At 39.5% G+C, this 61,598-nt stretch overlaps 3 protein-coding genes across 3 annotated transcripts; 1 reads left to right on the top strand and 2 right to left on the bottom strand.

The window, feature by feature from the left end:
• Positions 1-4,343: 4,343 nt before the first annotated feature.
• anxa4 (annexin A4) lies at positions 4,344-14,411 on the bottom strand. The gene is made up of 13 exons (XM_085358213.1): positions 14,293-14,411; positions 13,203-13,252; positions 12,461-12,548; positions 11,658-11,752; positions 9,605-9,718; positions 9,054-9,144; positions 8,156-8,235; positions 7,320-7,376; positions 7,127-7,220; positions 6,832-6,927; positions 6,409-6,467; positions 4,779-4,901; positions 4,344-4,555 (listed from the first exon to the last, which is right to left on the bottom strand). Exons 2-13 carry the CDS (start codon positions 13,209-13,211, stop codon positions 4,499-4,501), a joined length of 963 nt encoding a protein of 320 aa, XP_085214339.1. The 5' UTR covers positions 13,212-13,252; positions 14,293-14,411; the 3' UTR covers positions 4,344-4,498.
• Positions 14,412-14,874: 463 nt separating this feature from the next.
• LOC146628938 (AP2-associated protein kinase 1-like) lies at positions 14,875-38,595 on the top strand. Its single transcript, XM_085359755.1, has 20 exons — positions 14,875-15,900; positions 17,150-17,268; positions 18,479-18,587; positions 18,838-18,980; positions 22,039-22,160; positions 22,467-22,548; positions 25,492-25,624; positions 25,727-25,830; positions 26,137-26,219; positions 26,373-26,533; positions 27,025-27,146; positions 27,261-27,599; positions 27,870-28,015; positions 28,112-28,287; positions 28,370-28,459; positions 30,313-30,408; positions 31,342-31,449; positions 31,868-32,038; positions 33,174-33,281; positions 37,831-38,595. Exons 1-20 carry the CDS (start codon positions 15,738-15,740, stop codon positions 38,508-38,510), a joined length of 3,255 nt encoding a protein of 1,084 aa, XP_085215881.1. The 5' UTR covers positions 14,875-15,737; the 3' UTR covers positions 38,511-38,595.
• Positions 38,596-43,179: 4,584 nt separating this feature from the next.
• antxr1b (ANTXR cell adhesion molecule 1b) lies at positions 43,180-59,911 on the bottom strand. The gene is made up of 18 exons (XM_085358212.1): positions 59,604-59,911; positions 56,848-56,919; positions 56,678-56,749; positions 56,490-56,571; positions 56,338-56,371; positions 56,019-56,098; positions 53,944-54,012; positions 52,898-52,978; positions 52,755-52,815; positions 52,298-52,396; positions 50,045-50,114; positions 49,781-49,859; positions 49,423-49,518; positions 49,258-49,299; positions 49,069-49,161; positions 45,074-45,238; positions 44,265-44,345; positions 43,180-43,557 (listed from the first exon to the last, which is right to left on the bottom strand). Exons 1-18 carry the CDS (start codon positions 59,801-59,803, stop codon positions 43,180-43,182), a joined length of 1,854 nt encoding a protein of 617 aa, XP_085214338.1. The 5' UTR covers positions 59,804-59,911.
• Between the last annotated feature and the right edge of the window lie 1,687 nt (positions 59,912-61,598).

Genomic DNA, 61,598 nt, shown 5'->3' with positions numbered 1-61,598 from the left:
CTGAAGATGATGTGAAATGTTCATTATTTTGCAAATGAGGATCAGATTTGATCCACAGACATGAACTTATTTACATAGAAAGAGAGAAAACGTCAAAGAAAACTTTCAACAAGACAGTTTGAACAGCGATTGAACAGTGAGTGAGTCAGTATCTGTTTTTAAAATCCCATGTGTCATCTCAGTTTTCTTTGCACAGAGAACCCCCACCCCCCACCTGCCTGCCACTTCCTGTCACTGATTTGTGTTATGCAAATTTCTTCCTAATCTCTCAGCGATTGAACACGGTGAGCATTTTGTTTGTTTGCTTGCTTGTGTAAATTGGGAGCTAAATTATGCTGCAAGCATTTGCATCTCGCCTGCTCCTCCGGCATTTGCTTTAATTTACACAACATGTTTGTGTATGCGAACACATTTGCGTAATGTGTTTTTCCCTCATGAAGCAAGCAAATGTTTCAAGTAAAAGAGCACAAAGTTGGTCAGACTAAGTATATGTGCTCAGGATTTTCACCGAGGAATGGTAATATCCATCCATCCATCCATCTTCATCCGCTTTGTCCGGGGCCGGGTCGCGGGGGCAGCAGCCTAAGCAAAGAGGCCCAGACCTCCCTCTCCCCAGCCACCTCCTCCAGCTTATCCGGGGGAATACCAAGGCGTTCCCAGGCCAGCCGAGAGATATAATCTCTCCAGCGTGTCCTGGGTCTGCCCCGGGGCCTCCTCCCGGTGGGACATGCCTGGAACACCTCACCCAGGAGGCGCCCAGGGGGCATCCTTGTCAGATGCCCGAACCACCTCAGCTGGCTCCTTTCGATGGTAATAAATTACTTTAATCCCACTAGATGAGAATGAAGTAATGGATCAATACTGAGCAGGAAAGCAATGAATAATGATCATGTTATGGAGCAAATTTCAGATCACATAATACCCTCTATTTTTGCTTAATGAATTTCTGTGAAATTCATTAATGGGCCCATTTGCTCAGCTTTCATGTCACTGAAAATATTTAAATCTGTATTTCTTTAAAGGTAATTAAGGTGTCCCTTTGAAGTAAAGCAAAAATGAGGGATGAATATCTGTTTAGCTTTATAAATAATAAATAAAAACCTAAACAAATAGCTTCAGATTTCAGCTGTGAACCTTAACTTTGAAAGTCAAAAAAATTCAGCTGACCCCAGCTTCTGCTGGTAATCAGAATCAGAATCAGAATACTTTATTCATCCCGAGGGAAATTATAATACTATACATAATAATAAGGAGTTCTCAGATCCACTGATATCTGGGCTGGTGCTCAAACAGAAACACAGAACTGGCTTTGCACTGGCACACTGCTGGAAAGAAGTATTTAGTGTCATTTCTTTGTCCCAGCAGGTGGCCATGTGTGAAAATCTTGTAAAAAAAATGCAGCTGCACATCAGCACCAAGCAACATATAACATATTTCCTGCATAATTTTGCCCTGCCATTTTTGAAGTACAATTTTGTTAGAAGCAGAAGAAGGTGGGTAATGTGGCCTTCGGGAAACTAAGCCAAATTAAAAGTTAAACAGAAATAGATTATATATGTAAAAAATATATTAACAACACTCTCTCTATTGTATACACCCACCATTAGGCGGCTCAGGTGTTTGACCCTCACTCTGCAGCCCATTAGTGACCTGTGGCTGATGTGAGTTTCTGCAGTCACTTCTGTTTTATCTTTGTACAACAATGATGCTGTAAGCACTTGGTGAGGGTCAGTACATTTTTGCTTGGCTATTTTGAAAGGCCATGAAAAAAATCATGGAAAGGATTTCCATGTTATTAAATTGCTTTATTTTAGCATTAGGCAATTCTGTTATTTCAACTTCACTTATTTGAGTTGGACCAACGTAATTAATGACTAATCAACTTGATTTAATTGAGTTAATCCAACCCACGCAAATTACGTTAGTATAACAAAGTATTTAATGCTAATATAAAGTCATTTATTATATTTTGTTTGGTAAAACATTATAACACGACTAGCAAATAAGGCGCAAGTACCCTGTACTTATGTGCATTTTGCAGGCCACAGATCAGGTTTTCTGGAATGCGAGCCATATTATAGAGTCACATGCAAGACCCTCAAAACAATGAAACAATTACACTGTAAGTACCCTGTACTTCTGTGCATTTTCCGAGCAACTAGTCAGGTTTTTTCAGGAAACAATGAAACAAGTACACTGCAAAAACCTGACTTGTTGCCTCAGTTAATCATCAGTTAATTGGATTGTGGGAGGAAGGCTGAGGACCCAGAGAGAACAACACAGAAAAGGCCCCAGGCAGTTAGTAGATTTGAAATCAGGACCTTCTTGCTGTGAGGTAACAGGGCTAACCACCGTGCCACTGAACTGTCATGCCACAGCAGGAATCAAGGAGAACATTATGCATATTTGTTTACTCATCCACTTCTTTCATTCAGCATGTTGTTGACTGCAGTGGCATGTTGGTAGTTTAAGCTCATGTACATGTAAGTCAAGTCCTCTTTAAACCAGTGCTGTCTTTTACTTCCTGCATGTGTACTGAATGAGGCTTGAATCACAAACAAAGCAAATCTAAAACTGAATGTAAAGAAAAAAAGAAAAAAAAAAGTTGTGGTTTGTGATGCCAATTCACCTTAAGAAACACACATATACATTCATTTTCCCAGTCTTGCATAAGTTACTGTGAACTTGAAACACTTTTCTATATTTCCACCTTTTACGGTAACATGACAGCCACATTGGTCCTGAAGCCAAAGCACCATACCTTTTTACTTGTTGGCAAATCCATATTGTTGATAATGATCTTCTGTCTCAGCTTACCGCCCACTTATGTCAGCAGAGGGCTGAGTGCACAGTATGCATTACATACGGTTTGCTGGAGGTTTTCTTGCTTTGCTGCTATTTCTCTTGTGCTGTCTGGTACATCTGCAGTGCTGTGTTCATTCACCTTACACAGGACTATTTAAGGATAATTCTTAATGTGTTGAAGTAAATATAAAGAAATGACCTCCGTGTGTGACCTTGCTATCGGTGCATTCCTCGAGATATAAAATGTCGTCGCTTGTGTTTGCTGTATCGACTTATTGTCACCTTGTCTAGTTGTTTTTTGCTGTAGTAACATATGTCCTGTCGAGTCATTCTTTCTAAGAGGTCTTTTATAATGTTTACCTTGATTAGCTCATATATTACAGTACACAGTGAAATACCAAATCCTCTTTCTGTCTTGTGAATAGAATTTACCAAAGGTGCTTGTAAAAAGGATTAAACTGAACGCAATAAAACAAAATGATTTCTTTGAAAGCTTTTGCATCACAATATATATAACAATGCGATAAGGCAGAAAATGACATTACAAATTTAAAATGTTTTAAAGAATTTACACACCTGTAATAAGACCGAGATCAATAAAGGGGCACAAACTCGATAACTGCACGATACCTATGCAGGGCTAAACAACACAGCAGCCTTTTGGGGCCTCTAAAACTTCAAGACAGCCTTGAAAACGCCTTGTTTATTCCTTCTTAAATGGTTTCAAGCTATAAAAACAGGCCAGATAAAATAGCAAGGAGCCCACTTATACGGTTGAACATGCCACCAGATTGTCCAGGGAGCAAACAAACATTACAGAAAATATGGATGTCAGGATGTCATGGATCTGGAGACCAGTGCATTCTCGTTTTGTACACTGATCACTCACTAGGACCGCCATAAAGCATACTCTGCTTTTTCATCCATTTTGCATTAGAAGTGACCAAAATGTAAGAAAATGAACGTCTTGCTTCACTGAAGAAGAACTGAAACTAGTGACTGAGACCATGAGGTCATAAATGAAGTAAGCAATGGGGCATTTTTCAGGCATTTTTCTTTTTGCAGCTGAGAATGGAAGTTTAAAGAGGCCTCTTCATTGGCTTGACTTTTATGGGCCCACAGCTCCTATTTGGAGTTGTTTTGGTTCCACCTAGTGTTCACCTTGACCACTGCACACTACAGCATTACCTGGGCCTATTGTTCAGACACTGAGCTGTAAGTTTATACTTTATGTGACATTCCCGATAACCTGATTAGAGCATGTACTGCCTCCCAAATCAAGATAGCATCTTGTTAAGTAATTGAATCAAATGATAAAGGGCTGACTTAGCAAATGAGGAACTGCTACCAATTAAACAAATGGACTTCATTGACTAGATGGTAATGAAAATGCTGCACTGTAAAAACAGCTAGATGCCAACAACATCCATCTTTGTGTTGCTTTGTGGAAAGCATATAAATTTCACCCTCTATAATGCAATTAATAAATCCTTAACACAGCATCAACAACAAGGAAAAGAAAAAACAGAAATCTCTGCACAGGTCACTGATCTTTGGTTTAATTGTTTTTAGAAAGCGTCAAATAAGGCACAGTGAAATGTAAAAAGCACAGATGAACAAACTGTAATAAAAAAAAGCCAATATTGTAGATTCCAGAGTAAACGCATGGCTGAATGTTGGAGTGAGATTTTCTTTACTCGCCTCCACAGAGCTCGAGCAGGATTTTGCGGTAGTCACCAGATGTGTCTCCCTACGGGGGGGTGGGGGGTAAAAAGGAAAAATTAGAACATATTTTTACAACTTCAAGGCTTCTGAACCCCCCCAAAATTATCTTAAATATTGTCTTGCAACATTTCAAAACAACATAAGGACATTACATAAAGTCAGAAGTGCATATATTACACCCCAGCTGATGTATTGCAAAGCTTTTGCTGACAAAAGGGCGTTACCGTCTCCTTTCTTCGGTGCCTCACCTTGATGAAGGAGTGTAGAGTTTTTCCATACATCTTCAGGAACTGTGCTTTAATGTCCAACATGTCAATCTCAGCCCTGGCTACCATTATCCGGATAAGGACACTGTCTGTAGTGCCCAGGCCCTGGAAAGAGAGAAACAAAAACTGTATTTGTACTGCACTGGACTCTGCCGCAGACTATAACAGCCTCGGACTGATTTCTTTTTGGCCTAATTCATAATATATTATGGCATACAGTGCTGTGCAACAATCTTGAGCCACTTTTATTTTTATATCTACCTACAAGAAGCCTGACTTCCTTGTACAAAGTAGTTTTGAGCAATCATTATTCAGGCTCTCTGAAGGTCTTTCAGATTTTTTCCTTTGGACAATGGTTGATTTTTCCACTCATTTCCACTTTCACAGGGATGTTTTTTGTTTGCTTGTTTGTTCAAACCATTTAACACTAAATTATGAATTATAGAAGCATAAAAAAAAATCTAAGGGAAGCTTAGCAAAGAACCAAGTTTAAATTGTTGTCTTTAGGCATTTTGTGACAGGCTACAGTAACAGCCTGTCACAAAAAATGTTTTGTTCCAAAAACACAATTTGCTCCTTTTCTTTTATTTGAACCTACAAAAAAAAAAAATAATAGTAATGTCAAAAATAACAACGTTTGACAGGCGTGAAATTGTATTTTTGTACCAACAAGGTGCTATTAGCTGAAACCTGGGCAAATCTCAGCATGCCGTGCAGCGTGTCCTTAAAAATTTGGAAGAAACTGTGAGAACAAAAGAAAAAGCGGCAGGCTTAAGAAACCATCTACATCAGATCAACAGTATCTGAAAGTCATGTCCTTAAGAAATTAAAAAAAAAATCCAACAAAGACCTGATGCAAGGCTGGCTGCATCTCAGGAAGTAGAGGGTGTCGTCTACCAACTGAGTGGTCGGTGGTTTGATGCATGTCTGTATGGCTAAATATTTTTGGGAAAGATATTGAACTCCAAGTTTCCCCTGATGCATTTTTTAGAGTGTGTGAATGTTAGACAAGTGCTGTTTGAAGAAGGAAAAACATAGGTACATAGGTAAACAAAAGTGTTTTATATACCATAGTGGGCCATGTGCCACAGGACCTGAAAGATACATCCCGCCCTTCAGCTGATCAATCTATTGTCTGCCATACCCTCATCAGAAATGAGCTCAATAGCTGTCAAGAAGCCATTAATGGTGAGGTCCAACTTCAACATTAATGAAGCAGAGAACAGGAAAAAAGACAGCCAACATCCAGAGTTGAACTATACTTGCAGACTTTTTAAAGAAATTACAAGAAAAACTGTCTGAGAGAGTTCAGGCTGTGTTGAAGCATAAAGGTTGTCATACCAAATATTGAATTTGCAGGCTCATTATAATTGCACAAGCTCTGTTTTTGCCTTATATGCTGTATTTCCATGTATGTTTGAACACATTTGAATAAATCTCTGAATCCATTTCCCATTTTCCTAGCAAAATATACAGAAATGAGGGGTGACAGGAGGCTTTTGCATACAGTAGCACTTAATGGAAGTAATTCTTTATATTTGTGGTTGTTTTATGATAGAACTGGAAGTGGAAGAAAGAAAAGTAGCTATGTATTACTGCATGAAATATTTACCTTCATTGATTTGTATAATCGCTCAGCAAAAAAAGCCGGCTTGTTCCTGATGCATTTCACTGCAAAGTAGAAAACAAATCACTGCACATGAGATGCAAATTGTAGTGTATGATGCAGAAAAACAATTTATTCTACTTGGTTAATATATTAAAAAAATATTGTGAACAGCAGCATTTATTTGATCTCTTGTGACTGAAGAGTAGGCCTTAAGTCGACCTGCAATTCCTCATTTTGTGCATTTTTAAATATTTAGTGTCAACTGATCAGTGTATTTTTGTGTTTCTGCAATAAACTTTATACAGACCACCTGGTAAATCAGCAGCAAATATTGTAAGCTTGCTTATTTATTTATTTTCTGTGCTAATTTGAACCCACGTGTATCTTAGACTTCATCTGAAGGATCACGTAACTGAAAAGACACACCTATAGCCAGAAAGACGTCTTCCAGGCAGCCAGACATCTCCCTCTTGATGCTCTCCTCAATGTCTCTCCCAGAAATCTTCTGATACTCCTGAAACACTGGAGTGGGACATAACGTGATTCATAAGGAAGTTGCCAATAGTGACCTGATGACTCACTAATTAAAAGATTATGTGATTTAACAAGTGATTTTGGTCATAAATTTGATATAATCATTAACTGAAATTCCTTTGGTGGCCAATTTAAGGAAGTAAGGCAATGCAAAGTATTTTCACATGACACCAAGCACTTATAGTACCTCGCAGCAGATGGTTTCGGTTCCTCACACAAAGCACTGTGAGGAATTTAACCTCATCTGTGCCCCATCGAGCCTCACCAGCCTCATAGATTTCCTATAATCACAGACATAAAATTGTTTATCAACCAGTCTCTACGCCTGTGTAACAGGCGAGTTAAATACACCATTTTTCCCTTATGACCTGAACCTTTACCTTGGCATCTTGAATAGCCTGGGCCTCGTCCACATTGGTGCTTTCATCCCGTCCAGCCTGCAAAACAGGAGATGCGTCAGCTCAAGAGAACGTGCGTACAAGATTAAGCAACAGAAAAAAGTAATATTAACTGGTTATTTTATTATGCAGAAGTGGCTCATTCTTCCTCTTCCCTGAAGAATAGATATTCGATAAAGGTCCAACTGACATTTTACAAGTACGGCTGAACCTGCTAGTAAATACCAGGAGGTTAATACTTCATACTTATAATCTACACAGCTTGACTTTGTTCCATTTGACAATGGTAGTATTTGCGATGCTGCATGCAAATATCACACTAAAGTCCAAAATGTTTGGGTTTCCTTACTTTTTTGATTGCTAAGATGCTAAAGGTTCTAAATTTTAAAACAAGCCGAATTTATTTTTCTGTTGTTTATTTTCTATGAATTTTAACTTAAAGCTGTCAAACAGTGTCCGTTCTTTGGATTAACACAGTTTAATAAAAATGCAAAATAGATAAATATTCACTTATGTCAGCTTTGTAAATGATCAGACGTCTGATTAAAGCTTTGTAAACAAACTGGAATAGAACAGCGGTTTGCTGGATGAGGATTTAGGGCACTTACATCAGAAAATGTTCAACAAATGACTTTTTTTTTGTTTTGTTTTTTTGTAACACGGTTTGGAGATACAGTGAAGTTCAGATAAGCATTAGAAATATTAGAAACTTCAGTTGGTCTGGACGGTATAATTGCTTGTCTACTTTTGCGTCTCTGGCCAGTGTTTCGCACACTGAATAACACTATAAAAAAGGTTGTGGGTCAAAGTTTGCTCACCGTGAGTAAAGAGACCAAAACCCTTTGAAACATTCCAGATGTATCCCCAGTTACAGCATCTTCCAGTTTCTTCTCATATTCTGCCATTAATAAAAAAAAGACATAAAATCATGTGACATTGTACTCTTTTAGTTTTTATTTTAAAATTACACTTACCACTAAACATGCAGTTCACTAAATGTACATTAGGCTCTGTTGGTTGTTAGTACTCGTAGGAAAGATGCTGTTAAGTTGCTACTTGCTCAACTAGTTCAGTCAGTCATTAAATGTGTCAAACTACCGTCAGCACTAATAACAGCTTCTCATGTAAATATTAGCCATACAGTAGATCAAGACTGAGCACTCTGGAGGATTCTTGTCGATGGCTTATACCGCAGGAGGCGTGTTAGACATAAGTAATATAGTAGATTCTCAGATTTCTACATTATGAACAACAGCTCGTGGGAAGAATAATATTTACTGCAGGCTTAAAAGGGAGCCATAATCCAGATTTCTATGAGATTCAAACAAAACAAAAATAAAAAACAGATTCGGAAGCCAAATATTGACATTCACGTTCAGTTAATATTCATTCTTTTTAATCTAAAATTTCCAACTGTTATGCTCTATAGAAAAACACAACAAAGCAGACAAATCACTCAAGGCAAGGTTACTGAAAACCACTTTATAAATACTTTCCAGCTACTCTCATTTCACCCACAGAGGAACAATTCAGCAACAATAAACCGCCACACAGAGAGCAGCAGTGGCTTTTATGAATAATTTACAGCATCCAGTGTTTTCTAATAAAGGAGGTCATTGCAACTCCTAACAAAACACAGAGTTTTGTTGGTGCTACATAATATCATATATCATTGGTACCAGCTGGTAGGGAGACCTGACGAGGTGACACTGTTACCTTTCTTGTAGACGTCGTTGATGACTTTTACTTCCTCGTTTGACCTTGAGGCGAGGATATCGATGAGACAAGCCTCTTCGGTTCCAGCCCCCTGTAATAAATCAGTATTCCGTAAGCTGCACATTGGGAATTAAAGGAAAAGGCTGGCGGTATTCAATATATTTGTTATTGTCACATAATACCACTTCCTGAGGTTGCCAGTCCCAAGCAAATTTCTTCAATATTTTCCCCAAATCACTTCACACTGTTATAAACAGTGCAACTGTTTAAGTATACATGTATATAAGTTGAGCTACGGATTAATACATATTTGTAAAACAGCAGAGGGCTGATACTGTGTGCAGGATTAGCTCAAAATAAACTACAGTATGTAAATAACAGCAACCGAGGTGTGTCATTCAAAGACTGTGAACATAAATGATAATTTGTGTGACATAAAAATAACAGACTTGGCATACACAGATAATACATGTTGACCTTGGGGACAATAGGAAAATATACAGGCGCATTACTAAAAGACTAGCAGCTCTATCAAAAACCTCTTCAATCACCTTCATTGCATTTCTCAGCTCGTAGGCATCGTATACAGGCGCCAGCATCAGCAGACCCAGAACAACACTCCTGAAGTTCCCACTCAGCTCTGAGGACAGATCATCAGCCAGGTCCTGAAGGGGGATGGAAACAGATGAATGTTCTTATTGTTTTAAAGTTAGTCCTGCATTTATTACTTCTAGCCTGGACTACTGTAATTCAGTATTGTCATGATGTCCTAAAAACCCTCTGAAAAGCCTTCAAATGATTGAAAATGCTGCAGCAAGAATACTGACAGTCTACAAAGAGAGCACATTTCTCCCATATTGGCTCCTTGTCATTGGCTCCCTGTTAAATCCAGAATCAACTTTAAAATCCTTCTCCTCACATACAATGTGTTGAATAATTAGAGTCTAGCTTATGTACTGTATCATCCCGATAGAGCACTTCACTCTCAGGATATTTAAAGTAAACCGGGAGGCAGAGCTTTAAGCTTTCAGGTCTTGCTTCTGTGGAACCAGCTTCCAGTTTGGATGCAGGTCTCTACAGCGTCTCTACTTTTAAGATTAGGTTAAAAACCTCCTTTTTGATAAAGCATGTAGTTATGTTGGAACAGGTGAATCTAATCCTTCCTTAGTTATCCTGCAATAGGACTAGGCTGCTGGACAGCTTTACACACCTCTTTTCACTCTCTGTTTAATCATTAGGTATTATTAATCTCTTGCCCTCCACAGTGTGTTTTTGTCTTTTTGTCCCTCCCCTCACCCCAAACCGGTCATGGCAGATGGCTGCCCCTCCCTAAACCTGGTTCTGCCCGAGGTTTCTTCCTGTTAAAAGGGAGTTTTCCCTTCCCACTGTTGCCAAGTGGTTGCTCATAGGGGGTCGCCTAATTGCTCAGGTTTTCTCCATATTATTATAGGGGCTTTGACTATGGAAGTAGAATATAAATCACCTTGAGATGACTGTTGTTGTGATTTGTCGTGATATAAAAAAACTCAAGTTGAATATTTGGGGTGGCTGTAGCTCGGGTGGCAGAGCAGGTCAGCCACTAATCAGAAGGTCGGTGGTTCGATCCCAGGCTGCATCCTGGCTGCATGCCAAATATCCTTGGGCAAGATACTAACCCCATGTTTGCCTACTGGTGGTGGTCAGAGGGCCCGGTGGCGCCTGTATCCGGCAGCCTCACCTCTGTCAGCGCAGAGGGCAGGGCAGCTGTGGCTACAATGTAGCTTGCTATCGCCAGTGTGTGAATGGGTGAATGTGTAAATGTAGTGTATGGACTAGAAAAGCGCTATACAAATGCAGGCCATTTAAGTGAATTTATTAGGCTGTGTCAGTGTAACAAACACAGACTCTCTACAACATTCACTTGAGTGAAATGGATTTATGTTGACCATGACTTCACTCATTCCAACAGCATTTGGGTCTCCGCTAGAGGGTGTGGTTCTTGGAAAGAGTTTTGGTGAAAAGAGGAGCTTGTTCCACTCAGCCCCACCCCCTCCCCGTGTGGGTGTCCGCGTGTGCAACATGACTCACTTTTCCTGACTGCAACAACTCTGCTCACTCTGCTGTTCCCATAGCTCCCCTCAGTGAACTTTCAGTTGCTTTTAATGACTTTGTACCAGATGTGCAGTGTGTACAGTGTGCAGGGAGATAAATATTATCTTAATATGTCAATACAATAAAGATCTCAAGCTTCCCGTTTTGTTAATATATTGAGCCCCATAATCAGGAAACAACCGAAGTGACAGTGGGTAACACACCTATGTGGGTTCAGTCTGTGTTTTTTATTGACTCAGACCTTCCTCTTCTAGAAAACTCACAAGCCCCTCTCCGTATTAGCCTTTATTTGCAAGTGTTATTCATTTCTGCTTTGCAGTTAAAGGTTAACTTGCACCTTATCACTTTACCCCACCTAAAATAAGGACAGTGAGAGTACACAGCGGAGTAAGAGGCAACACATCTGCTGTTATTGCCAACAGCATTCATCAAACTCATTTATATATTATTACTGTATTTAAGATGCAAAGGCACATCTTCAGTTATGAATGGACTACTTTTGCTGCATCTCACCTTCCCCACTGTTTGTTTGTAGGCAATTTTGATGCGCTGCCTCTGGGCAATAGTACGGTGGGCCAGGATCTCAGTGATAGCTGCCTCATTAGTGCCTGAAAGAAATTTCATAGACTCAGGTTATGTAATCTTAACTGCTGTCAATCTTGAAATAAAAGGACCATATTTATTTCTTTTGCTGGAAATGCATTTAAAAGCATAGGTTTGGTCATTTTATGTAGGCCGTAGAGTCGGGCGACACTGCTGCAGGCCTGGAGATTATCCTAACACAAGGTTGTTTGTTCCCATGGCCATAGAAACCATCTGTTTCCAATGGAGCTCAAACAAGAGTCAGGAGAAGATTATTAGAGTATCAAACCCGAACAGCTTGAACATTCCTCTCCATGAATTTGCTGAATTTGTTAACACTACCAAATGCTGAATGTTAGAGGGGATCTACATAGCACCTACACAGTATCTCCCTGCTTGGCTTTAAAACAGCATAATCCATGACAAAGCTAGTCTACTACTACAACCTGCATGATAAGCAAGACTCATTTCCTTCCTTATCAGGAGTGAAAATGTTGCAAAACACAAAGGTTAAAGATTAGTCACTGTCAGAGTAAAAGATTACCAATCAAATGGACTATAAAGGAAACACTATGATACCCCATGACTGCGTGAGCACTGCGCAATGTTGAAATTCGTTTTCAAACTTTCCTTCAGAAGAAGGGCGAGACCAAGGAGAATTTATTTTCTCCATAGAGGGCTAAGGATATCTTTAGCTGATGGTCAGTGGGTGACAATGGTGTTGGATCACTCACCAGCTCCTTTCATGGATTCTCTAAGCTTCTGGGCATCTGCATCGGGATTAAAATTAGCAGCTTCAGTCACGGTTCCACGGTTTCCGATCTGATTACAAATGACAAAAATACAATTATTAATCTATTAAACAGAAATTAAATAAGTAAACACAAAGCTTAAAGTACAACTCAATCATTTTTCCCATTCATGCCATTTTTAAATAATCTCACTATGTACACGTGAAGGGTTTGACATCAATTTGTTTGAACTAGTTTAACACATCTGTGTAAGAGCCAATTTTAAAGCCAGTATCCATTTCTCAGAAGCTTATCTGCCTATCGCAAATTTTATCTTTTTCAATAAGTAGAAAAATAAAGATATGCAGATGAGCATTTGTAAACATTTTACAGAATTAATTAAAAATATGTGTAATAAAGTATGTCTGATTATTGATCATTTATGCTAAAGTCAAAGGCATATGTGCTACAATGCATAATTATTCTTCTATTCATGAGTGTTAGATTATTTTACAGTTTTAAAAAGCAGGATTGAATTGTAAGGGCTCTATAATCTTGTTTAGGGGACTTGCATTGAACATAAAAACAAAAAAATTAAGCAAAACAAAACTATTTAATAAACTACCTTTATCACGGGTTGCTGAACCTTTAACTTGTCTTTAATTTGAATGCTGTGTCGAAAGTGCAGTGACTCCCTACCGGTGATGCAAATTCACACATGAACGTGCAGCTGAGAGAGACTTACTGCTGCCATTGTAGGAAGAGTGTAGATTTTCAAACTGGAAGTCCTGAAAGCTACAAAAGAACAGATTTAAAAAATGCACAATGAGTACTTTATTACGTTGCAGGGGCAGGAAGATGTTACAGGTTTTAATGTGGCCTTCGTTAACCTTTGATCAATATTGTATACAGGTCATCATCTCACAGAGGGTTTCCACCACACGACGTTTCGTCACAGGTTCTCATGTGTCCTACATCTGTGGTGGTTTCCCGGGAGCTTATCTCATTAAACGTGTTTGTTTGGATACACCTGTAATTACTTCACTGAGAGGAAACCTAGTACACTCCCACCTGGTTTTATCCCTGTGGAGATCAACTTACCCTGTTCACTTCCATCCACTTATGATCCGGCACATTAAATGTTTTTACCATAAATTATACATAACATGACTAATCTCCCAGTATTTGTCTGTGGAGATATTTGATATTCAAACACGGGAGCCTAAACTCTGCACTTAGGGTTAGGGCCACACCTTAGCGGTGTGTAATGTAAATATGAGGCATGCGATTCTTGCTGTTGCCAAAGCGCAATAGTGCAACCTAATGTAGAAATCCTCATTTGCGTGAACAAACCAATGCCTTGCTTTTCAGGGTAAACTCTTGCACTTGATCGTGCATGGAGGGGAAAAGTTCTAACAACTGCTGGATTATAGTTTTCCTGTTAGTAAACCTGTTTGGGCTGCTCACGCTCATTCTGATTCTCCGAAAGCGAGCAAGCGAATTGTCAGTGAATTCACATACAAGGATAAACTAAAAGCTGAAGCTCAAAAACGAAATCGACTCATAGTGCCAAAGACATTCTTGAAACTGAAACTTATTGATCGATGCCTTATAGATCTATGGTTCAGACGTGGTTAGATACGAAATATAAAGAGTACATCGCGTCGATTAAAAAGTCAGGAAACAGAAGACTTTACAGTTAACTTGTCTTAAACTCAGTGGGCACACCCTACAGACAGATAGACAGAGGAGCTCCCGCCTAATCTCCACGCTGACAAAGTCACACCGCAAAACAGCGTAAATAAATGACTGACCGGTGCTAAAGTATAGCTTACCTGTCCCGGAGACAAAACTACTGAGCCTGAAGTCAGACACGAAGGTAGATCGTCACAGTACAGCGAACTCTACAGCTTATAACTACCAGCTGTTTTTCTTGCGCCTCCCACGGACGTCAGTTTTTTGCAGGGTCGTTCGCGTTTTGAGGTGCGTTCGCGGAATGTCGGCCAAGGCATTGCTTTGTTCCACTGCAGAAAAAAAAATTACCTTATAACTCAGAGTCAAAATTTTGAGATATGCAGGTACATTTTATGTCTTGTAAAATCTATTGTAAATTATAAATATATTCTAATGTTTTTTTTTATTTTCAATCACTTTATTCCATGAAATTGAACATACACAACGTAAATTGTAACATAAAATGACATTATTTTTGTCTCCATTGTTTTTTAATTAAACCTATAAAATCGAAAGTAAAACATAAATGCAGAATATGTCTTTATATAATTGAATTTTATTTTATCATTTGGATGCACGCGTGCGAGCGACGTGACGTAATCGCGTCACATGATCACATAAGCTAGGGGGAGGCTGCAGCTGCGCTCTGAACTACAATACCCATAATTCCGTCCGCTCGTCAACAGCAACAGCTAGGATGTTGCGATAACGGTGGAAGCCAAAGATTGCTGTGGTTGCAGAGATTATACCGCTGGGCTGAAACCTCTGTCTACTGTTTTGGTAGATGTCAGAGTCTGTGATTACATATTCGCAGCTATAACTGCGACAGGCGGAGTCTTCAGTCTACTGTCGATTCGACGCTTGTTTGTGTTGATGAGAGGCTTCATCGCGCTAATGCGTTAGCCAACTAAAATCATAGTTTTTATTTATTTATTTATTGTAAATGGAAGCAATTAAATAGCGACACGGTCAGCTAGCTATGTGGCAACAAACGGTCGCTCCACTTGGCTGAGGATGGAAATATTTTTGCTGGCAACGCTGTCAGACAAGTTACACGTCGGTTACATCGCACCCGAAGACATTATCTTCAGAGGATAACCTGGATAACCTTAACGTACACGAAATGTCATAGCGCGTAAGTAGCTAGCATTGAGCTAGCCTAAAAATGGCTGGACGAGATGGAGATGGACCGAATGTTATCGCCGTCAGCAGCAGCCGACCGTGAACAGCTGGATTGATAGCTAAAGAAATACTTTCTCCGGAGATGCTTTAGCCTCCTGGGTGGTGTAATTCACTTACATAACAGTTAGTCGCAACGGCTCTAGCTATCACCAACTGTCTTGATCTGGCAAGCAAATGGGAAATTTGCCACCAGAAACCTGAGTTCTCACAATATTATATATCATAAAGGCATCACTACAGGCTCCACATAGACTCGTTAGGGTTACAGTCTGAGCTGCTTTATTATCTATATCACTGCAATAATTGTGCATACAAGGACCTACAGCTCATCTGAAGCCGCAAATACCCCTGTCATTTTGACACTATGAGGAAGTTCTTTGATTCCCGTCGGGAGTTAGTCAGCTCCGGGCCTGGTTCTGGAGGAGGAGGGAGCAGCTCGGGGTCCAGCCACGCAGGCGGCAATTTCATTGGACGAGCCTTTACTGTCGGGCGACACCAAGTCACTGTTGAAGAGATAATTGCTGAAGGTAAGAAAGAGTTGCAAAGACCAGATGATGCCATTTGTTTGTTTGTTTTTGCCCGTTCTCTTGTCTCCTGATATATGATATGTGTCCTGCATGCCCAGTGCATGGGTCGCATAACAGAGATGCAACCTTGTATCATTCCCACAGGGATAATGGAGCTGTGAATCTATGTATTTCAGGTACATAAATGCTAAACATAGGCAAGCTACTTCATCCAAACTGTACTCTGACTAACACACATGCATACAATTTTCTTTTAGCTCTTGTGAATCAGATGAGTGATTCAAGCAGGTGGAGATGTACCTGATGTCAGGCATATGTGTGATTTCTTTGAAATGAAAGGTTTACTGTCAAAGAGATTCTGTATTCAAGGTTTTTGTAAGAACAGCCATTGGCAGGAAAACGTGGAACATCAGGATAATATAATGGGTGCTGTATAAGAAGCCTGAAACCTGACCACTAAAAAGTAGTTTTAACAGTTATGTTAAACCAATACATTTAGTCTGAGTGTGCATTTCTAATGTCCAGTAGCAAGTGAATAGGCTTGTGTGAACATTAGCTGAGTATATTCTGTTGTAATGCTTGCATTAATCTATTCTTAAAGTCTCTTGTCTAACTTAGACACCCCTTTATTCTACCAGGAGCTCTCTGAACCAAAGACTGCACAGTATCTATGCTTTTAATCAGTTCTGTTAGGCTGCCAGCTACACGGCGAGTGCCCAGTCTGCATATAATACAAGAAAACAGTGCAGGACAGCTCATCGCGATGTCAGCTTTTACTGTAGTCACATAGACGCTCCAGACGTGGCTCTAAACCCTCAAACTAGACTGATGCTCTTGCAGATGTATAGTACCATACTGCCATTACACATGATGAGCGAAGGATGCAATGTAAGCTGTGATGTCTGCCTGAAATTGATGACTCCACAGTTAAACTCTGCACAGCAAATTTGTGGTCTGAGCTATACCAGATGGTTAGGCCTCAATGTAGGCCTCTACGTAAACCCCGCAGCAATGACATGACTAATAGATATTATGCTATAAGGCGGTGCCATTTGGTGCTGATTGTGCTTTTTGATGTGAGAATATACATGGATAGAAAGCTCGACAGTTGCTGAAGAATTGAGGCTTAAAAATGAGCACGTCTGCTAAATGTTCAAAATCATGGTATCCTGATAAGGTTCATAAGATTGATGTTTTGATTTTATTTTGAATGCACATTTTAAATGTGTCGTTTCTCTGCATCATGCAGGTGGCTTTGCAATCGTGTTCCTCGTGAAGACAAACCAAGGGGTTCGTTGTGCTCTGAAGAGGATGTACGTCAACAACGAACACGATCTCCAGGTCTGCAAGCGTGAGATTCAAATAATGGTGAGTGACTGAGACTAAACATTTCTCCACAGACTTTCCCTTTAAGCTGTCGTGGTTTGGCATGCTGGGTAAAATCACGTAAGGCAAGCACAAAAAAGTCCTTCAGAAGAAATCCACAGATGCCTCATTCTGTCCAGAATAAGTAAGAGCAATGCACACCCTGCAGCAGGCTTGTTTGGATTGTTCTACCACATTTTCCATCCTAGTACTTAGTGTGCTGTTTTTCATTTGCCTTTCATGGTTTGATATAAATAACCAGATTAATGGGCTGTTTATTCCTTAATGAATTGTTATTTTCTAAGCATTTATTATTGGTAAGGTATATTAAAAAAGGATGGGTGTTTGACACATCTCTGATCACATGAAATAACATTGATCTGCATATATCTGCTATAAATATGTTATACATAAAGATGTTTACATTACTCTAAAGTAAAGATTTCTAGGGAATATATATATTTAGTATATAAACAGATATTAATGCCATGGTAGCCTACCACAAAATATGAATAGTCTATTATGGGTCTTGGAAAGTTTGACAGCATTTTTGATGGCTAGCCTGTATTTGTCTTTGATGTTAGAGTCTGTATAGTTTTCCGTTCAAGGCAGCACTCCAGAAAGAACCAAGGAAGAAATATATGGCAACAGGTGTTCAAATTATTAAAACATGGCAGATTGTATAATTAAACAAACACTTCATAGAATTATTTTCATCGTTGGCTTTATTTTGCTTCTGAAGCCAACTGACCTGTCTTCCCCATGTGATGTTTGTGTAATGCATGTATGGTCGGAAGGGTAAGACGGCGCTGGCACGGCTGGCAGCCTTAATCCAATTTCCTTCGGGATGAATAAAGTATGATCGATCAATCAATTAATCAATTAACTGACTCCAGTATTCGCTGTGAAGATGGGGCTTCCCCAGCATTCAGGGATTTCGTCACATCTCAGTCTTTCTCGCTTTGTGTCTCGCACACTCTCATTGAGACACACAAACACACTCATACACAAGCAGATGGTGCTTCACCTGGGCTGTACTACTTGACTTTTTTTTTTTTATTACATAATAGAGTTTAGATTTCAGCTCTCCATTGACACTGCCCCTGCAGATGAACGTCTCATACTACATCTCAAAACGCTGACCTTATCGAATGAATGGGTTACTTTCTTTTATAGAAAGAAATGGAAACATTTTGTGTTTGTGTTCTTGCAGAAAGATCTAGTTGGTCACAAGAATATTGTTGGTTATCTGGACTCCAGTATCACAGCTATGGGATCGAGGGACGTATGGGAGGTGCTTATACTAATGGATTACTGCAAGGGTGAGTGCTGAAAGCGAAGTGAAACCTCGTGCCTTGATTATTGAAAGAATTTAAATTTCTGTTGGCCTTTCAATTTCAGGATGGATTTGTTAAAGTGCAGTTGTGCTATTAAATGAATCAAAACACGATTACACGATAAGTCTGAAAAAAATTGTGATAGAACATGCAGAAGTTAAGGTAAAATCAAATACTTCTTTAGTTAATTTCCTCTGTTTTTCAATGTGCTGCCTAATTGGATGGTATTTTGCAGGAGGTCAGGTGGTCAATTTGATGAATCAGAGGCTGCAGACTGGTTTCACTGAAGCTGAGGTGCTGCAGATCTTCTGTGACACCTGTGACGCTGTTTCTCGTTTGCACCAACGCAAGACACCTATCATCCACAGAGACCTTAAGGTGACACATTTTGCCACTGACACTCACTCTAAAACTGCAGCAGTTATCTTTTTCTCTGGTTTGTTTGATATTTTTTTTCCACAAATTAACAACTTCCAGTCTCAACTGGAGTCAGGATAACTGCTATTGGCTTTTGCATAAAGTTTTATGCAGTTTTTTTAACCTTTAAGTTTTTGAACCTTTAAAGCTCAGGGTTGGGTGCACAGAAGCAAAGTCAGTTTAGGCTCTGTCCCAGCTTTTTGAAGTCATATGTGAACAGCCAGTAATTCACTGCTATGTACCCTCTGCTTTAAGAAAGAACAGTTGGCCAACACCTACTGTCAAGATACTCCCATCCTGGCACCGTCCTTATATAAACCACACTAGTGCAGGCAGATTATTTTGTGGAGTGTGCGACATGTCAGAGGAAAATGTGGAAAATGTTCCCTGACTCAAAAGAATTTGGCATTAATGTGAGAAAATGGCCTAGAACAAAGTATAAAAGATTTCAAAGTGGCTGTTTGTTTTAATACAAATATTGATTGATTCAATCATTGGTACACAAGAGAACATGCACAAATATATAGAGCTATTAATATTTTACTCCGTTTTTAAGCACTATGCTGTGAGTTGATTGATAAAGAGAAGAAAAGGGTAGTTTTAAAAATACTTCAAATAACTTCCACTCAGTCAGCAGCTGTCTCATTAGTCTCTGGTTACTGTCACTCAGTAATTATATAGAATTATATGGACTTCAGTGTATTACAGATTTGCTTTTGATTTATTAGGGCCCGAGCACTGAGAGTGCGAAGGCCCTATTGTATCTGCTCCGTTTCTTATTATTATTATTATTATTATTATTATTATTATTATTATTATTATTCAGGCAAAACAAGGGCCTTTTTGAGGGCCTAAACATGCTCAAAAACTCATGAAATTTTGCACACATGCCAGGTCTGGTGAAAAATTTTGTATTTTAATGGTTTTACATATGAGCACTGGGAAATGGCTCTACAGCGCCACCTATGCCTTGTTAAATGCAGCCCTACGACCACATCGTTTCAGCTACATGTATGAAATTTGGCACACATGTGTATCATGCCGAGTCGAACAAAAAAGTCTGTGGGCCCATTGATGCAAACCCAACAGGAAGTCCGCCATTTGGAAGAGAAGGTGACATTTTGGCTCTAATTTTGCCATTTCCATGCCTCGAACTTTTGCGAACTCCTCCTTGGGATTTGGTTGTATAAGCTTCATCTTTGGTCAGTGTCAACAACACACCTGGGCCATGTTAAATTGCGGAGCTTTTGAGTTTTCACAATACTATGAGGCCGTGGCGCCATGGCGAATTTCGATGACTCGCCATGAAAATCTTATTGCCTCTCATTTTGTCATACATTTTCTGACCTTGACCAAAGTGAACACATATGATAAGGCTCCACCCCTGAACATATTTCAACTGCCATATTTGACACCAGGGACAGCGCCACCTAGTGGGAACAGGAAATGTCATGTTTTACACTTTGGGGTACAGTATAGTGATGGGTGACACCTGCAGCCTCAAATTTCTCCAGGAAAGCCTTAAGGAGTTGGTCTTGGGTTACAGTGAAAACTGTGACTTTTCGCAAAAGGGTGTGACCCCAGCAGCATGGCGAACTTTGATGTCACGCCATGAAGAAACAAATTAGTATAACTCAATGAAATCCAGTCTGTTCAGTACCAGACTTTACAGGCATGATGTCAGACCCGCCCTGAACAGATTGATGTGCCCATTGTCGGGAATACGTACAGCGCCACCTAGTGGCAACAGGAAATGTCATGGCTTTAATTTTGTTGTACTGATTTTCACAGGTTCATCGTGGCCACCTCAAAAGCGGTGAATATCAACATCAGTCCCTCGTGATGCTTCAGTGCAAAAATTGTGACTTTAAACTGAACGGCGCACCCTGGTGGCAACGCTGTTCAACATGAAAGATGAAGTGGCTTTTGAGGGGCTTGCAAGTTTATAGAGGCTTGAAATTTGGCCCACACCTCCAAATGGATGAAGGCTTTGTTGTCATGTGATCATTTTCATTGAATAGCGCGAAATTGCTCCACAGCGCCCCCTACAAAATTTCAAAACAACAGCCCCTGCTCTGTGTTTCATCTATGAGTCTGAAACCTGGTAAGCTTATGGAAAATATCAAGATGTACAAAAAAGTCTCTTGGAGCAATATCCAAAATCCAACAGGAAGTCAGCCATTTTAAAATTAATGTGCAATTTTGGCGACATTTTGCCCTCTTTTCAGGCTTCATACTTTGACGAACTCCTCCAAGGGATTTCATCATATTGAACCATTCTCCAGTGTGTGGAATCTAAAGACCTTTGTGATGTTAAATTGCGAAGCTTTTTACGTTCAAGGAAACGGGGTGGTCATGGCGGCACGTGGAGTTTCAATCACTCGCCAAAAAGCAGTAATATGCTGTCACTCAAAGACACAAAGTCCAATCTCTCCCAAAGCTCATAGGCGTGATGAGACTCGAGCTCGGAAATGTTTGTTATGCCATTTGTACATAATGGTTAGAGCGCCACCTAGTGGAACGACTAACTAATCATGAATGAATAAGTTGAAATGTTAGCTGGTGGTTAAATGCATGAATTCCATCAATGTGACATCAGATCGGACGTGCTGGTTTCAGGTGTTGGGCATGGCTCGACACGCCGGGGGTGCGAGGGCCCTCATAACGCTGCTTGCAGCTTTAATTTTTTTTGTTGTTGTTGTTGTTGTTGTTTTTTAGTGATAAAACCTCAAAAATAATGTGTGACAGAGTCTTTAGAGCATATCGAGAGGAACGTGCAAGTTTTGAATGTGGCTACAATCTGAAAGTCATAATGTGAAGGTGTAGATTATAGATGCAGGGCACCTTTATTATTATTTCAATCTCAGATCTTGCAAGAAACAAAGGCCGTTATTTGACTTGGCAGTGTGGCTCATCGCTTACTGCCAAAATTATTCCTTTCACGATAAAAACCCTGTATTGTCCTCAAAGCAAGCAGCCCTGCACGTCACTGTGTGAGTTACGTCTTGTATGTCTGCAGGTGGAGAACATCCTCCTGCACGATAAGGGTCATTATGTGCTGTGCGACTTTGGTAGCGCCACTGACAAGTTCCAGAGCCCTCAGACTGAAGGAGTGGCTGCTGTGGAGGAAGAGATCAAAAAGTTTGTGCCTCTTTTCATCCTCAACTTTCATTCATTTGCACATTTTCTAGGTAATGTGGCACAGAAACTGACTGCATTTTTAAATTCCTAAGCAGCTTCATTGTTTTGTTTTTTTCTTTATTTTATTATGTTTTTGAACTTTCTCAATATTTCACCGTTGTGTGGAATTGAAAGGTTCTGTTTTTAGGTTTAATTTGTGATATCTGAAAGCAAAACTCATTTGTTTGCATTTATAAGCACATTGTGCTAAGCAAGTTATCTTTTTTCAATACCTCACTAAAAATCTGTAGCTGTCCCTTATTGCAGGTATACCACCTTATCATATCGTGCTCCAGAAATGGTGAACCTCTACAACAATAAGATCATCACCACGAAGGCAGACATCTGGGTGAGTGAAGATTGCAGACTGCTGTGATATTCATGATGCATGGTAGTCGTGATGAGTTAATACATGCAGCATATACTGGTACCTGGTATAAATCTCAACTTAAATGTAATGTTTGGCTTAAACTACAATATTGTGCAAAAGTCTTGAGCCAACCTCTCATTTATTTCTATTTTGCTTCCAAGGAGCCAGACTTTTTTCTTTGTGTGTGAATCATTTAATCGTTTTTTTACTAGCAGCCTGTCACAGAAAACACGTTTGTTTGCAAAACTACCGAAAATAACGCAGTTTCACAGGCATAAAAGAGTAGTTTATGATTCCTGCAGGTCTAAAAAAACTAACTAGAGAAGAGGAACAGTATCTGAAAGACGTGTTCTTAAGAAATAGGGAAAAAAGTTTTAGTTGAAATTATTTACAAAAAGTATGGAAGAGGTCAAGAGAGAGGTACAACAGTGAATGTCTACAGCCATCCGTAAAGCACAGTGGAGAATGTGTTTGGGGTTGAATTTCTGCCAGTGGTGATGGACAGAGGTGTGGACTCGAGTCACATGACTTGGACTCGAGTCAGACTCGAGTCATTAATTTTATGACTTTAGACTTGACTTGAAAAAATGTTCTAAGACTTGTGACTTGACTTGGACTTTTACACCAATGACTTGGGACTTGAATTGGACTTGAACCGGTTTACTTGAAAAGACTTGATATTTTACCCCAAATACAAAATTTAACATGCATATTATATAGAGATTGAAAATGTGACGTCATTCACGGGTAAAACCGCAAAGGATTCTGGGAACTCGTGGCAAGCGGTACTAGCGCACGCAGGCTTTCAATTAAAATCAGTTATACAGCGATAAAAAGAAACACAAGAAGCCGTTGTATTATTAACTGCAATAGCCGGTCGCATGACAGCCACGGGAAGCCGACGGGTAAAGAGATCGGTTGTTATCGGATTACCTCGTTGAAGAGAAATTGTTCGAGCCATGTTTCCGAAGTAACAAAGAGGCGACGGGTGGCCTGGATTGCAGCCATTCAAAGGTCAAATATAACGTCCCAGAACACTCCAGCTCACAGGTTAGTCTGCTCCAAGCATTTACACAAAGGTCAGTGTTTTTTAGTAGTTAATACGTCACTTTCATAACATAATTGGTGATATAGGTTACAAGCAAGTCTGGCACTGAACAGAAATTGTCGCGCTATGCTCCTTTATTTATTGTGCATAAATAGTGAATTGTCCTGACACAATATTGCGTTTCGCCTCTGTTATTATGGTACATTGACAAAAACATATACTTTTATTCACAGGATAAAACAGGTTTTTTGTATCACTAATTGCCCAGTACGATTACAGCATACAATATTGTTGTCACTGCTACATTTCTGTGATGCTACCAGAAATTATTTCCACTGCTAATTAATTACCGTTGAGCTCAAAGGTCCTATTAATAAACGGTTAACGAATGTGTATTTATGACGACGATTTGTGAGACTGGTAAACTTATGATACGTACGATGGTCTTTCGTTCTACACGGTGCATTTCAAGGTCCTGCACCCATCCGTCGGTAAACTGTACCTGGGCTTGTTGCAGTGACCGGAAGTTACTAAACTTCATGAGTGTATGCACTCACTCCAAGAACCGTATGATTATAAATATGCATATAAATATGCTAAGATGAGATAGCTGACTTCATCTAACTAGCAAATGTTTTCCAGGCTACGTTGGTGATACAGTTTTTTTTAATGTGTATGATATTTTTGTCATGCGATTTTAAAGCCGGTCCTACAACCGCATCCAAGAATGACATGCAGCTTATCTCAGAACTGTCGGTGAAAATTATTCTTGGAGCTAGGTTTAATTGAGCTGCATTTTAAAGAGGTGCAATTTCACAATTTGTGTATATTTTCTAAGTTCACTATTTTGTCATGTGTTGAGAAAAACACAGATTTTAAAATTACATGGTCTAACATTTACATTTAGCATAACTGCAACATTATTTTTTCGTTGTTTTTTTTTTTTTAAAGACTCGAAAGGACTTGAAATTCAAAGTTTCAGACTTGTGACTTGACTCGGACTTTTACACCAGTGACTTGAGACTCGACTCTGACTTGCCTGACATTACTTGAGACTTGACTTGAGACTTGAGGATAAAGACTTGAGACTTACTTGAGACTTGCAAAACAATGACTTGGTCCCACCTCTGGTGATGGAGATCTTGTCAAAATTGATGGAATTGTAAAATGCAGAAAAATACCATCATATTTTCAATACCATCTGAGTTTAGTCCAATTTCAACTGCTTAAGTTTCTCAGCATGACAGTGATTCCAACCTCACTGCCAACGTAGTAAAAGCATATCTGGTTAAAAACACAATGCAACACTATCAGTCATGGATTGGCCTCCCCAGATCACAGACCTCAACATAATTGAAGCAATGTGAGATCTATCTGACAGAGAACAAAAAAAAGGCAGCCAGCATCCAAAGAAGAGCTTTGAATGTCCTTCAAGAAGCCTGGAGAACTGTTCCTGAAGATTACTTAAAGAACTTGACTTCAGACTGTGTTCAAGTGTAAAGCTGGTCATACCAAATATGACCACCTTTGGTTTGAGGCTTGTGTTTTTTCCTTATATACTATATTTCTGTGTATGTTTGCAGTTTCAATAAAGCATCGCACATATTTCTCATTTTCCTAGCAAAATTTTAAAGAAATAAAGGGGTGCTCAAGACCTTTGCACAGTACTGCAAGTTTGACATTATAGCCAAAGATTAAACACGTCTTAAAAACAAAAATATAAAATCTCTAGGTTTGTGAAATAGCTATGATGTTAATACACAAATTTATAGTGCTATCTCAACTGGTGTTTGGATGGGAAATACTTTCTTATCACCATATTTGATGAATTATCCTCCTCTCTTCTCGGGCATGCATGTGGTTGTCTTCTCCAGGCACTGGGCTGTTTGCTGTACAAGCTGTGCTTCTTCACTTTGCCCTTTGGTGAAAGCCAGGTGGCCATCTGTGATGGCAGTTTCACTATTCCAGATAATTCCCGTTACTCTTATGATCTTCACTGCCTCATTCGTTAGTACCGCTTACATTTCAGAAGCATAAATTTCATATCTACTAACAGACTGGTGTCTACCTTGTTGAGACTTTCATTTTTATGTACACGGTATGTTTCAGGGTACACGCTGGAGCCAGATCCAGACAAGAGACCAGATATCTACCAGGTGTCCTATTTTGCTTTCAAACTAGCTCAGCGGACGTGCCCTGTTCAAAATGTGAAGGTCAGTGCCTCTTGGCACCAGAAGTAGTCAAAATATTTGGATTTGCTTGACTTTGTCTCATCGAGACTCTGCTATGGGTTCTCTGCCTGACCTACATATGGATACAGGCCAGTTGTCACGCTGTGGGAGGAAGATAAGCTTGGATTCTTTATTTTCATAGAGTGTAAAATACTTGTTAGTCCTGATGATATTTTAGTTAAAAAAAACTTTTTTGTGTGTGAAACATTGATTTTCTCATTGCAGATCTCTTTGTAAAATCTGTGCAGACTTCATTGTAAAGCCTTTCCTTTTTTTTTCATAAACAAGAATTCTCCGATTCCTTCCAAACTTCCTGAGCCAGTCAAAGCTAGCGAGGCTGCGGCAGCAAAGAAGAGCCAGGCTAAGCCCAGGCAAGCATGACCTGCTTTCACTGTGTTACCATTAAAGCTGTAGTAACGTAGAAGTAATTAGGTATCATCTGTATTCTGATACTCATTAAATAATTATGTTAACACTGTTTGCCATGATTAACAAGAAGGCCAACATCCTCCCTTTGTTGCCAGACTGACAGATCCAATTCCCACCACTGAAACCTCCATCACCCCTCGCCAGAGGCCCAAAGCAGTCCACACCCAGCCTGCTGCTGGCATCTTACCCATCCAGCCTGCTGCTCTGACCCCTCGCAAGCGGGCTAATCTCCCTATTGGTGCAGCACAGCCTGTGGGTACGTACAGCACTCTGTCCTTATTTTCCTGTCTGTCACAGGAAAAGAAAACCAGTCTTTTGAATAAGGATGAGAATAAATACAGGGATGTCTCTAATCCTTTGTGTGCACGTTGAATACCTCAATTCTCAACAAGAACAGCTCAAATAAACAGGTGAAGACTCATGCAAATTAAAGTTATCTAACCAAAACCCCAAAGTGATTATGAAATGAATTTCTCTGCTTTCACTTATAACAATGCTTCAGGTACTGTAGGTTCTTTTTTGTGTGATGAATCACTTTGATGTGTTTGCGTTTAATAGACTGTTTAATTCACTTTAATGCATTTTGATGAGCGTTATATCGTTTTTTTTGTTGTTGTTGTTTTTAAATTCAAATAAACTTGTTTGTGTTGCTTCACATTAGGTCTTTTGAGCATCTGTGCAAGTATTCAGATCAAATTGTCTCCACTGACTGTAGAGTAATGCGCTCTTTTGTGTTTTTGTCTGCAGGAGTCAGTTTAGATCTCTCTCAGCCAGCTGCAGCTCTTCAGTCACAGAAGGCTCAGGCTTCAGCTCTGCCTCTCATTCAGTCACAAAATAATTCAAATCAGACTGCAGCTCTACAGAAGCAGGTTCACTGACCATTGTGTCTTCTTTAACAAAACAGATTATAAGTTGCTTTTATTTGCAGATCTACTGTTTTTGAGTGACAGTTCCTTTCAAATGTTAAAATCTTTGCATGTTAGGCTGTGCAGCCAGCTCCAGCTGCAGAGACAGCAGCACCAGCAGCAGTGGCATCACCGGTGACCAAAGCTGACATCCAACCACAAGCACAGCCAACAGTACAGCAACAGACTACACCCACCTCTGTTGTGAGCTCAGCCTCCCAACAAGGAGCACAGACCCCATCCAGCCCAGCCCCGCCTCAGCGCCCAGCTCGTCGTAAGCAGGCCAGCCTGGCTCAACAGCCAGAGGCGCAGCCTTCCCCCAGCAAGCCTGCAGTATCTCAGCAGCAGATAACTCAACCGTCAGCTACCCAGGCTCAGCCTGGCGCTACTGAGAGCAGCCAAAAACCAGCTGAGACAGTAAGTGGCTTGCTGGCAAACATCTAGCTTCAAACAATGCCTAAATACCAGCACTGCAGAGCTGTCAACGTCATCCTTTTCCCCTTAATCTACGTGTGGCATGTCCTGATCTAAAGTGTTTCTCTGTCTCATCAACCAGAGTCAGTTCAAAATGTGAACAAATGTGTTGTTTTTTTATATTCTTCCTCTTGTGAACACAATTAGCTGTCTTTCTAAATTAAATAGTTGTTGATTTTTGATATTTTGGCTTCCTTTGCCTCTTTTGATCAGACCCCACCTGCTACTCCAAAGACAACTGAAGAACTAAACCACCAACGCACACCGAGTGACGCCACAGCTCCTGCTGTTTCTGCAGTTCCAGAGAGCGACTCCTCACAGCAGCCACAGGGAGCTAATGAAGAAGCAGCTCTCAATCAGTAAGTGTCACATTTTCTTCAATAATATTCAACTACAGCTTCTCCTATTTGGTTTATTTATGAGGTTTTGCTGCTGTTGTTGATGTTTACTTTCAGATCACTTCCGTCTCAGCCAAATCTTAGTGATGCAGTACAGGACCAAAGTAAAAATGTTCCTGCTTCTGGTGCCACCACAAACACCCCTACACAGCCAGCGTGGAACCCCTTTGATGATGACAACTTCTCCAATCTCACTGCTGAGGAGTTTACAAGTGATGCCAAAAAGGCTAATGGTAACATCTGCATGCTAATGTTCATGTGCAGTATTTTTAAAATAGGATAAACAGTGAATGACAGAGACTCTCCTTTTATCAGACCTAACCCCAGATACTGAAACAACTGCTTCAGAAGAGTTGATACCAGGCCTTCAGGCCTCAGCTGTTGATACCACCCCACAGGAAACTGGTATGTGAGTTTTTACACATAGGATAGGATAATTCACATAGTTTTTCTTCTGTGTGGTCTAAGTCAACGGTCCCCAACCTTTTTTGCACCACTGACTGGTTTATGTCCGACAATATTTTCATGGACTGGTCTTTAAGGTGTCGCGGATAGATACAACAAAATAAAACCAATGCCGGTACCAAAAAAAAAAGATTTATTCATAACACACGGGAAAAGACCCAGGGACACCAAGTTAACGATAAAAACAATAAAAAAAAATTAACGCCTGAAAACCATGAATTTCATACCCGAGCCTCAACTCTCGCAGCCGGTACTGGTCCGTGACCCCGGGGGTTGGGGACCGCTGGTCTAAGTGATCCTTGATTGATTACATTTACTATTATAATCGAAACTGTGATTATAAAAATGCAAAAAATATAAGCATGTAATAAACTAATGAAACAAGTAGATACAAAATATGAAGGTGATCTTGTCAAACTAAAATGATCTCATTGTACTTTAATGCTATCCTTAATAAATATAACAGTATCAGGAAGTTTAGGAACAAGAGACTCTACAATAATACAGAGAAAACCCCATATAAGCCTTAACTTAGAGACAGTGGGAAGGAAAAACTTCCTTTTAACAGGAAGAAACCTCCAGCAGAGCCAGCCTCAGGGAGAGGCAGCCATCTACTGCCACTCAGTAAGGGGTGAGGGGAGGGAGACAGGACAAAAGACACACTGTGGAGAAGAGCTAGTGTGAATAAATGAATCTTGATAATTAATCTTATGATTGTCATCATATCATCTAACACTAGCATGAGTTTATTAAGACCGCTGTAGATGATATTTACTGTTATCTATACTATGTTTTTTTCCCTCCTTTTGTTCCACATGAAGCTCAGCACTATAAAATCTGGAGGAGAAACTTTAAAAGTAAACCTCTTAATGCGCCTAATCCTATAATCTGATAGCTTTAATGAGCTTTGGAAAACAACAGGGCTGCACTGTAGTGTGTGTTAAACTGTTAACTAAGCTATGCTGGCTCTCTTTTAACTTGGCTCAATCACTGTAGTTAACTATCCTGCAAACCTGACCAGCTCCAGTGCAGAGTTTTGGTTTTAAAATCAGCTGTGCTCATTTTATTTCAACGTCTTCACTAAATCGTCCCTGGTGATATTCTTTTTTTTCTTTTATATAGATTTCCAGCTGATAGAATATGTTGTATATAAATACCTTGGCCGTTACAGTTACATGAACTGTGTAACTGTCACTTCGCTACGGGAAAGCGTTCAGCTGATGATGTGGAAAATGTATAAGTGTTGTTGTATTTTGTCTGAAAGTCTGTTGCAAACTATGTTTGAAAATAAACATCACAGATTAGATAACTGATTAGTCAGGTGGTATTTATGAAAGAGAAATAGCTGTGAATTAATATCACCAACAACTGTCATGATTTCCACATGTCCTTCATTATGGGATAAACAACAAAATAACAGAATCAAAACGATGTAAAGACGACTCATTCATCGATGAGATGTTCAGACCTGACCTGAAACAAATATTTATTTTATTATGAAATAGTTTTCTAAAGCACCGCTGATCATCTAAAGGACACTTTTACTTCATGAGACAAGTCAATTGTTTTTTAATTGTGAAACGAATAAACAGGTATTGCACTTAGTGAGGTTAGGTAAGTTCATTAGCCTCAGTTTTAAAGCATGGTTGTTGGATCTGCTTTTGAATCAAATTTGCACTGGAGCATAATCAGGCTGTTTTCCTTTTGTATTTTTAGTGTAATTTTCCAACCTTATGTCATGGATTATAAATCTTTCCTTTATGACACCTCTCTACACCTCCTCTGCTTTCTAGTTGAAAGACCAACATCCATTCTTGATGTGGAATCAGGAGCCTCGCTGCTGGCTGTCCCTGATCCTTTCCATACCCTTGAGCTGTCAGATGCACCAGGTAAATGCCTGTCTTTGTGGATTAGTATACTGCTTGCATATGTGTGAACTGTTATTTCTAAATTTCCTGATTTGTTTTAAGTAGCGAGCCCATTCTTCGCCACACATGCCGATGCCTTTTGCAATATTAAAGAAAATCAGATCAGCATCAGGCTTACCTGGTAGCGTACGTTCCAGCAATAGTTCTTGCTAGGCATGATGTTCTCAGGTTGTGTGTCCATCTATGCCCTTCTCCTGAACCCAGTAACAGGAAATGGTTTTTAATTTTTGCACAACAAAACACTTTAGCATTATATTATCCAAATATATTGTTTAACAAAATTATTAGACCACCACCACAGGAAAGGTTTATGCCCCAGCTGCCCTAAATTAGCAGTATTGGTAATTACCAAATCATCTTTTATGTTTCTGTAATAGTTACACCAGTATATATACAAGCTCACTAATATATGCCTAAATGTATTTATTGATGTTAGTATGAATTTACAAATTTATTGTTTTACACAAAAAGAGAAAAAAATAGTCCATTATTATTTTTTGATTAAGATGCCAAATTACAGTTATTTACTTAGGGCAGCGATTTCTAGCCTGCCTGCTTAGCCCTGTACTGGACTCCAACTGTTGTTAGCCCAACCTACTGCTTTTGAATGTAAGGACAGGGTAAGAAGGTTGCAGAACAGAGCTATACCCCCAGACAGAAATTACAAACTGGAACTGAATGGAATCCTTGAAAGTTTTAAGTTCGAGCAGGCTACTTGGTGAAGGTGTGCAAGCTTCTTTTATCAGTAAATTCTTCAGTTTAGACAACATTGAACTCCGGGCAATGTTTTGAGCTTTGTGTGAATGCCTGTGACTTAACATCTTTACATTTTTGACACAGTTGTGCTTAAATATGTCTCATTTGTCTCCCTCTTATCTTTCCACTGGGTTTTAGAGAAACTGATTGAAGGACTCAAATCTCCAGACACATCTTCACTCATGCTTCCTGACCTCCTGTCATTATCCGATCCTTTTGGTGGGAATGTGGAAGAGTCTGCAAAAGGTGTGTGTGTGTGTGTGTGTGTGTGTGTGTGTGTGTGTGTGTGTGTGTGTGTGTGTGTGTGTGTGTGTGTGTGTGTGTGTGTGTGTGTGTGTGTGTATTCAAGTTTCTGTGTTTAAAAATGCATCAAATACATGGAAAGGTTTAAAAAAAAAAAAAGCAATTAAGGCGTTTCAGATATTATAGTGTAACGCTATTTATAGTTTTCCTTTCCATTATTTAAAAAACCCTATAAATAAGAAGAGAGAAGTTTATTTATATTTACCTTTGTGTATAACTTCACACTTGGCTCTTTTAATGTTTGAAAGTAGTAGAAGAAACCTCACTGACAGGCTGTGCATTCATCTGTTTACTTGTTGTCAGTGAAAATTCAACCATAAGAAGACCTCTTCCTTTGTCCACCTGTCCTGACTTGTCTCAGATCCTCTCACGGCAGACGACTCTCTCCTGGGCTGCTCTCTGATCTCTGGTCCATCTGCCCCCCTGGCAGCAAGCAGTGCAACTTCCTCTGTGTCTTCTGCTCCCACTTCTGCTGCCTCTGCTTTGGATGATTTCAGCCTGTTGTCTGGAGACTCCATACAGCCTAAAGCAGGTAAGGAACTCTGCCAGGGCTGAACTGAAAGCAGCATTACCTATGACCTGCCTACCGTGATCTTTGACAGAAACTTTCCTGTATTGTGGGTAGCGGTGTTTTCCTTAGAGACATAGCACCAACGATGTTCTTTACCATCTCAGTCATGCAGCAGACTGAGCTCTGCTGTCGAACACTAGCTGGGGAGCAGAAACCGACATCTGTTGTCAGCTACAGTTTTGAAGACTGAAGACAATATCAGCACCTAACCAGTGAAAGTGAGATGTGCAGTTGTAGTTCAGTGCTGCAGCCTCTTCAGTTAATTATCCTGCAAGCTTTGGAATTACCACAAAGGTGCATGTTTGGTCTTATTTTTGTTGGCTAATTAAGAATGACACTTTAGCAGAAAAGCTAATGTGGATGTTGCAGCAGGCTGTTGTCTGGCTCCATGTAGCCTTCTGCTGTGCCTCTGTGTGGAAAAAGGGGAGGCATTGAAACCAAATGATCAAAGAAATCCTCACCAAGTGGAGTTGGTTTTCTGATTCACCATTCAGAAAAAAGACATTTTCACCACTGAGTGGCATCAGAAGCACGGCTTAACAAAACCATTTTCATTCAAAATGTTCTCGACTGGCCTCATGTGTTTTTTGTTTTGTTTAGTTTTTTTCCTGTTTGTGTGTCTTGTGTTTCACTTAATCTTTAAAAGTTAAAAATGAAGGCAAAGTAATTAATCTGTGGAAGTGTTCTCTATGTCACAAAGTGAGAGCTGTACAGCTGTGGTTTAGTTTTTCGCTTCTCGGCTGGTGAACAAAAGCCTTTGACTGTCGTTGACAGTGCCAGCTTCAAATCACAGCCTGACTGTGCACCAGCTGCATGAAAACAATAACTACAGGCCTCTCCTCATAGCATCTTATCAAACAGGCTTTGTGCAGCAGATACGTTTTTGGAGTAATGGCTGGGTTTTTTTGTCTTTTTTAGAACATTTTTATTGTAATGAGGAACAATAATGGCTCGTATTATCACTAATGTCTTAAATTATATGTGGAAGAAGCAGCTACACTATAAAGCCCTTATAAAATTGTTTTCCTTAGAGCTACCTCTAGTTTCACTTCAAAGGTTTTCTTTTTTGGGATTATTTGGCTTTTATTTTGTGCAGACTCGTCTCTCCTGATCTCAGACTTTGAGTCCCAGCAACCCAGCGCAGAGGCTGGTACAGAGGATGAGTTTGACCCTATTCCCGTCACAGGCCGAAAGAATTCCCAAGGTATGTCTTTACACTCTACTCTAGGAAGCACTGGATGGGAAAGATGGTTCCAGAAAAAAATGAATCGCAGTGATATTTACTGAGACGCAGACCAGCTAGCTGTATTATTCTACATGCTCAGTCAAAGTAATGTTTGAAAACCTGTAGAAGGAAATGGGTAAATTCAGCCCTCTCTTTCTCTTTTCTCTTTCTTGACCTCTCTCCCCCTTGCTTTGATTGCTTTATGTGACTCCCGCTCCTGCGCCCCTCCTCACCTCTGTTTGCTTGTATCCGTCTCGACCCCTTTGCCTCCCTCCCCTCCTTTTTTGTCTCTCGGCCAGTTTCAGGAGGCCACTCGCGCAGTAACAGTGGCGGCTCTGAATCCAGCCTTCCCAGCTTGGCCCGCTCCCTGTTGCTGGTGGACCAGCTCATCGACTTGTAGGCACTCTCCCCCCCCATAGAAGCTGTAACACTGGATTATAGACTGGCATAGCATAACAGCGATCAACACTGTTGTCATAGCTAGCTTCCTGCACCCCTTGGCTGTCATCAGCATTGTAGTTGCTGCAGTAGAAATCACCTTTCAGTGCTTTTTTCCATTCCTGTCCTTTCCACCATATCGATCCAATCATCTGGCCTATCTTGACTTCTCATCTCTCACCTTCACCGTCATGTTTTATCTCCTTGCATCATGTATTGTGCATTCTGGAAGAGTGGCCAATACGAAAACGTATCATCATCATACTTTCTAAAGATGAACCATTACACCATTTCTGTCAATCAGGATATAATACAGCTGTCCAGTTTGTCTGAAAAACACTGCATTATTCCTTATAGCAAACTATAGAAGATCATTGTTGTAATGTATAATAAGCATAGTTCTAAGTGGTTGTAGTTATAATCGTGCGCAAGTGAATTTGTCGTCGTTTGCCTTTTTAAATTCTCCTCCCCAGATTTATTTGCACATTTTAATGAAAAAAAACATGCAGAAAAAAAATTGAGTGACCATTTATTCAAATGAGGTTTATTCCTGTAAAAGCCAAACTTCTTTGAAACTTAGTCATGTAGCCTGATTTGCACAGTTGCAGAAACGTTACCTCTGTCAGAGCTGTAGGAAGGAATAGCTTAAAAATTTAAAGCTGCTATAGATTAGGCTGAGAAACATTAAACGGTGTTACAATCTGGAAACCAGACAGCCATAACCTCAGTGAAGTGCCATAAAATAATAATAATAATAATAATAATAATAATAATAATAAAAGAAGCAAACTGCTGGATTTCTGAAAGCAAAATGACAACGTCACCACAAAACTGAACTACTAGCAAAATACAGTATGTCCAACCACGCAGTGAGAGCCAGCACGCTTTCTTTTATGCTCTTATTTTGAGCTTCTTCGTATTTCTTTTTTTTTTTACTTTCGTCCTCAAGGCAGGCAATAGATAGGGTTGGAATTAAAAATGATGAAACGGGGTCATTTATCTGTGTTAATAGCAGCGTGCCATATCGATAGTAATGCATGACAATAATTTGAAAAATCAGCAGTAATAGGATATAAAGTAGCAGTTATATATAGGCAGAGCATACATGACTATTCATATCATTTCTTGGCACTAACGCATCATTTCACAAATTATTTTCACATTAGCATATTCATTCCACATTGTGCAATTCCTTCTGCATTCCTTATGTTTGTTTACTCCTAATTTGTGTAAATAGATATCTGCAACTCCCTGCAGGCTCCTATCCAGACCGTATATTATATGAAGTCATTGTCATAAAGCTTTACTTGTGGAAAACATATTGCTTTACTTGTGAAATCTCTCTCTCCCTGTTAATACATGTTAATATTATAGCGTGTTAGAGAATGAATGTAAGAAATAAATATTAGTCTATAATACAAAATATATCTATGATTCTTAACACCATAATCATTCAATAATATTGAAGAATATATATAAATATCTCATTCCTCTTTGTGGAATTATGTGTTAAGGAAGTTTTTTTCTTTCTTTCTTGGTTCTATCTACTCAATAATTGTCAGTACATTGAAAATGTATAGATGATAACCCTAGTCTGTTCAGTCTGAAAGGCCAGACTGAATCCTATGTCTTATTCTATCTTCGTGAAATGAAAGTGAGCCTGTGTTCTGTTTGTTTACATGAACTGATGAAGGATTATATTTTTATTCAGAACAGTCTTCTTCAGAGCGGGAGTTGATGCGCTTCATTTGAAATTGTGCTTTTAAAGTCGTTTCTTTTTCTTTTCTTTTTTTCTTTTTGTTTTTGTTGCTTAGCCGGTTTTAGTGGTCACAGGATTCATATCAAAAAGCATGGCAGTGTTGTTGAATGTTACGTTCATGTGTGTTGGTATACAGTGTTATGACGTGTGTGTGTGCGTGGAGTCCAAATTGTTGGCTGTGTTTTTTCCAGTAGCCTGTTTGTGTTGATGTTTGCTGCAAATATGACGACGGTCACGTCTCCTCTGAAAGCACAGGCCCCGACCCTCCTCCCATTCTAAATTCTCTCAGGTAGTCAGAGCTACATTGCTCTCTCCGAGAGCTGGAAATGTACAGTATTGGCTTACTGCTCCCTGTCTCGTTGTCCTCTCGAGGTCTGCTCTCCGTATTGCAGTTATTGAATTACAGATGTGAAACGTGTGAGGGGCTCTGTGAAGTGTGGAGAGGTCTACTCTGCCAGTCTGCCAGTCTTTCAGTGAACATACTGCACTCCTGCTGTAGCTGTGGTTCAATTATCAGACAGCATCGCTGTCATGAGTTAGAAAGGATCAGCTCTGTAGTCAGCAATATTGATGTGTCCGTAGGATCCGATGAAGATACTTGCTTCCGTGTACCTTTTACTCGTTAAAAAGTTATTTTGTAAAGGACACTCTAAATGTCCTGATATGTTTGTGCAAGATCTAATAAGAAGACCAGAAGTTTCATGCTAGCAGGTTTAATTACGTACACTATATCGGCTCCTGTGTTATTTCAGTTTATCTGTCTCTGCCCCCAAAATTGGAAGTGTTTTGAGTACATCAAATTTTTGGTCCTCATAAATCTGCAGGAAAAAAGAGGTGGAGGAAGCTGTTTTAAAAGCAGGCGTAATGACTGCAGGTCAGCTTGTGTTTTTGAGCATCCTCTTTACGATCCTTCCACTGAACAGCTCAGTCTTTTGCAGTCACTGTTTGAACCTATGCAACTCCCGAGCTTTCTCCCTGTAGCTGCCAGTGTGCCGTTGAAATCAGTGGGAAGACACAAAAAAAAAGCCAATCGAGACGATTCCTTGATGTGAAACAGAAGCCCCTCTTTTATTTTGTTCTTCTTTTTTTGGTCATTTGTTTGTTTTCTCCTCTCTTGTTTTTGCCAAAAGTGGCCACTGCCCATTACCTGATATTACTGAGTGTTTTGAGACGCCTCCTGTCATTAGGGCCCAATCCCGCGTCAGAGCTGTGATATTGTGTGCTCCTTCTATTTTTGTGAGATAACTAAAGAATTATAAAGGGATGGCAAATAAAGTACAAATGTGAATGTCAGCTTGTCGAGTATTGATTCTATGCTAATTGTGTAAGTGGTTTATAAAGACTACATTGTTTATTTATCCTGATATTTCTATTTTTGTTCAACTTTTTTTGTTTGCTATAATGATATCTACCTGAAGTAAAGGCTTCGAATAGGATTTTGTATGTAAATAATCTATTAAATGTGATGTTATTATGTAGGAGGATAGGTTTAAAGCATTAATAAGAATCTCCCTGGGAAACACCTTACCTCTACTCAGGTAAGACGAAACAGCAGCTTCATGCTCGATTTAATTCTAATTTAATTTAATTTGTCTATTTTTTTGAATTTTTTTTTTCTTACGCCACGTTTTCTGTGTTGGTATTGAGGCCGTTTAATAGCTCCATTATTTGTTTTTTCAGTTAATATTTTTATATGCATGCTTTTAAAGGAAACTTTTTTTTTTTTTTTTTTTTAGTCTAACATCATCATGGAGGTTTTCAATTACATAATTATTAATGTAATCATCCATCTTTAATCAATAATGAATTTTAAAGGAGCAATTAAACAGCAACAGTTACTCCTTCATACACTGTATTACATAATTCCAGTTATTCGTGATACAGGTCTGACAGATCACGCTGGCATAGCTGAACATTTTTGTGCCCCAGCACATTTTCCTAACAAGTTTTTGACTTTTAACATGCATCAGATAACTCAGTGTACATTCATTTAATAAAAAAAACTTTGAATTAGAATTCATTTTATGAATGCCTGGCCACTGTGATTTGCACCAAAGCAGGTGAAAAGATATCCTTGAAGTTTAACTAAAGTTTGTGTTAAACTAATGATCAACCGTTTCCTTGATTTTTTTTTTTTTTCTCAGTGTATGTTGCACCATTTTGACAATACTATGATTTTTGTCACAAGGAGCAGTTTACTTGATTCTTTTTAAATTAAGCATCAATTTCTTTTCAATATAAAAATAATAAGAAAAGAAATGTCACTGTGTTGAAAAGCTCTCGTGCATCATTCTCCCTAGGTGACCTTTCTCGTGTCTCTTCCTCATACAGACCTGCAGAGGGAGCCGAACAGCAATGAGCTGCGAGCCGCCTGGACAGCAGCTTCTGTGCAGCTCGCAGAGGAAAAACAAAAGCTGAGAGTCCAGCAGAGGACTGCATCATGTGTCTATGATAAACACATGTTGCTGACAGATGAATGGTACAGTCAACACCATACCAGACAAACTCCTCGCACCAGTCTTCATTTCACACTATTAGACCAAGAATCCCAATTCCAGCCTCCAGACAGCCAGTTTACCTCTGATGTCTTCCAGCTGGCCCCTTTTAAGACTCCAGCAAAAGAAACTAAGGTGGCGTCTCATAAACCTGTTGAGGTGTCTGATGTTTTCCTCCAGGCCCCGTTTGGAAAGAGGCAGGAAACCACCAAAGAAGTTCCTATCAACACTTGTGTATTTAAGTCTGGTGCACAGCAAATCCAAGCCAGCAAACCGCGTCATTCAGCTAGAACGCCATTTTCTCACGTTTTTCAGAGTAGACGAGCGGCTCCAGAGACGCCTTTGCTTCAGCAGCCGGTGGCCGTGCACCGGGTCGTCTCCAGGATCGGTCAGCAAGCCGCCGTAGGCTCAGTAGCTGTGGGGCCGTTACATTCCTGGACCATAGGGGGTAGAGCTCTCGATGACCCGTTTACCGCTGCACCATTTCAACCAAGATGTTCTCAGGAGAAACCCTGATTATATAATCATCTTTAAAAAAAAACAAAAAAAACAATTAGGAGCTTCTTTTTTTTTTTTTTTGCAAGTAATGAAGAAGCCAACATATAGTTCAGTGGCAGTATTACTTAAATCTCTGGTGTAATTTTACTTTTGAGATTATTGTTGGCTATTTAAAATAATTGAAGTAATCCTTAAACCAGTTCATGTTAAAACTTGATGTTCTACCTCAGCCATGAGATCCGTCTTCAGTCTGAGAACCGCAGTGCATCACATCAGCACTTTACAAATAGTTTGAGCTTTGGCTAAAATGGTCATCGTTCATGGATCTGTCACTGACAAAAGTTAATTTAAGTTTTTTAAGGAAATCCCTCCATGTGTCACATTTTGAAAGGAAAGAAAATCATGAGCATTCTAGCATTATAGAAAACACAAACAACTTCGATCTAATACAGTAGGTGCTGTAATTGTGAGTAGTTGTGTTTATAATGTTGTTGCGGTTTCCTCCTTAGTTCACATTTAGAATACAGATTGTGCCTTTGTTTTCCAAAATGACTCAAAGCTGGTCGACAAACTGACTTAGTGTTCCCACTGACACCAAATCTTTTGCTATAAACCAAAGAAATTCTACAAAACTAAATGTTTCTTCATATTTGCTGCTTTCAAATGAACCGAGTTAAAGCATTGTAGATTTACTAAACCTGCAGCTGTACGTTATTCAGAATAAAGTTCCCAAAGAATGAATTGATTACTCACAAGCTACCCCTGTTGTTCCCAGTTAGTTCCCACTAACTGCTGTCATTATAGCACAGCCAATTTTACAAGCTCCTTATAATGATCTTTAAAGAAGTTATATATCATATCTGTTAGTTTAAATCATTGGCGTTTTATGTGTTTGTAGAAACTCTTAGAAAAACCAAGTTCATTTCCAATAAACTGCTACTTCAGTGAGGTTTTTTTTATGGTTTACAAGAATTTGTTTCCAGTTTTGCTTCACACTTTGGCAAAGATGTGGACTTTTTTATAAACCATACTGCCTTTGCTGGAAAAGTATTTTGTTCATGCGTAGTATTTTTTTGAATCTATACTATCTGATTATTAATACTGGACTTTAGGAAATATCACCAGTGAAAATAAATGAATTATGAACACAATGGAGATCTTTTTATTCACTGCTTTGACAAACAATGGTCACATTTCTGTTCTGAATGTGTTGTAAGAGACATAAGCTGAAACTATTAAGTTTTTTGTCTGACTCTGTTTGGATCGTCCAGATTTTGAAGATTAACCTCTAAAGATTTATATAGCTGAAGGGAAATAGATAAGCACGAGAGATTTATTATAAATTAGCTCAAGGCTGTGTGTAAGCTGCACCGTGGCTCATAAATCTGCATGACTGGGGGTGATTAAGCTGCCTGAAGACACTCACTGCCATTGTTTGTGCAGCCAAGGTAAACAGTAGCACTAGCAAACCTCAGCAAAAGCATAGTACTCCATTTATTTTGACTGTTTTTAAAGGTATGGGGGAGAAAGAGCTGCACAAACACTGCTGCTCCTTCTCGCATTGATGGCGTAGGTTAATAAAAGAAGACAAACACTCTCCCCTGTATAGCTGCAAACTGAATGAATCTTTTTCTTGCTTTCATGTGAATTCTTTGCCAGCATTAGGATACATAAACACCTTCTTCCACATCTCCAGGTCATAATGGTTATATTTTGCTTTCACTTCGGCAGTTTGCTGCCTTTAATCCCACTGCTGCCTCTGCTTCTGGAAGTTTTCTTTGACACGCCTCCATGAGCTCACCGCTCACAGGACTGCAAGTCCGCCTGCGCGTGTCTGCGAAAGCATTTCCTACTGGTGAAAAAAACTGAACAAAAACACATGGAAAAGTTACATTAGGATTTATTTTAGGAGATCTGAGTTTAATGAAAATCAGCTGACCGGCTGCTCTGGATTGTTACATAATGCATTTTCCCCTGTCTTTTGTTATAGAGAGCCACATCTCACCCGAAAAGCATATCGCTGAAAATGTGTTGTAATATGGTTTAACCTATCGCAACGATATACATGAACTTGCCATTTTATTAGGCACACTGAATAAACGGCTTGTTAGCACAAAAGTCAGCCAATCACGTGGCAGCAGCCCAACGCATTTAGGCACGTAGACATGATTAAGATGATCTGCTGATGTTCAAAGTGAGCAGAGCAGAGTGATGTAAGTGACTTTGAACGTGGCATGGTTGTTGGTTCCAGACAGGCTGGTCTGAGTATTTCAGAAAGTGCTGATCTGCTGGGATTTTCCCACACAACCATCTCTAGGGTTTACAGAGAACAGTCCAAAAAAGACTAAATATCTAGCAGTTCCCCGCCACTATAACTCAAATAATCACTTTAGAATCAAGGTATGCAGAAGAGCACCTCTGAACACACTGCGTGCCACTCCTGTCAACTAAGAACAGGAAACTGAGGCTATACAGTTCACACTAACCACAAAAATTCACCAAAATTGGACAGCAAAATGTTGCCACTCTGACGAGTCTTCATTTCTTCTGCAACATTCATATGGTAGGGTTAGAGGTTTATGTAAATAACATGAACGCGTGCATCAATGCATCCGTGCATCCTGCCTGTATCATTACTTCAAGCTGGTGGTGGTGATGTGATGGTGTTGGTAATATTTTCTTGGACCACGTTGGGCACCGTAGTAAAAATCAGGCATATTTAAAAAACACCACAGCCTTTTTGAGTAATGCTGCTGACTCCATCCCTTTATGATCACAGTATATCCATCTTCTGATGGCTTCTTCCAATAGGGTGGATGTGCAGTCAACAAGCCGTGTGATGCTATCGTGTCAGTATGGACCAAAATCATGAGGAGTGTTTCCAGCAGCTTGTGAATCTATGCCAGAAAGAATTAATGGGGGTCCAACCCAGTACTAGCAAGCTGTACCCTAATAAAGTGGTTGTGATTATATGTTCTGGTTTTGTAGTTTATTATAAATCCTTTCAGTAACTTATATATGCATGTATGTATATGTCCACATTTCAGCTGTAGGTGTTTTCCCACTGAAGCACAGCAGTAAAGTCCATCTGCCTCTTTTACTTCCCCATTCCCACTGACTTCCATACATGGAAAAATTGGGCATTTTCTTTTTTTTTTCTTTCTTTATTTCTTTTTTCTTTTTTTTTACAAGGATTAAGAATCACTTCAGGCAGCTCACTTCCTCCGCTTCAAAGCTCATGGAGCCACTCAGAAAAGAAACCTTATTTTGATCTTTTCCACTTTTTCAGTCTTGCAGTCCTGAGCAAATTAGTATAGTTTTGTCCTCTGAAGTGACAGTAGATAAAAGATAATTGATATTTTTAATTCATTTTTGTTTTTTATTCGAGTGTCCCTAATAAAATTGCATGTAATATACAGGTAGTTTTGAAGGCACATATTTCAGGTGTGGATTTGGGGATCTCGCTGAGTCATAACAAGCGATTCATAAGATGACTTTCTTTTAATATATATATGCTATGATACTAGTAGCTGTCTTCTCTCCACTGTGACAAGCCAAAATCTGTTTAGGCTTAACAAGTGCACACATTTATCGGGTTACGTGGTGATACTGAACATTACACACATCTACTACACACTTGAGAGGAGTTTATTCATTCAAAATGAACGGAAACATTTGCAGAGGTGCCTGTAGTGTACAAATTTCTGATAAAAATCTCTGACACGGGGCAAAAGAAGGAAAGGAAAGTTATCTTTAAAATGATTTATTGCACATCATAGTGGTGTGAACAAATCAGACGTAACATAAATCTGAGTCTGCCGTTCTGCCAGCTGAATCAGTCGCACAGTGACTTTCCAGAGGTCACATTTGTGACAGAACTTAAACAGCGTCACACGCTGCCAAACTCAGTGTCTGAATACTCGAACATCTCCGGTCTGCGAAAGAATTTATTTCCACACTGATGAGGCGAGTGGACCAGTTTCTCTGCAGCAAACAATGTTTGTGTCAGCAATGTGTAAATCTTAACTGTGGTAAATATGCTTATTTGTTTTCTTGCCAAAAGCTAGGTGAGGATATCAAAGCCACTCTCGTGCCTGTACGATGAATGTGAAGCTAGGGTGCAGTTAGCTTAGCTTAGCATAAACACTTGTAGCAAAACAGCTTGCCCAGCTCTGCTTACTTTAAAAAAAATTAACCCAAAAAACCTCAAAAATACTCATAGTATTAAAAACAATCAACTTCCATTAAATACAATGTGTGTACATGTATGTTTTTGTGATTCAAAGAACATTCATTCACAAAATATTGCTTCCTGGACCAACTCTCATGTATAAAACACATGATACCTTTGATGAAGCACTGGGTTTTCTGCTGTTCAAACTCGTGACAGTTTAAAGACAAAGGTTACAATTTTCATTGGTAATTTGAAATGTTTGACCAAATTATCTGATTTGAAGAGCAAAACTTCTTTAAAAAAAAGAAATGAATGCTAACTCCATTAGCCAAAGCTGTGCTCATTTACACCAAAAAATTTCACTTTTTAAACTTAAAAAAACAAAGTCACAGTTCATATCATGGCAGGTGTGGGCCACGAGTGGGTGATCACCAGGTGAAAAGACACAGTGAAAAGCCCTTTTTTAGGTTCCCGTTCGGAGCTGGGATCCTCCAGTATTTCAGTTTTTAGTTATCAGTGGTTGTCATGATTGGGGCGTGGAGGGGGCCGCGATGGAGGTGGTGCTCTACACGGAGGTGGACCCTGAGGTGGAGGCGGCAGAGAGCCGGTAGGAGACGGAGGAGCAGAGAGAGAGCTGTTGCTGGTTGAGGGCAGGGCTCTGTTTGGAGGTGGCGTGTACATGGGTGAGCTGGAGGAGGATGGCGGAGGAGTGGATGGCAGAGGAGGAAGGGTTGAAGTTGGAGAGGGGGGCAAGTGGGAGAGCTCGTTGCCCTCCGACAGACGGCGCTGGTAGCTGTGGGGCAAAGTGTAGACAGGTGTGGCGGGGTGTTTGTAGATGGGGTAGCGAGGAGCAGGATAGGATTTACTCCGGGTGAAGTTTATGCACCTGCCCTGTAATTAGAGCACAGGAAGTGTTCACGGCTCAATACAGAAGTTTGCTTTTGTTAAGTACTTCAACTGTACAGTGAGAGACATGAAGAAAAAGGGCAATTAAGACAAGAAAAGTCCAACATCTCCTGTGGCACAGCAGTTAGCAGGTTTGGAGAGATACAGCTCTCAGATGGAAAGAGAAAATTCCACCATTACTTTGTGCTGTGGAAGAAAACAGCATTCCTGACAGGCCAGCCGTGCTGATGCTGGGAGTTTAGGAAGGCAGGCAACATCTACTCTTAATGATTTCTGCAGATGATGAAAGCAATGCTCCAGACAATGCTGCAGTTGTTTTCACTTTTGTCTACTCGCTGTGCCACTTGAGGGTTTCCTTGAAGTAAATACTCCTGGGATTTGAAGCGGCTTTGACTTAAAAATGTTTAGTTTATTGGATAAGTGAAGTTAATGTCATGCAGATAAGATTCAAGGTTATTTTCCATCCACTCCACTTTTCTTTTTTTCCTTGTTTGATCCTGAACTTCAAACATTCCTATTTTCCAAAGATAATAAATTCAGACTCTTAAATGTCTTCCTGCCACAAGCTGAAATAGCTGGTTCGCAATCCTTTTATTATTTCAACGTGTGCTCATCTTACAAGCGTGAAATATCCAGTTGTGTTACCTTGCAGAGGAGGTTAAAATGTTACCTTTTATTTTCTCATGCCTCACCTTGTCTCCGGGATAAGGTCGCATTACAGACACTCTGTCGTAGCCTTTTCTCAGAAATACACACAGAGCATCCAGTTTGCCCTAAAGGAGGACGAATAAAAAAAACAAAACAGCATAAATAAATAAAAATACCAACAATCCCTTATCCACAGTTAATTGCCAGCCTGGCTCTGGAGCACTTTTGCTCCAGATGTATCTCAGGAGGCTTTAATATGACAAAGAGACAGATAAACAAAGAATGTATTTTGTTTGAAATAACACCCGCTCAACAAATTCCATATTCAGGGGTTAGCTCAGTGCATGTCTGGTTCCTATTACCATCCATCCAGCTGACTAATATGTGAGGAAACCAATTGTATTAACTGTTTCCTGGTCATACATAAAGTCTTTTTTTTCTGTGTTGGAAGACATATGTAAGGAAGGGTCCTACATGTCAAAGAAGAGCATCTGGAAACACTATTATCTATATATTACATATGTGATCCATGCCTTAGAATACATTTTATGGCAGTAATACATTTCTGTGTCATGGCCATGAGATTTAAAACTCTAGGAAAAGCCAGCAAGTAGAGCTGAGATGAAATTTTTTTTCAAAACAGGAAAGCTACAGTAATACTTTGGATTTATTTAACCCTTATTTAACCAGAAAGTGTAACTCTTGATATTAAGAATCTCTGTCGGGAGAGTGTATTAGACCAAAATAGCACGTTTTATTTATGGCAAGCAAGTCTACTGTAGAACACAGTGCACAGAAGGGCCATGAACAAACTGCCAAACAGATGGACATGAAAAGTGAAATACTGGAGCACCTTGATGGGCGAGTACCACTTGTGGGGTTGGGAAGATTTGTGTGAGTTGTAGTAATGCCGCAGTGGAGCAGGATCGTACTCCTGCGCGGGCATCACAACGCGAGCGTTTTTAGCCTTTTCCAGTTTGGCTCCTTCTTCAGTCGATCCTTTATCTCCCCATCGAACCTGAAAAGAAAGAAAAGCTTTGTGTTTCAGACAGCCACGTTAGTATGGAGCCTCCAGTGGTCTCCAACGGTGGTAAAAAAGCTCCACAACTCAGACAGAGAATGGATGAAGGGGTGATAGAAGATAAATAAGGATTTTGTCATCAGTCATGCAAAGCTTCTCTAGTAGAGTCCAAGAGGAAAAATATGAAGCCAGAAAAAAGTGAAAAGTTGGACCAATGTGATTCTGGAGAACTGACAAGATCTGAGCCAATAAAATCACATCCAGTGGGTTCTAGTTTTACCACTGCCTCTGCACGTGTGTCAGGGTGCCTGAATGTGACTGCTGTAAATGAGGTTTGTGTTTGACACAATGTGCCGCATTTCCTTTTACTCAAAGAAACAAAAAAATCTCTTTCCTTGTACGTTAACATGTTTTGAAGCATTCCTGTGTGGGTTTTAATTAAAGCCAGTCCACTGAAGTCCACAAGATCTCAAAACACACACACACAAAAGTAGCTCCTTTGGCTCTGACTTGAATTGTTTCAATTTGCGACACAAGTTTTACATTTAGGTTTTATTTCTAAACCTTCAAGAGGATATAGAGCATTAAGTCTCAAACCATATTCACTAAGAAATCTTAAGATTCAACAAGAGCCCGACTGGGTTTTTCTCTAACGCAAATATCTCGATTCTCAGAGTCACCAATAAAGCTAAAAAAGGAACCCGGCACAGTAAGAGTGAAAGCATTTCTGTCAAAGCAGCCTTGAAAGTTCATTACTCAAATTCACTCCCTTTCAGCTGCACCAGACAAGCCACCAAGGCTTTAACTTGGCAGAAAAGGCACATAAATGAAGCTGTGCATACTTTCCGTAGCTGGTTTTGGAAGTGTTCACAGCAAAGACTCTTCAGACTTCACAACCAGTCTGTTAAAAAAAAAACCCAAAACTTCACACTGACTGGGTGACAACTGTCTCCTTGACCTTATCCTCCCAAACCACGCACACATCTGGTCCTCTCTGGTCTGAAGATTCTGTTGTCTTCCTCCTCCTCCTCTCGCATTTCAGCGTACACTGGGAACAGCTTGCTTGCTCTTATCTCAACACCATGAACCAAACTGCTCTACTCTTTGGAGCACTTATGCCGACTTCGCAGTTTATTGTGCACAGGGCCTCATCTTAACTCTTTCTGTTTCTCAGAGCTAATTACGACAACAAAGTGACTCAGTGCCGTCCAGCACAGAGTCGCATACTCATCTCTTTCAAAGGCTGACTTGCTTCCTGTTTTCTTGTGTATGCTTGCTGTACTACTGTTTGATCTCATTCCCGTCTTTGAGCATTTACTTTCAGCTGAATGCCAGAGTGAAGCTTGCCACGTGTATATCAGTGAGGCTGAAACCAGTCAGCAGTAGAGCAGGGCGATATGACCAAAAATATTTATCACGATATACATTTGAAAATTTGCAATAACGATATAACTGACGATATAATTGAAAGTAGACAAAATACTTTACAACTCCCCAACGTGCAAAAAACAAACAAACATCAATGTATTTTCACTTAAACAAGCAGCTGTTTTTTATGTGCATTAAAGTTATATAAAAATTTTACAGTGCAAATGCAAATTCCTTGCTGACAGTTAAACCAAAAGGCATTTCCAGTGGAAATTGGCCGACATATCCTCAGCATAACCATGTATAATATCCACAAAACTTAAAAAGAGGTTATACACACACAATACGGTAACATTATGTTGAAGCACAGTATGTATCACTCCGTGAGGCTCCTGCCTACGATGCTCCGACAATCCATCAAGCGGTGCGGCTTCGTAGCTTAGCAAAGTCGTACTAAAACATTTGACAAATTTTCGAGCGCCGTGTACGACATAAAATCGTTTCGAGGTCAGTAAACACAACCAGAATTCAAACATAAGGCACACGGGATTATAAGGGGCACTGTCGATTTTCAGAAAAATCAAAGGATTGATTTTAAGTGTGCCGTATTTTCCAAAAAACACGGTAATAACGACGGCCCACTAGCATGCGCTACCAAAAATAGTGCTTTGTTGTGTATCTGACGGACGAAAGCTAAACCAGTGCCACACCACTGAAGTTGCAGCATTTTTACAAACCAATTCTGGTTCATCGGTTTCATTCAACGATCCACTTTCGCTCTTCTCATTCTGCGTCGCCGCCATGTGCGTATGTAAACAAAGGCACTATGCATGCGCGTTTTACCCATATTCTATAGCGATATTTCATTTTCTTATCGTTGCCCAACATTACACCGGTATTACCGTGAACGGTATGATATGGCCCAGCCCTAGTCAGCAGCACCAAATAAAATGTACAATCACATTAGAACATTTTAATTTCATTTTCACTTGTGTAAGATTCAACAAGAGCCCGATGTTTTTAGGTTGCCAAGCAACTTAAAAACTCAAATAGCATGCAATCTAGCACACAAGCAGACTGGTAACTATATAAGTATATAGTCACAGGGTTTTTGACCGACATAGTAGTATTAGTTGTAATAGTCGCCCGAGTGCTTTCATATTTTCATGTTCTCATGCCCCTCTGTGTTGCCTTGTTAAGTCTTAGTATTCTTGTCTGGGTTTTTTTTGGTCCTGTTTTACTTTCAACGTGAGTTTTTTTTGTTTTCTGTGTTAATTTTGCTTCCTGTATGACTTCCTGTTTCCCTCTTTGTTTCCACCTCATTCTCCTCCTGCGTCTAAACCCCAGTCAGCCCTTCGTTTATGTGTGCATCTACATATTGCCCTCATACTGTGAAGAAACAATATCTTTCCATCATCTTCTGTTTGCTTACCCTAATGTCGGCACTCAGGATGAGCGGTCACAGGAAGCTGATTATCAGCTTGTTAATTTAACCAAATGGTACACATTAAAGGAGCATCTGACTAATCACAAACAGTGTAGTGTACAGCGTGACAAGCAGCTGATTTTACCAGTGAAAATGAAACTATAATATTAGAAAAATATGACGATGTTAAACATACAATACAGAGAGTTCAATTTTCAATTCTTTCAGCTGCAGCCCCGTTTATGCTAAATGATGACAGTTTGACTTAAAATCCACAAATGCAAACAGATGTCCTGTATTATATAATAATGCTTATAAACAGAAACAATTCTTTGCAACCAACAAGGAAAGTCAATGAGTCAGATTTGAAACTTTAAATGCTACTGAAAAACAGAGGGTGTGAGGGCTCTTCCAGGAATACTGATGCTATTTTCCAGAGAACTGATTGGTCAGTAGGTCGTGACTTCATGGTGCTTCTACAGTAGAAGTTACCATGGTGATACAACCCAATAAAGAAGTGATCTGTATTTGTAGTCCAGAAAACCCAGGGTTAACAATTACAGAGATAAGCCCAGATCCTGCTCCGCAGTACAGACCTCTGGCTGCACTCCTTAGATTCTTTAGTATTCCTCATATTCCTCTTTGTATCCTCCTTTTGGACTGTTTATTTTGGATTCTGGAATAAGCTACAATGAAACGGATCACCCCTCGTTAAACATTCGTTCTTCTGCTTCCCACACTTTTGGATCCTAAATCTCCTCTCAACAATCCCCATTAGGACATAGCTCCATGATAGAGTTTAATCGCATTAAATAAATAGAGTTTAATCCTGGAGATAATTCAGTTAAATAAAAGAAAACAAAGAAAATCACATTTTTTGGCTGGTTGATTAATTTAAACTGTACAGCCAAGAATTTGATTTCTATTAGCCAGCATGAGCAACTGGTCGATACTTGTTGTTAATGGGAAATATGCACGATAGTTATTATACATATGCAGTACTGATCTATTTACAGTTTGCTTTCTGGATTACCTCCATTCTCTTGATACCCCCGACTCCACGGCCTCCGTAGTATGACGCATCTACCGTGGGCCACCTCTTCTTTGGAAAACCATCTTCATCATCCTAAAGAAAAAAATAAGCATACGTTATTTCTAAGAAAGGGAAATTTAGGAAGGAACTTTAAAAAAAAAGAATAGAAAAAAGAAACACTCCACTTACAGAAATGTCCTCTATTACTGGTGGAGGTGCCTCATGGATGACCTGCAAACCAAAAAGACAGTGCCTGATTTTTGTTATCGCACCAAAGAGCAACAACCGGAATCATGTAATTGTGAAAATAAGCATCGCTAATTTAGTTGGGATGTAAGTTTTTCATGATCATACCACGGTGCAGCAGAGAGGCCAAAACCACCACAGCAGAGCGATGGTCAACAGGAGCAGCAGGATCAGAAGCGCGATGGCCACAAAGGTCCCGTTAGACTACAAACAAAAGGACATATTGAGGATATGTTGCTCATAGATACACTATTTATATTCATCCACTAATGAACTGCAGAACACTGTGGCAGTGGGTCGAGCGGTTTAACCTGCATAATGTGCGTGCGAGATGACAAATTTCTGTGACGTTATGTCATTATGTGCAAATTCTCCTTCTAAGTCAATAAAGTTCCTCACATACTTTTAGCCATGAGGTAATGTGTGGGGATTGTTTTTGTCCCCTCCTGGTTTCCATTATACTTACACAAGCTACTGCAGTGATTGTGACAGAGCTTGATATGAAGCTCAGGCCATTATTCATGCTGACGTGGAGAGTGGCAGACCTGTAGAAAAGGTAAGAGCGTAACTAGGACTCGGTTTGCATACTTAGTGCTCATAGATGTTTACTGCAATTATAAATAGCGATACAGATGAAAACACTTTCATGCTGTCAAGCTGTGTATACTGCTTACACTTTGATAAGAAGTAATGAAGCTCATTAAAGTTTCCTGCAGCAGCGATTACTTACGTTCCCTGTTTTTCCAGAACAGGAGCTGGGCACAAAAGGTAGGTATCTCTCACCACCAAAGGTCTTTTCACTGTGCAAAATGAAATAATGTGAAAATTTATATTTAGCACTGCACACAGCAAAGTAAACTACACATTACGTGAGTATCCAGGATGAAAGAGAAAGCTGTGAGTGATGCAAAGGAAAAATTTACTTCACTTTCCTCTTGCAGTCCTGTAACTTTAGGAGATTCAAACCTCAAAATATCTTCTTTGTTTTTGAATTCCTGGACTTCCTGCTCTTATGGAAAATGAAGCAAATGAGGGAGGGCTGTGGTTTATTTACCCTGGCTGAGCGAGTGTCTGGAGTGTGCAAAGACAGTGCTCGTCTCTGATGAGATCCACATTCCCCTTTAGACATCTGAGATGCGTAAAGCGCTATACCAGCTGATTAAAAGGAGAGGAAGAGTGCGCTGATGGCTTTTCATGAGGGCGAGGATTTACATCGCCAACAAAGAGCTGCTGTCCCCCACCCATCGTACTCCCACGCTGGCCAAAGTAAATTTAGCACAATGAAGAAAATGCTGAGGGCAATCCCTAAATAATACATTCTGCTGATCATTTAAAGGATAATTGTTGGCTGAACCGATTCACACATTTTTCTTTCTGCAAACACCAACCACAAACTGTATATAAAAGATGGCTGTTACTCCCAGCTCTGGAAAGTGAAGTATTTGCAGAAGGTCCTTGACTCTGTATTAATCCTAATAACCAGACCCCTCTGGGTATCAGAGACCACTCTGACAACTCTCGACAGGTAAATGATTGTATTGCTCATTTGCCCCAGTAAACATTTTCCTAATAATTTTATCTCCTCAATCATCAATCACTAGTTTCAAAACATGCTAAATAAAAAATTAAGATAAAAAATGGTTCCAGTTTCCAATTTCTTCCCCCTGACTATTCAGCTGTAAGTGGTGGTGTAAAATTACAGAGCAGGGTCCCTGAGTGCTGAGGGGCAAAAAGCAGAAACATGCTATCCTGCAATAAAAGTATTTTACCTGCAAACTTTAAACAAACTCATTTTCTTCCTCTGTTTCCAATCTATATAAAGAGCAAAGCTAACTCCACTCTACGTTAAGAAGCTTATGTTTTAGTTCAATAAGGAGAATCTCTAATCCCTCATCTAGCTGCTTTCCTGGGTGCTTGACTGCTCGGCTATTCTTTACGTCAATTCCACTTTCTCACACTGTCAAACTCCATGCTGACATCATTGCTGTAGTCCAATCATTTTCTTTATATCTCGGTGCTCTTCTGTCCTTCTGCCTTTTGGATCTCATTTGTGCATCTGCCTTCTCTCCATAACCACTTCAGCCTGGTCACTCAGACCTCCACCCAAGCCTCTGTCTTCATCACACCAGCATCTCAACTTCAGGAAATCCTGTTCTAATTGCAATGGATTCTGTTTATTGACTTCAATAAGCATGCTTAATACTGCCAAATGATCTCTCCTGATTGAAATAGTTAAATACATCAGAGTGTCTGACTTTCTGCAACAAAGTGTGTCTTTGAAAGAATATTTCAAAGTGAGAAACTATTCATTTAGGTATAGTTATAACCCAAAAAAGTGGATTTCTGAAAACATAGCATTGCTACATCCAGATGCAAGCATCAAGATATAGTTATAACCCTCATCACTTGTGTTTTTACAGCATTAATAAAGAAGTTATAGAAGGCATCTGTTTGAGTTTGTGCACACTGACTGGATGGAGGTGGATTTCATTGTCCAAAGCAATGACTGAATATAAACAGAAGAGTTTTAGTCTTGTTGGGGCAGAGCTCCATAATTAGCTCACACGTGTAAGATATTATACACTTCAAAATATGATTTCGCAAAAGTTTTAGCAAATAGTTACAGGCACAAAGTAAGATCAGTAAGCCTATATTCACTCTAGTTTTGCTTTGTGTTTTGGTCTTTAGCAACTACTCATAGAAGTATTTGGCTCTGTAGCCTCATCACATTCACCAACTGGTTGCCAGTCTTGCCAGTCTGCTGTTTAGCCCTCAGCATGTATCACTGCCTCAGTAACATTAGTAATTAGTCAAAACAAATCAATGAGAGAGAAAGCTGCAATGAAGCTCTATGAAAAATGAGAGGGCTGGAGAGCTGGGTAACATAATGGTGTGATGGTTTAAATAAATAAAGTCTGCATGGGAGAGGTGAAATTACAGCTAAGAATGAATTAAAATGAAAAACTTTGCAAGTGCTACTTACTCAAAGTAACAGTGTCGTTGATCCAGAAGCTGCAGAGAACTTTCTGTACATCTCGGGCATGAAGGAAACCATTTCCACTCACCACCACCTGGAAGGATTCTGAAGTGGGATTAAATTGATCATTTAATCAACTTTTGTCTTTGTGGTAAATTTGGAATACTATAGAGTGAGTTTTAGGGAGGGAAGTGCTCTCAGTAGGACTACTGGTCCATACCGATGCTACAGTACTGTTATGTCATAGTATAATGTCATAATATCTGATATAGATGATGAAAACTTTTATGGGCCTAAGATGTACCTGTGTGCCAAGTTTGGTTGCTAAACTGTGATTTTAGTAATTGTCTGTGTATAATTTGGAGTATATATCAAAAGTAACGATCAAGTGTAAGTAGAAAGGTGTATGTATACATCAAGCTTTTGCATTTTGAGACAGTATTTTGAGTTCAAGTTTCTTCACCTCCTTCACAGATGCTGGAGGGCTCGACAGCTAGGATTTCAATACATGATCTCTTTAGGATCTGAAAGAGAAAATAATATCAGAAGCTTAACTTAGTGCAGGACCTTCCACTGATATAATGCGATCTTATTGTGTTTTAGTACCGAGTCTATGACGCCTTGCAGTGCTTGAAATCCATCATTCACAGGGAAGACGTGATCCTTGCTGTCAGCTATCGTTGAAAGCTGTGGAGAAAAATGTCTACATGGTTAAATTGTTCTTTAGCTGACTGATTAATTGATCTTCTAACTGTTAACCCTTTAAGACCTACCATAGAACCAAGTCCGCCAGTGCTTATATCATATCATAGTTGATATACATCAATACAACCATTATAGCCCAAATTTTAATAATATGTATGCAGTACATTTATAGTAATTACATAAATTGCAAAAAAGTGCAATAAACTACAAAACAATTGAAGATCGTTTTTGTTTTTTTTAACATATATTTCTAGTTAGAGAAATTTAAGAGGCTTATCCCTCAAAACTGTAAATACAAAAAAGTTGCACAAAATAGTTTCTCACCACAGGAAATTTATTTTGAGTGTCTTCATAGTTTTATTTTTGAAATACACCAATTTTTATATAATGCAGGAAAAACTAAAATAAATATTATACTGCAAATTTGCAAAAAAAACAGCACATGCATCAAAGTAAACTATTTCCAGCAGTGCAATATGAGTCCTAAGCATCCCAGAAATGACACAGAAAGTCATAAAGTCAAACATAACTTTTAAAAACACCAGTACAGGCTCGCTAGGCCCTGATGGTAAAAAACTACATTTCCGCAAAATGGCGTCACTTCCAGCTTCGGGCAGGTCATGGTGGACATGCGATAGTTCGTGCTGATGGACGTAGGAAGTGTTACAAACAGCTGATTGGATCAGCAAAGCGTGTTTCTGGAATATTGTGTTTTTGTTCCTGCAAGTGCTTTTTATGAAGTTTTTGCAAAGCTATATGTGGAAGGAAACTGTGACCTAGGACAAGCTGATGGCATAAGATGTAAGTACAACTCCTCCGGTTTCATATGCAAAAAAAATTATTGCGCTAGCTCACGTGGTTGCAGTGCTACTGGGATTTAAAAATAGTTACGCAAAACAGAGCGCGCCCGCTCCGACCGGCTTTAAAGGGTTAACTGTTAGATTTACCTGGGTTTCATTAAAGTCTTTTACTCCCACACAGTACACAGTGGCACCCAGTTGCCGTGCTCTGCCAGCCTGAGAGAAAGTGAGACATTAAACAGAATAAACAAGCTACAGTGAAATGGTGAACGCTCACTGAATCACATTAGAATTTGGTTGGGCTGAAACTTAAAAGCTCCATCAGCTATATTGTAGTTATTCTCATGTCACTGACAACTGCTGGGAACATCTGGAAGTAATGCACAAGAGGTTTCTGTTATCGACAGTATATGAAAGATGTACATAGCCACTGTGACATCACCCGTGGCTATTGCTGCAGGGAGTGCAGAATTATTAGGCAAATGAGTATTTTGTCCACATCATCCTCTTCATGCATGTTGTCTTACTCCAAGCTGTATAGGCTTGAAAGCCTACTAACAATTAAGCATATTAGGTGATGTGCATCTCTGTAATGAGAAGGGGTGTGGTCTAATGACATCAACACCCTATATCAGGTGTGCATAATTATTAGGCAACGTCCTTTCCTTTGGCAAAATGGGTCAAAAGAAGGACTTGACAGGCTCAGAAAAGTCAAAAATAGTGAGATATCTTGCAGAGGGATGCAGCAGTCTCAAAATTGCAAAGCTTCTGAAGCGTGATCATCGAACAATCAAGCGTTTCATTCAAAATAGTCAACAGGGTCGCAAGAAGCGTGTGGAAAAACCAAGGCGCAAAATAACTGCCCATGAACTGAGAAAAGTCAAGCGTGCAGCTGCCAAGATGCCACTTGCCACCAGTTTGGCCATATTTCAGAGCTGCAACATCACTGGAGTGCCCAAAAGCACAAGGTGTGCAATACTCAGAGACATGGCCAAGGTAAGAAAGGCTGAAAGACGACCACCACTGAACAAGACACACAAGCTGAAACGTCAAGACTGGGCCAAGAAATATCTCAAGACTGGTTTTTCTAAGGTTTTATGGACTGATGAAATGAGAGTGAGTCTTGATGGGCCAGATGGATGGGCCCGTGGCTGGATTGGTAAAGGGCAGAGAGCTCCAGTCCGACTCAGACGCCAGCAAGGTGGAGGTGGAGTACTGGTTTGGGCTGGTATCATCAAAGATGAGCTTGTGGGGCCTTTTCGGGTTGAGGATGGAGTCAAGCTCAACTCCCAGTCCTACTGCCAGTTTCTGGAAGACACCTTCTTCAAGCAGTGGTACAGGAAGAAGTCTGCATCCTTCAAGAAAAACATGATTTTCATGCAGGACAATGCTCCATCACACGCGTCCAAGTACTCCACAGTGTGGCTGGCAAGAAAGGGTATAAAAGAAGAAAAACTAATGACATGGCCTCCTTGTTCACCTGATCTGAACCCCATTGAGAACCTGTGGTCCATCATCAAATGTGAGATTTACAAGGAGGGAAAACAGTACACCTCTCTGAACAGTGTCTGGGAGGCTGTGGTTGCTGCTGCACGCAATGTTGATGGTGAACAGATCAAGACACTGACAGAATCCATGGATGGCAGGCTTTTGAGTGTCCTTGCAAAGAAAGGTGGCTATATTGGTCGCTGATTTGTTTTTGTTTTGTTTTTGAATGTCAGAAATGTATATTTGTGAATGTGGAGATGTTATATTGGTGTCACTGGTAAAAATAAATAATTGAAATGGGTATATATTTGTTTTTTGTTAAGTTGCCTAATAATTATGCACAGTAATAGTCACCTGCACACACAGATATCCCCCTAAAATAGCTAAAACTAAAAACTACTTCCAAAAACATTCAGCTTTGATATTAATGAGTTTTTTGGGTTCATTGAGAACATGGTTGTTGTTCAATAATAAAATTATTCCTCAAAAATACAACTTGCCTAATAATTCTGCACTCCCTGTACAGTAGTTCAGCATGCATTCACACTTTAGGTTCTCTAATGTTCTAATAGTGTTTTGAGCAATATAGTGAGAAGAAAATACGCAGTACGCTGTATTTACATTATCTTATGCTTTGTACTAAAACAGGCTTTAAATTTCTATTTAAGTTAATAGTTGTTCATAAACTTCTTAATTAAGTGTTAGTAAGTTTCTTTTCACACGGATTCTTCTACCTCTCTTTGAGCCAGGTCAAACTGATTTTCTCTCAGTTCACCGTCCGTCAGGGCAATGATGACACTGGCTGTCCGGTAACCTACAGCACAGAAGGAAGCGCTGTTAAAACGCTAAAAAGAAAAAAAAATCTTTGAGAGCACAATCTCTAAGTATTTTGAACATATTTGTGATGTGAAGAGCAGCTGTGTTTCTATTGTTTCCTTATAGAGTGATTCTAACGTGTCTGAATTAGGAGTGAAATTCATTTTAATGTTTGGGTCAAAGACTTTACTATGATTAAGTGTTAAAAAAAAGAAAAGAAAGAAAAAATCTACTTACCATCTCCAGTCCCGTAGTATATTTGCTCGCTGGCCTGAGAGGGAAGTTTTGAGGCGTCAGTGGCTATAAACTTTAAAAAGGCCTCATTTAAAGGCTCAGAGGCCATACTGTTGGGTAGGGTCAGTTTTTCATTGACTTTACAGATGACTTACCCTTTGAAATCCTCTGTGCATGAAGGTGTCTCCGCCTGGCTGCACCATACGTAACTCCTCCAGTCCCGCCCGAATCTGATCTCTTATTATTGACACGTGAAAAAGGACAAAAACTACTGATCAGAAGGGGATGATACAACAAAAATAAAAAGAATTATTAAATTTAGGTGTGTTAGTATATGTGCCACCTGTCTTCTGTTAGAGGCATGAGAATCCTTCCTTCTGTTGAAAATACAATAAAAGACATCCGCAGCTGAGGACTGGGAAAACAAAAACACCGGAGATGATTGTTACATGTTTTTATGTTCTCTTCCCCCCCCTTTACTCTTATAGTGCCACGGCTCGTGCGTAACTGTACCTGATAAACTTGTGAGCCAGATGATCGACAAAGTAATAGATCTCATTCCAGTAATGCTGCACACTGCCAGACCTGAAACAAAGATTCAGCGGTTTCAGTGACACACAGGAGCTTTGGCACAAAAAAGTCAATTCACAATTGACTGAAAAAGACATGCAACACAATTGACTAAGAAAGAACTTAGAAATACTCTAATAGTGAACAACTTAATGCTGTTATACTGTTGTTTAGCTTCTTCGCTTCCAGAATTAGGAAGAATAAAAAGGGAGTCATCAAAACAGACAAGAAAAGCGTGACATTAAAAGCTGAAAGACAGAAACACTGAATATCTGTGAAATTGTGGAAACTGCCTTTAAAGTCTAGATCTCCTTATAACCCTGTAATGTGATGTAATTAAAGATTGTTTTTGCACTGCATACAATATAATGGGAGAAAGAAGGACTGGAGTCTATTCTCACTGACAGTGAGCAGCAGTGATGGAGAACACTGTGGACACTTATTAAAGGAGTTTTAGTTAAAGAGTATTCTTATTGTGATTATCAGCTATCACCTGAATCTTTTTGTGTAAAAATATTTTAGAAAAAAGAGGAAATTACTGGTGTTGAGTGCTTTAAAAGAAGGTGACTGGACTTCTTTTTGGCTCGTGAAGATGTTTTTAACTTTTCATCCACAAGGCTTCTTCAGTTCTAAAACAGCTGTCTAAGAGTCCAGGTATTTAACCTGTAGTGGGGACAGTCCGTTGTCCGCTTGTCCCCTGTCCACTCAACTGAGCTTTAGCTGTTGTGGACACCAAATTATGGAATCAGTGTGAACAACTGATATTTTTAAACAGCTTCTAGAATCATAAATATTCTCCAAGACATTTTAAGTTTAGTACCAGAGGTCTTGCCAGTTTCAATCATTTTTTAACCTCCTTATTTTTTTATTCATTTTTTTCCATTTTATTTCTTATACATTTTATTGTCTATTTATTTCCATTTTGTATGTCTTGCTGTTATTTATTTTCCTTTTAGTATATGTTTGTTTTAGTTTTTTATTGCTCTTTTTTTTTTTTTTTTTTTTTAACTAGAAAGCACTTTGTTCAGCTATGTTGTTATGCTAAATAAGGTTGGATGGGACTGGTATGCTATTCTTGGTATATTATTCATAAAAAAAATCTCACTTTTTTATGTGACTTTATTGCCCACTTTTACTCCAAGCCAAAGTTATAGTTCCACTTGATCCTTACATGGCTTCCTCCTGGGTCCAGGTTTTGCAACAGGTGCAGACCAACACAAACAACCAGCTGATTTCTCTAAGTGGAAGGCTGTAATTAAAGAGACTCGTGGAGCAAATATGCACAACTCCTTGTGGCCCCTTTCTCTCTCTGCACTCTCCCTTCACCTCCTCCCTTATGTTTTCATTTATCCTGTGATGTGAGTCGCAGTGCAGAGACAGCCAAACACTCGGGATCTTTGGAACATCTGGCTCTAATGGAGAAAGGGTTCTGCAGACCGAAGCGCAGAGAGATGAAATTGGGTCTGGATGTGGGCAGCGCCTGTCAGCGAAGAGCGGCCGCTTTTGGAAAACAGGAATCCCTGCAGGGCAGTTTATCATCCGCTGATGAATGCATGAAGATGTCACCGTGTAAACATACTTCATGTCAGTTCTTACAACTTTGAGGTGATTTGCAAAAAGAAAACGATATGCGTGTTTTTGATTTATGCACGGCTCTTTTAAGAGAGAATTTATGAAACAGCACACTGATGTGACTTGACCTGTTCAACAGTGTCATGTTAGCCTCATGACATTTAATTGAACCCTTATGTGAGCTCTTGGCATTTGAGTCTCTTATAACCCGCGACTGTTTCCTTGAATAAAATGGGACGATACCGCAATAGCAGCTGAGAACAATAAGTATTCTAAGATAAGTACTATAATATCACTTAAGCCATTTAAGACAAAAAACAACATTTTTTATATGAATAGAAATATTTTGGGGTTTCACATTGTACAAAATAACACATTTAAAGGCTTTATTTTAGACTCCAAAACTCCAATTGGTGTTTTTCACCATGTTGGCCTTTATATACAGCATTTCTAATCTTATTAACCACTGAATGCTCTTTACCCTGCAACCCACACTCATTCATTCACAGATATTCATATAGTGCTTTTTCTTCAATGCATACGTCAAACATACTGACACAGATTGTGGCAACAGGGGCCACTTTACCTCCTAAGCTGTTTGCACAGTGATTCAAAGCTACTGATCACCTAGAAAATCGGTTGATAACTCATTCAGTTTTAAGTTGATGGTGTAGGTCACAGCAGCAATGAGTTTGTATCTCACAATGCAAATGCAATATCATGACTTGGAGTTTTGAACTGTTGTGGCAGGTACATCGTTAGGAAATTAGCAAATCTGATGACTGAGTCTGTTCTTTTTAAATCAGGCTTCTACTGGTGTGATCAGAAATTCTCAAGCTGGTGACATTTCAAAATTAAAAATGCATTATATGCATGTCACTTACGGTCACATTCGATTCAGTTTCTATTTGGAATCCAGACCCTACCTTCAGCTTTATAAAAGCCTTAATATTTCAGTAGGCTAAAACATGCTAGTTACATCATATTAGCATATTTTTGTCAGGCAATTAGCAGCCCATCATTGCCACTGGATGACAGCTTGAATGATGCGTGCACCTGTGCCTTCAAAAAGCACCGATGAGTCACACAGATCTCTTCTGTGATCAAGTAAAAATAAAAGCACTCACTTGTCCAAAACAAAGTAGAGGTCAAATCCTCCATAGCACGATGACCCGGCTTGTCTCCTCTCAAATAGCTGAGCTGTGCTGCCAGCCGCCAGGACTGCCACCAGTACACCCAGTTCCACACAAAGCACGACCCGCCTGCACCAGCACTGGGGCATCACTCCAAATTTAGGAGAGCAATCAGCCTGGGAGATGGTAAACATAAATATTGTCTCAGGATGAAGGATTTTTCTTTTCCTGGTGGCTCCTCTCCTTACAGTGCTCTGGAGGTTTCAGCCATACAGACTGAGGGATGAAGAGAGCTCTCCTCCTGATCAGGGTCCCATCTCCTCAGGAGCAGATGTGTGGTGGCAGAGGAGGAGTGAGGCTTGTGGGACTGAGTCTTTGACTCCCACTCACATCACACTTGTAGAAAACTTTGCTAAGAGTTTGCACAACAAAACAAAACTCTCACGCATAGGTGCTTCCTCTCTTCTCAGAGTGTTTCTCTGAATGACTCCACAGCTTTGTCCAGGTATTTGTTTTCACTCATACTTTTCCTTGTTTTGTTTTTTCTTCTTTTTTTCCTTGACTTCTTTTGGTAGTTCACTTGAATCTACAACTTACCCATCAGTGCCACTCAGTGGTAAACATATGCACTGTGCAAAGCTGTTACTGCAAATAAACATTAAACACTTTTTTTCCACACTGCTTTTAATATTTTAGTGGAACTGAATGCCAGATGATTCACAAGATAAATACTATACAGGGTTAATATAAAGTGTCCACATGAAGGATTTTCTCTTTGAGGCTGAACCATTTCTTGGTTATGCTGCTATAGGCTGAGACTGCTGCAGGGAACCCTGCAATACACTGTGATGCACTGAGCACTCCTCCACTCACCTCTTTTCATTACTCATTTCCTTGCTCGAGGCTTCTTCCTGGTAAAAGGGAGTTTTTCCTTCCCACTGTCACAAACTGCTTGCTCACTAAGTGCCGCTTGTATAGTGTTGCTTTGATTTGGTCTATATAAATAAACCTCAGTGGAACTGAACTGAAATGAACTCTTTTAGCTGATTAACAATCAGTAAACCAAATGGTTAAAGAATAACACAGGATGAGTCACATGCTGTCTGATACTGTATGTTCCACTTCAGAAGCCAAATCAATTTAATGCTCCACACTCAACAATTAGCAGTCATTAACAATAAAAAACGAATTTTATATTTCTGTTATGTAGGAATTTCAAAAACATGATTGCTGGATTTTATTATATTTAGTAAGCTCTGGTTTATATCATTTCACATGCTTTCTTGAGTGTATTTCATCTCCCACCTTTCCACCAGGTGCCCTTGGTCTGATTTCCAGTCTCATCCCTCAGTCTTCTGGAGCAGGTGGATGCCTTTTCCAGCTGCTCCTAAGTGTCTTACAGGATTAATGTGCCAGATTATTATTATTACTATTATTACTATTATTATTATTATTATTATTATTATTATTATTATTATTATTTTATGTTAAATCACTCACGATAGAAGTCCCCTTCTATCAGTATCACTACAGTAAACCTTTCAGAAAGTTTCAAAACCTCATCACACATTACTTTCATAATTTCTTTTGATGGGAAATCTTACTGTACGTTATGTAAATAAATATAGATAAATAAACAGTTCTTTCGTTTGTTTTTGGAAATTAGATAAGACGGATAGTAAGTCTTTTGGCAAAAAATAATTAAATAAACGTTTTTTTCTTTTTCTTTTTTCTTTCTTTCTTTTTTTTAATTTTTATTTCCCTTAGCTTCAGTTATGAGTCAGCTCCTCTCTTAACTGCTGAGTCAGTATTCCCGCATTTCAGAGCTAACGTGTGAGTGGACCTTGTAGCCTGCAGGTGGTGTAGCGGGTCAGGAATCAGCACCCTGTGATAGTCTCTGAGGCATAAACAGTATCGGGATTCTGTTACACAAACAAGACCCAGTCTCTCTTATTTAACAGATGTAGGTTGTCGAGAAACAGTTGTAGT

The sequence above is a fragment of the Diplotaxodon limnothrissa genome, linkage group LG7 (assembly GCF_057381915.1).
Source record: "Diplotaxodon limnothrissa isolate DT_005_m linkage group LG7, D_limnothrissa_male_GT1.1, whole genome shotgun sequence".
In the NCBI taxonomy this organism is placed as follows: domain Eukaryota; kingdom Metazoa; phylum Chordata; class Actinopteri; order Cichliformes; family Cichlidae; genus Diplotaxodon; species Diplotaxodon limnothrissa.
Note: the sequence above shows the minus strand (reverse complement) of the source record. Positions and strands in the feature narration are given on the sequence as shown.

Bases quoted from the DNA above. Each gene is read 5' to 3' on its own strand.
- anxa4 (XM_085358213.1), bottom strand. The intron at 11,753-12,460 runs GTGAGTGATCCA...AATTTCTTTCAG, and splicing joins AGAATCCATGAAAGGAGCTG to GCACTAATGAGGCAGCTATC. The intron at 6,468-6,831 runs GTGTGTCTTTTC...TCTACTTTGCAG, and splicing joins AGACGTCTTTCTGGCTATAG to TGAAATGCATCAGGAACAAG.
- antxr1b (XM_085358212.1), bottom strand. From the start codon at position 59,803: ATGTTTACCATCTCCCAGGCTGATTGCTCTCCTAAATTTGGAGTGATG. The intron at 56,372-56,489 runs GTAAGTCATCTG...CTTCCCTCTCAG, and splicing joins TGCACAGAGGATTTCAAAGG to GCCAGCGAGCAAATATACTA. The intron at 52,979-53,943 runs GTAAATCTAACA...TTTTCTCCACAG, and splicing joins AAGACTTTAATGAAACCCAG to CTTTCAACGATAGCTGACAG.
- LOC146628938 (XM_085359755.1), top strand. From the start codon at position 15,738: ATGAGGAAGTTCTTTGATTCCCGTCGGGAGTTAGTCAGCTCCGGGCCT. The intron at 15,901-17,149 runs GTAAGAAAGAGT...TGCATCATGCAG, and splicing joins TGAAGAGATAATTGCTGAAG to GTGGCTTTGCAATCGTGTTC. The intron at 31,450-31,867 runs GTGTGTGTGTGT...GACTTGTCTCAG, and splicing joins TGTGGAAGAGTCTGCAAAAG to ATCCTCTCACGGCAGACGAC.